Source organism: Papaver somniferum, chromosome 10 (assembly GCF_003573695.1).
Source record: "Papaver somniferum cultivar HN1 chromosome 10, ASM357369v1, whole genome shotgun sequence".
Lineage (NCBI taxonomy): Eukaryota > Viridiplantae > Streptophyta > Magnoliopsida > Ranunculales > Papaveraceae > Papaver > Papaver somniferum.
In genome coordinates, this window is record NC_039367.1 from 53,347,944 (window position 1) to 53,420,032 (window position 72,089).

Sequence of the window (72,089 nt, forward strand, 5' to 3'; positions counted from 1 at the left end):
TTCATGACGAACGAGTGCATAACATGATTCCAATTCAGGAATAGGATCCTTTCTCAAGATTTCACCACGGATCTGTTCAAAACTTTCATCTAATCCAGCAAGGAATATATGCACCCTTAGGCGCTGAATTGATTTTCGATAGGCTTAAATATCATTAGAATTCTCCATAACCACCTTGTCACGATGATCCAGCTCTCCAAATATTTCAGTTAGTTCTCCATAATATATTGAGAGTGCTCTGCCATTTTGTTTTGCCGAAAACGCTCGTCGATTTAGAGTAAATACCTGCATCTCATCATCTCCATCATAAAAGGCTTTAGATAATGCATCCCAAATCTCTCTAGCAGTAGGTAACCGAATATATCTCTTCATGATTTCAGGTGACATAGACATCACAACCATCTCTTGAATTTTTGATTATATGTGTGCCACTTCTCATATCTTGGATCTTCCTCGGTAGGTTTTCTTGTCCTTCCCATAATAAAGGAGGTTTTTTCTTTTTCAGCAATATGCATCTCCATGATTTGTGACCACAAATCATAGTTTGTTTCATCAAGAACAATCCCAGGCTTGATACTGCACCTTCAGATTGAACGATAATAGGAGAAAATTTGTTTTCCATCTTCCCTTTTTGTTTTGCTTTATTTTGGTATAATTCTGAATCACTACCCATGATTCAAGAACCCTAGCTCATATATACCATCTTCATAAATATAGGATCAAGAAGAAGATAATTCTTATTATGATAATTTTATCAATTCTGGTTACACAGCACATGAATATATAGAGCCCAATATTATGATAAAGAAAAGATCCTATATACTAGGAAATAATATATTATCCTTAAATAAGGATATATATTAATAATTCCCGCATTAGGATGATCACTATGACCTGCGGATGCCGGGAGTTTTACGTAGTTATAAGAAAAAACATGTTATATGGCTTCTGCTCTAATAATAACCAGAGGTAAGTCAACTGCTCTGTAAGATGAACTAAAAAGCATTTATAAATTATAGTGGACCAAAAGACAATTCAAATTGGTGGACGTCAACCAGAGTCAGATAACAATCTCACATGGCTCAACTGCTTAATTTTTTTTTACAATATGAGGTAAATCACATGCGACAAGTAAAACGGTTAAGGAGAAACTTCAACTGATCCAGGGACACAGGCACAAGAACATGGCCATCAGGATGCAGGACACCTCTATTATCAGCCTCATCACTGTGTGTAAGAGGATATTATGGATTGAAGTTCTGAATATGTCCAAATAATCAAATGTAAATGAGGAAGAAAACAAGGGATATAATAAACACAACTGATCAATTTTTAGGGTTTAGGGTCCATTAGAATACCCTATTCCTAGGTTAAAATACCCCTGAATTACTCTCCAAGTAATTCTAGAAGTAGAGTTCTATTCCTAGAAGGTAAAGTAGAGTTCTATTCCTACAAGGTTACAAAAAATAGATAGAATTACCTAATATGGGTATTACTAGTTTTAGCTGAGTCTTGAACCTATAAATAGGTACCTTGAGTACTTTTAGAACACATGACAGAAACCTAGAGGAATACTAGCAGGAAACAAGCAAGAAGAAGAAGCAATACCTAGGGTAGAAAATTAACCTAAAAGGTAAACATTGTAAGTTCTTCTTTATAGAAATAAAATCAGAACATTCTATTGCAAAATACTTGTGTTTTTTTTCTTTTGCTAGCTACTTCTATATCTATATCGTATCAGGATCAAAAACTGATCAGTGGTATCAGAGCTAGAAGGTAATTAAGCAATGTTTCCGGCGATGAATGGAAGGGCTTCGATCCAAGGGTAACAAGGTATTACCATTAGATCCTGATATTGATATAAGAAGAAGAGTTTCAGTTTCGTCATCCTCAAATCCACAAGACAAGACCATGGAAAAATTAGAGGAAGATATGAAAATCATGAAGAAAGATCTGGCAGAGATGAAATCAATGAAGGATGATTGGCTAACTTAACAAAGATGTTAAAAGAATTAAAACCTACACAATCCAGAACAACAGATGGTTCTAATTCAGTACATAAACAATCAAGTGTTGCTGACAATACACCATTCAAAGTGGAGTCAAGAATCGAAATCCATGCGTACAATGGAGATCTAAACCCTGAAAAGTTGGATGGCTGGATCAAATCCTTAGAGATTTATTTCAACACTAAGGGAATCAGCGAGGAGCAAAGGGTGAGTTTCGCTAGACTTAGACTCGATGGTCATGCACTTATATGGTGGGAAGCATATACATCAGGTTCAGATACTCCAGTGACAACATGGCAGCAGTTTACAACTGCTATTCAAAATCAGTTTTACCCAATTGGTTATAAAGAACGATTGCGCGAACAATGGCAATTCTTGCGACAATTGAAAGGGCGTGCAAGAATATACTACTAAATTTCGCAAGCAAACTATAGCATTGATTGTGAACACGAGAGATCCATAAACCGTTGAGAAGTATAAAGGGGGATTACCTTTTGATATAAGAACAGAATTGGCATTATTCTCAGTGGTTGATATCTCGACGATGCTTGCAAGAAAGCTATGTATATTGATATGAAGAGTCAACCCTATGGAGCAAGGCAATCAAGAAACGAAGGAGAGATTGTGAACACTTCTCATAAAGAGGGAAAGACGTATCATGTTATGTCAAACAAAACTAACCAATATTGTGGGAACTGTAAAACTGATCGACACTCGAAGGAAGGATGTTGGAAATTGCATCCGGAGTTGAAGCCAGCTTGGTGGAAAGACCGAAAGCAAGCTGCCACAACCATCTACAATGAAGAAGAAAACAAAGAAGAGGAAGATGAGGTAATTGACGGATCGCCTCAACCTGGTCACATAATTACGACGATGACAAGAAAAGGGGTCGCAACTGCGACAACAGGAGAAGTCACTGGTCTGAAACCGGCGATACCAGAATCTATTAAAGAAGAGCTATTTTGGGTGTATTCTCAAGTCGACAAGACACATGTCCTTACTTTACTCGATAGCGGATCACAACAAAACTTGATATCTGAACAACTTGTGAAGAAGCTGAATTTGAAGACAGCACCACACTCCAAGCCATACCCATTAGGATGGTTGAAGAAGGATATAGAAATGCAAGTGACTGCTCAATGCACCTTCGAATTCGCCAAGTACATGGATCAGGTAACATGTGATGTTGTCCCATTAGATGTGTGTCACATTGTTTTAGGTAGTCCTTACCTATGGGACAGAGATGCAACGTACTTACGAAGAGAAAATATTTGGAAGTTGGTAAAAGGTGGAAAAAGATTTCACATTCTAGCTTCTAAAGAAAAGAAGAAATTACAACTTCTGGCAGCATAACATTTGGTAAACACTAATCAGAAATTTAGTCTATTCACGGTTCGACAAGCTGTCAAAGAACCAAGTGAATTGGTTTGTGCAAACTCTTGCGAGTGCACTAAAACCGAAAAGAACGATCTGCAACAGTTGTTAGAAGGGTTTGAAGACACCCTGCAACAGCTGCAGAAGGTATCACCAAAACAGCGTGTGGAACCAGAAATCAAGCTACTTAAAGAGAAAAATGAGTCGCCATCATTACAAGTTGCGCAAGACTTAGCTCTAAGGTAAGTAACAAAAGAATATCCGATTCTTAGCAAGAAGACACAGATGACCGATGTTGGAAAACAAGAATTGTTCAAGAACGTCGCAACGGGAAGAGTTTAAAGCCTGCAAAGTGGTACTCAAGAGTGCAGTTGCAAGTTAAACTTCCCCGTATCTTAACTCAATGCTTTTGAGGGACCAAAAGCCTCCAAATGGGGGAGGTCTAATCCATCTTTAGGGTTTAGGGTCCATTAGAATACCCTATTCCTAGGTTAAAATACCCCTGAATTACTCTCCAAGTAATTCTAGAAGTAGAGTTCTATTCCTAGAAGGTAAAGTAGAGTTCTATTCCTACAAGGTTACAAAAAATAGAGAGAATTACCTAATATGGGTATTACTAGTTTTAGCTGAGTCTTGAACCTATAAATAGGTACCTTGAGTACTTGTATGACACACAACAGAAAACTAGAGGAATACTAGCAGGAAACAAGCAAGAAGAAGAAGCAATACCTAGGGTAGAAAATTAACCTAAAAGGTAAACATTGTAAGTTCTTCTCTATAGCAATAAAATCAGAACATTCTATTGCAAGATACTTGTGTTTTTTTTCTTTTGCTAGTTACTTCTATATCTATATCGTATCAGGGTCAAAAACTGATCAACAACCTGTTATGACCTTACTACAATTAATCATCAAATGGGTAATGAAAACTAGCCAGAGCTGAAGAACAACAAAAATCAGATATTATTTCATTATAATCTTGCCGCCTCCCTCACTGTTTCTTACATGATAAAGACCAACAAATACCCTATCAAGATAAGGATCAATCTCTAGGAGACACATGTGAACATTCTAGTGATCCAAATAAAAATACTAACTACCATAGACTTATTGATCAGGGCCACCAGGTGACTATCATACTATGGGCACCCCTATGTAGTAAGGTACATGACAGTACCATCCCCTCTACCAAATCCTTGTCGTCAAGGATTAAAATTTGGGAAGTGAGCTGCAACATTTGTAGTAACTTCCCAGGTTGCATCCTCAGCTGTTGAGTTGGTCCATTGAATGAGGAGTTGGTCCACATTTCTGCCATGTATGGTAATGCTCCTAGTAGCAAGTATAACAGCTGGATGAAGGACAATCTGATCATCATCATCCACCACTAGTAACTGAGTAGAGGGAGTGTGTGTTCTGCCAATGCACTTCTTCACCTGTGAAACATGAAAGACAGGGTGTATCCTGGATCTAATAGGGAGCTGGAGTTTGTAAGCTACTGAGCCAATCTTCTGGAGGACTTGAAATGGACTATAGTGTTTGGCAGAAAGTTTCAAATTTTGTCTAAGTGCTATAGAGGACTGTCTATATGGTTGAAGTTTCAGGTAAACTGCATCACCTACCTGGAAGGACCTGTCAACTCTTTTCTCATTAGCATAGTGCACCATCCTTTCTTGTGCCTTGTGTAGTGACTCTTTGAGAATGTCCAAGGTCGCATCTCTCTGCTTCAAGTAATCCTGAACTGCTTGGACAGAAGTGGTGAATGTGGAGGGGAAAGCGAGATGAGGTGGTTCATAGCCGTACAAGGCTTTGAATGGGCTCATCCTGATGCTGGTATGGAAGTTGGTGTTGTACCACCATTATGCAAGTGAAAGCCATCTGAACCAATGTTTAGGCCTGTGGACAGTCATACATCTTGAGTAATTCTCCAAGCAAGCATTGACTCTTTATGTTTGGCCATCAGATTGAGGGTGATATGATGTGCTCAGGTTTAGGTTGGTGCTGAGAGCCCTGAAAAGGTCCTTCCAAAACAAGCTTGTGAAAACCTTATCTCTATCAGAAACAATGGATTCAGGAAGACCATGCAGTTTGAATATGTTGTTGATGAATTCCTTTGCTACTGTGATGGAAGTGTATGGATGAATGAGGGAAATGAAGTGGGAATATTTGGTGAGTCTGTCCACAACCACCAGAATCACAGTCCTCCTCTCACTTGCAGGTAAGCCCTCAATGAAGTCCATTGAGATGTGTTTCCATGCTGATGCAGGGATTGGGAGAGGTTGTAGCAGGCCAGCAGGATGTGTGTGCTCCTGTTTCTTTGGCAGATATCACAGGAAGAAACAAAAAGTAGAATATCTTTTTTCATGTTTGGCCAGTAAAAATAGGTTTTTGCTCTCACATATGTACCTTGTATGTCAGAATGGCCTCCCTCTGAAGATGAATGCACAGAAGATAAAATGTATGATCTAGTAGCTGCTCCACTGCCAATGTACAATCTTGTCTTGTATCTTAAGATACCATCAGTATAAGTAAAATTTGGAATTGCAGAAGGGTTCACTAAAAGCTGAGTGATGAGTGATTGAACCTTGGAATCATCTGAATAGCTGGAGATAATGTCCAAAGCCCAAAGTGGTGTGGAGGTGGCTAATAGTTTGCACTCACCTTGTAGATGTGGTCTTCTGGACAAGGTATCAACAACCTTGTTCTCAGCACCCTTTTTGTACCTGACTTCATAATCAAACCCAAGTAATTTAATTACCAATTTTTGTTGAAGCACTGTAGTGATTTTCTGTTCAAGGATGTACTTGATACTTTGATGATCAGTAGAGATGATAAAATGATGGCCTTGTAAGTAGTGTCTCCATTTAGTTACAGCTTGAGAAATGGAAATCATGTCCTTCTCATATGTGGATAGAGCACTAGCCTTGGGGCCTAAAGGTTAGCTGAAAAAAGCTATTGGTCTTCCTTCTTGCAGCAACACAGCACCAATATCATTATCACAAGCATCAGCTTTAAGAATAAACTCTTTGGTGAAATCAGGGAGGGATAGGACTGGGGTAGTAGACATTTCTGATTTGAGATGTTGAAAAGCAAGAGTAGCAGCTGGAGTCCACTGAAATGCATTTTTCTTGAGTAAGTCAGTCAATGGCCTACTAAGAATCCCATAGTTTTGGACAAATTTCCTGTAATAGCCAGTCAATCCAAGGAAGCCTCTGAGCTCCTTGATATTTGAAGGTGTAGGCCATGTAGTCATTGTTGAAACTTTGGCAGGGTCAGCCTTTACTCCCTCAGCAGAGATGATATGACCAAGATACTCCAGCCCTCTTTGGGCAAATAAACATTTAGAGAAGTTGGGAATGTTCAATATGATCTCCAAATGTTAAACATGATCCTCCAAGGTAGGACTGAATACCAGGATATTATCAAAGAACACAAGTATGAAATGTCTCAAGTGATCTTTAAAGATATCATTCATGAGAGCCTGGAAAGTGGCTGGTGCATTGGTGAGTCCAAAAGGAATCACTTTGAATTCATAATGACCCTCATGTGTTCTGAAGGTTGTCTTGTAAATGTCTTCAAAGGAGACTCTGATTTGATGATATCCAGATCTTAAATCAATTTTTGTAAACCAGACAACACCCTTGAGTTCATCCAGGTTCATCTATAACAGGGATAGGAAATTTGTCTTTGATGGTGATACTATTGAGTCTTCTATAATCCACACAAAATCTCCAAGAATTGTCTTTCTTTTTAACAAGGAGAATAGGAGCAACAAAAGGACTATGGCTATGTTGTATAATGTCAGCTTGCAACATCTCCTTAATCAAATTCTCCACCACAGTTTTCTAAACATATGGACATTTATAGGGTCTGAGGTTTGGTGGCTCAGAATTTGGTTTAAGAGGAATGGTATGATCCAAACTCCTCTAGGGTGGGAGGTTAGAGGGTTCTGAGAAGACATCTTGAAATTGGTCCAAAAGTAAGGATATTGGGGGTGGTAAAGGTGTTGGTGGCAAGGAGGTTGAAATAGAGCATAATTGACCAAAAAGGCCATAAGAATGTTTTGAGAAAAAAGATTTGAGGGCCTTACTACTCATCATAGATAAGGAAGATTTACTTTGAGAGCCAGTGAGTGTAATTTTCTTCCCATTATGCTTAAAAGAGATTGTAAGTTTAGAAAAGTTGAATACCACATCACCTAGTTGTTTTAGCCAGTCTGCCCCAAGCATCATGTCACAGCCATCTAGTGGTAAAAGTCTCAGTGAAGCACCAAATTTGTATCCCTGCATAGACCAGTTCAAGTTGGAACAAACACCAGAACTAATAGTCCTGTCACCATTGGCCACAGTCACTAACATATGAGTTGTTGGTTCAACCTTACATTGCAATTTCTTGGCCAAGTCTCTATCAAGAAAACTGTGAGTGCTGCCAGTATCAATGAGAACTGAGATGTGTTGCTTGTGTAGAAGTCCTGGTATTCTGAATAGTTTCCCCATTCACTTGGCCAATGAGAGCATTTAGACTAATCTCCATATCAGACTCCACTAGAGATGTTATATCTTCAGAAGGATGGTCTTCAAGAATTTCCTCATGGTCAGGCTGTGGCTCAGTATCTACCATAAATAGATGTTGTTTAGCACAAATGTGGCCTGGCTTATAGACTGAATCACAGTTATAACAAAGACCCTGTTCTCTTCTCTTTCTGACCTGATCAGGAGTAAGTCTAGTAATTGGAGGGAGGGAGGAAAGAGTTGGTTTAGGTGGTGAGGGTGATGTAGATGGTTTAAAAGTAGATAGTGTAGTGGGGGTTGTCTTTTGAGGTGGTGCAGGACTTGAAAACTTAGAATAGGAATAAGTGTTGGTATAAGGTTTTGATGGTGGTTTATAAAGTTTTTGTTGAGCCAACATTGTTTGTTCTTGCATGTTGGCTAAGGAGAAAGCTCTCATCAGTGTGGTTGGTTGAAACATCAGTACTGAGTGTTGAACATCCTCCTTAAGAGCACCAATAAAACTTTTGACAAAGTAACTCTCAGGTAAATCAGGGTGAATACTCAACAATAAAGACTTGGAAGATTCAAATTCCTCAAAAAAATCATCAACAGTTGTTTTATGAAGCAGTTTATTAAAATTACCAACTATATTTTCATTAGCAGGATTTTCAAATCCTATGCAAGCCTGCTCAGTGAGCTCAAACCAAGTAATAATAGTACGAAAAGATTGAAGGTTGTAGAGCCATTTTTCATCCTTACCCTCGAGATGCATGGACGCCATCTTGATTTTCTGTGTCTCATATCTGATGTCATGAAACTGAAAGTAATGATTGCACTTCTGTATCCACCCTCTTGGGTTTTCACCATCAAAACGTAGGAAATCAATCTTAGGCATACGAAGAGGGGGTTGAACATCTCGATGTCTAGAATGAGCTCCAAAAATAGATTTATCATCTTCATGTTGAAATCTGCGATGAGAAGATTCTGGTCTATTTGTTTCATCTTACTGGTGTTTAAAAAAAAATTACAATTGACTCCATCCGAGCTTTCAAATCCTCTTTAGTTATCATGGTTTCTTTGATTGAACGTACATCATCTTAAATTGCTACAATCTGTTGTTGTTGTGCTTCATATTTATTTTGTAATTCCTTGCAGGTTGGATTTCCACTTCCTCCCATGGTGAATCAGGAAAGAAACGGCTCTAGATACCAATTGTTATGACCTTACTACAATTAATCATCAAATGGGTAATGAAAACTAGCCAAAAATCAGTTATTATTTCATTAAAAGCTTGTCGCCTCCCTCACTGGTTCTTACATAAAAGACCAACAAATACCCTATCAAGATAAGGATCAATCTATTGAAATATGCAACTTTAAGTTCCTACATTCAATTAATATCTGGAGACGAACTCGAGAGGCGAAAAGTCATGCGATAAGTCAGGCGGAGCTGACTTAGTCAAAATCAAAAAATTTCTTCAATCTTGTTATTGAATCTGTTTCTAGTCTAAACTCTTTGATACAAATCCATGTTCTCCTTGTGATTCTGTTCAATATCATATGTTTAATTTACTCTATAGTTAATGTTTTTTAGAAATCTGGTTTTGTTTTTCTGACCTAATTTTTTAGGTTTCGATTGTTCTTCGTCTGCTAGTAGTTTCATACTTTCAATCATGATTTCCGAAATTTTGTTTTGATTGTCATCTCTCTTAGCTATTTGATTCTGCTTCTCCTCTGGGTTTTCTCTAATTTCTTCTTTTCTCGTGTTTTTATGCTTGGTCATGATCTAATGGAGGTGCGGCCTTAGAGTCATCGATTCATCATCATGAGTTATATAATCAACATTGATTTTTGGTTGTCAGACTTGGCTGCTGTGATTGGACTTGGCTCAAGGATTTGGGTTCTCTCTCAATCTCTCTGGTTATGATATATGAATACTTGAGTCTGTTTATTTTAAAATTCTTGATAAGATGATTCCGATGAAGATGATTCTGATATTTTATGAGATCCTACTAAATGTAAGGATTAGATGTTATTATTGTAAAGTGTTCCTTTTGAGGGTCTGGTGATTGATTCTTCTTTCGTGGTTATGCTTTGGGCCTCGTATTAGTAGCTCAGGAACAAGATTAGTGTAATGGTGACGAGTTTCTCTGCCCATAAGCTGTTTTCAATACATTAAAAGCTGTGTTTTGTTACTTAATGGTTATTTTAATTATCATTAGTGGGAATCTTAATTTTAATTCTGGAAGTAAGGGATTTACTTATTCTTAGGAACTTGTTCTCTAGGATGTCTTACTCAGAAGCTTTGTAACACTTGGCAAATCATTTCTCTTAAATCTGAGTCATTTGATCTTCTGTGCTTGAGGATAAAGAATATTGCTCAGTTATTATCCTGTCATTTATTGTTAGTCTCTTTAAAATTGTGTTGTTAATCCATTACTGCAGGCATGCTATCCAATTTCTCTCAGTCCTCAATTGTTTGTCAGGGAGATGTGATTGATTTCTTGAGTTTTCTCATTCTCTCTCCCTTAATTGTCTTGTCTGAGGATTTATTGCAATGTTGCATGCTCAAACTACCTTACTTAGGCTTTGTTTTGCAGTTCTGTATCTATTTATACCACTTCATATTTCCCTTTCACTTTACTACAATGTCTTCAGCATTCCTGCAAGTTTTAGTGTAGCTAAGTGTTACTTTCTGGTCAGTGTTTCATTAATGGATTTTCCAGCTGATCAAGTGAGAGTCATTGAGTGTGATGAGGGTATAGAGGAATTCCCTTTTAGATTTGCTGCTTTGCTGTGTGATGATACCGTAGTTATCTCAAAACTTATGTCAAACATTATCTCAATAGGGCTTGGCCAATCGAGTCAAATGATTTTCAACTTGCCAAAGCTTATGTTCAGGGTATAGGAATGCAAAATTTGTTTGTGGTGATGTTCAGAAAGAGTCAGGATAAAGACATTTCCTTCAATACCAGGCCAACCTTGGTGTTTGGCCAGCTTTTCGTTGTTCAACCTTTAGGGGATTTGGATTCGATTTTCGATCTTGTTTGGGAAGTCACTCTTATGCCTGTGCAGATACTTATTCACTCTGATCTTGTCAATGCTGGTAAGGTTCGTGAGGTTTTTGATCAGCTTGGAAAATTCGTGGCAGCAGTCTCCCCAGCTGGTAACTGGTTTGCAGCCAAGATGATGGTCCCATTGAGAACACCTCTTACTAGTAAAGTGGTCTTTAATACTAAAAATAGACCCCACTACATGACAGCCTTTTACCCTAAGTTGCCGTTTAGAGCTTGTAAAAAAATGCTTTGTATTGTATCGTAATGAGGAAAGATGCAGGGAATCTCAGTCAAGGATCTTTGTCAGAGCTTTGCCTTCGCCTTCTCGTCGTGCTTCTCATGTTGCTGTCACCAAAGTGATGTCTCAGACTGAGACTGGTGAAGGCTCCAAGTCTGGTGGTTCGTCATATGGCTCGACTTTCATGGACCACTCCAAGCCTTCTGGATTCTTGGTTTGTCTTCAGCCATCTGGGAGTATTGGTAACAAAGGTTAAACTTTCTCCCCTCTTGCTCTCTCTAATTCATTTCATGTTGTATCTTCTTTGACTATTAGAGAGTCGTTGAACTCTCAGCCTCGTCCTGTGACCCGTTTGGCTTCTTCGACTCCTTCTATTCTGCTAAGACTACTTCAGCTTTTGTGTCCCCTTTTGATAACTTTTCCATTGGCAGCAATGAGAATGTTCATGACAGGAAGGGGAAAAGACCTAGGACTGTTTTTGAATCAGTATACCTAGAGGCTAGTAATCACTCTCCTCCTTCAGATGGAATGCAGTCACCTTTCTGGCCCTCGCTCTCTTCAGCTCCTCCATTCTCGCCACCTTCTTCTGCTGCTTTCAACTTAGGGAGTGTTGGTTTATCTGCTATCCTAAGTACCTCTGTGAGCAATGTTTTCTGGGTCACGTCTTCCTCTTCAATATCGCATTCTGTGGTGACGACTTCTAGTTTCTCCTGTAGCACTGTTGCTGAAGTGAACTTCACCGCTGGTGTATCTCTGCATCATCCCTTTGAGCAAGAACTGAGTGCTCCTCCTCGTTTTGATGAAACCAAGGATTGCATTATTTTGGAACCATATCCTCTTGCCACTCTGCCACGGAACCAGTAATCACTGATAAAGAGTTCGAAAACGAAGTTGACCTCATGATGATGGATGATGATTCTTTGGATGATGATACCTCCTTAGCTCATGACCTTGTAAGTCACTCTTGCTTTTCTTAAACTTTCTCCTCTTTTTAGTTGTCTGTTATTTTCTTATACTGCTTGTTCTCCGTCTTTCTAGCTGCTGCTGCTTGCTTCTTTTTTATCTTGCTTCGATCTTGTTTAAGTTATTGTTGTGATCAAAGATGAAGTTTTTATGTTGGAATATGAATGGCTGTTGCACTGACAAAAAATGGAGACACTTATTTAGTTTAGTTAGAAAGTATAAACTAGATGTTGTTTGCCTGCTTGAAACTATGGTTGATACAGACACTGTTAAAAAATACACTCATCACCTGCCGTTTGATGCTTGGTCTTTCCTTCCGTCGGTTGGTAAATCGGGGGGTCTTGCTTTTGGTTACTTTGTTAAGTCGAATATAGAAGTTCTAGGTTCCTCCCTTAATATGATTCATATTCTGTGTGACATCACTCCTGCAATCAAAAATTGTGTTGTTTCCTTTATTTATGGGTCCTTATCAGTGTGTGGTAAAAAGAATCAATGGAACTTTTTAAATGACATGCTAGCAAATAACAATAACCCATGGTTGCTAGTTAGCGACTTTAATTTCATATTGCATAGTTCTGAAAAACAAGGTGGTAATACTGATGCTTCATTTCCTCCGAATTTTGTTAGAGAAAGTTTACTTAAGATGAATATGAATGAAGTTTTTTCATATGGAAACCCGTTTACTTGGTGCAATAGAAGATATAAGAACCCAGCTGAATTAATTTTTGAAAAGTTGGATCATAGTTTTATGAATGATAAATGGCTTTCGGTTCTTCCTCAAACTAGAGTCACAAATCTAGGTAGGATTTATTCTGATCACAGCCCCTTATTGGTGAAATGCTTCCACTATGAGAGGAATGTTAATATCCCATAATTTTTTTTTAAATGTTGGCAACTTAACCCTGATTTTAAAGAAGTTCTGGCTGATTCTTGGTCTCATGGTGTCAAAGGCTCTCGTTCCTTTGTTGTTGCAAATAAGCTTAGTCATGTGAAAAATGTTTTAATCAAATGGAATGTTAACTCCTTTGGTCACATCAAAACTACAATAGGAAAGTTAAATGCTGAAATAGAAAAATCGCAAGCTTTGCCATATTCTCCTCATATTGGTGGTTATATCTTGAACTATTCAAATCAGCTTGATTACTGGCATGAAATTGAACATTGCTTTTATAAACAAAAGTCTAGAATTAATTACTTCATGCATTATGATAAGAATATTAGCTTCTTTCATAACACTGTTAGACTGAGGAACATGTACAATACCATTCATACAATTAGAGATGATCAAGGGAACTGGATTGATAATAAAGACCAGGTAGCGGACTTGCTTTCTAGACATTTTAAGAAGATTTATACTTCTTCCAACCCTAGTGTCCAGGACATTCATGATTCCTTAAGGTTTGTCACTCCTTTGATTAATGAGGATATGAATGAAAATTTGACTGTTATTCCTCCAGTTCAAGAAATTTGGGACACTGTTAACATGATGGCTCCTTGGAGTTCTCCGGGACCGGATGGTTTTCCTCCTGGGTTCTTCAAGGATAATTGGGATACTGTTAAAGAGGATGTTGTCTCTCATGTGCAGAGTTTTTTTAGGAACAAATTCCTTCTTAAACAACTGAATTTTTCCTACATTACTTTGATCCCCAAGATAAAAAACCCTACCTCTCCACATGATTTTAGACCGATTAGTCTAGCAAATTGTGTGTATAAGATTATATCTAAGATTTTGGCAAATAGGTTGAAACCTCTTCTAGATTCTATGATCTCTCCCTTCAAATCTTCATTTGTTGCTAATAGGAAGATCCATGACAATATTGTAATCACTCATGAAATTCTGCATTCTTTTAAATAAAAAAAGAAGAAATCGAAGAATAATTATATGGCTATCAAGCTTGATCTCTCTAAAGCCTTTGATAGTCTTGAGTGGTCTTTTATCATTGCTGTTTTTAAAAAGTTGGGTTTCTCTGATGATTGGTGCCAGTTAGTCTTTTAGTGTATCAGCATTGTATCTTATTCTATTTTGGTCAATGGTTCACCAAGTGAGTCTTTTTTGCCTTCTCGGGGAATACGGCAAGGTGACTGTCTTTCTCCGTATATTTTCATTCTTTGTATGGAGGTTTTATCTCAACTTCTCTCTAAAGCTGAGGATGAAAATATGATTCAGGGTTTTAGATTTAGGCAAAATAGTCCCTCTATTTCTCACCTTTTTTTTTGCAGACGATTGCATGTTGTTCTGTAAAGCTTCTGTCACTTATGCGAAGAATATCATAAAGGTTATTAATGTGTTTGCAAAGGCGTTAGGTCAGGAAATTAACTTTGATAAATCTGGGTTTATTACTAGTGGGAATATGTATCATAGACACATCAAGATTTTATCTAAGGCCCTTAACATGAAGTTTCTCAGTAGTTCTGAAAAATACTTAGGCACGCCTTTGTTTATTGGTAAGGATAAAACTAAGTCTTTTAGTTTTCTCATTGATAATTTCTATGCCAGATTAAATTCTTCGAAAAAATCCAATTTGAACATAGCTGGTAGAACCGTGGTTACAAAGCACGTACTTTCTAGTTTGTCTGTTTATCATATGGCATGTTTTCCTCTTCCTAAAACAGTTACTAGTAAAATTGATTCGATTCAACACACTTTTTGGTGGGCTAAAAAGAATCCTAAGGATGCTGCATACTTTCGCTCTTGGGGTGATATAAGGAAATCTAAACTTAATGGAGGTCTGGGTCTTAGGAATTCCTTTGCTACTAATAGGGTTTTCATTTGAAAACTGGGCTGGAGAATTTTGAAAAATCAGGGTAGTTTACTTACTAGATTTCTCAAGGATAAATACTTCCCTAACCAAAATCTTCTAGAGATTGATAAGGCTGTTGATTCCGCTTCGTGGATGTGGAAAGACATTATTAAGGGGTTGAGTTTTATCAAGGCTAACTCAGTGGTTAAAATAAATAATGGGGTGTTTACTCCCATTTGGAATGCTTCATGGATTCCAGAGATTGTTCTTCCTCCCTCTCCCATGAATACTGCGTGTAATGAATTTGTTTATGTGTCTGAGCTTATTGACTATAATCATAACTGTTGGAATGTACCTCTTCTGAACCTCTTATTCTCCCCAGATGAGGTTATTAGAATTAAGTCTATTATATTGAATTTGTCGCAGTCGGACTCGCTTATGTGGCTCATACTAGGAATGGTAAGTTCACCATCAAATCTGCTTATAGAATTTATATGAATGATATTCCTTCTCCTGAAGACTCCACTTTCTGGAGGAAAGTCTGGGATATTGATTGTCTGCCGAAAGTTAAGTTTTTTATGTGGAAAATGTTTGCTCATATGCTCCCAGTTAATGCCATTATGCAGCTTTACAATCCTCATGTGAATGTTCTCTGCTCTTTCTGTAATGCTCATGATGAAACTGTGATGCATGTTTTGTTAACTTCCCTGTAGTGTTGCGTATTTGGTTCAGTCTTTCCCCTCAGCATTTGATATCTACTGATTTGGATTGGGTTGATGATATTTTCTTATATTGGCATGAATCAAGCCTGTGTGCTTCTCCTTTTAAAGTTGGTTGGCCTAGTGTAGGTGCTATTGTTATGTGGTCTATACGGAAGTTGCGGTGTGATGTAGTTTTCAAGAGTGCTTCTCTGGATATGAACAGGATCATTGTTGATATCAAGAGAATGTTAAATTCTTACATTGCTCCAAGGATTACTGTTATGAATCTTGTACACAATGTCAAAATTCCTCAGTCTGAAGTGGAGAACTTTATGTTTGTAGATGTCTCTTTCAAGGATTTTAATTTTGGAATTGGTGTTATTTGGTGTGATGTTGCAGGGAATGTAAGAAAGGTGCGCTCGGACTTTGGATTGATTCAAGATGCAGTGGGAGCTGAAGCTGCTGCTCTTAGTTTTGCCATCTCTTGGGCAGAAGAGATGAATCTTCCCAAAGTGGTGTTTGTTAGTGATTGTCTCCAACTGGTGCATTTTGTGAATGGCTGCAACATCTCTGTGGGCTGGAGAAGCCAAGACCTCTTGGAGCAATGTCAGAGTTCTATTTCTAGTTCTTTTTCCTTTAATGTTATGTATATAAAGCGGTTAAATAACCCCTTAGCGGACCGTCTTGCGCGACGGGTTAGGAAAAACAATCTTAAGGGTTTATGGTTTTCTCTTCCAAATTTTCTTGATGGTGTGTTCAGGAAGATAAACCTTAGTGTAATTTGTAACTCTCTTGTTTCTTAATGAAGGGTGGTGTTTCTTAACAAAAAAAAAAAAGAAGATAAGGATCAATCTCTAGGCGACACATGTGAACATCCTAGTGATCCAAAGGAAAATACTAACTACCATAGACTTATTGATCAGGGCCACCAGGTGACTAGCAGACTAAGGGCACCCCTATGTAGTAAGGTACATGACACAACCAACATATGAGGTGCCTCAAGAACAACAAGGGACATCACTCTCTTACTGAAGATTTGATGCTGTACAATTCCATAAAACGAATTGTCAGTCTTCTGCAAGTACTTATCTCTTTCTCTGGTGCTTTTGTTCTGTGACGGAAACCCTGATGTATCCCCCAAACCATCCTGCAAACAAAACAGAGTTCATTAGTCTTCACTTCAGCGTAAAAGACTATCATTTTCTATCCTAGTAAGATCTTTTGTGTTTAACATATTAGAAGCCAAAAAGATGCTATCTTAAGAATATTGTACAATGGGAGAAAATAGTAATATAAAAGGAAAGCTTATGAATACCTGTAGAAGGGTTCCGGTACAAATTGCAGATTTCATCCGTGCATCTTCACCTTCACCAGCTTCAGTAACTCCCATTTATGTTTCTTCTACGCTTAATCCCTGATAACAGGATCACTTGCTGTCATAAAGAAGACAAGATTATGGAATTCAATTTTCCAGCAAAAACTGTAACGCAACCTGTTTGAAGATTTATTAAATATCATACAACCGAACACTAACATCACACCACCAGAAAGCGCAAAAACCTCAAACTGCATGATTAAGAACAGAATATAGATCACCATATCGATGTCCATTCACGGTGGCCACCCATATTCTATCACTTTCCAATTAGAGAAGCGAACACCTATGGTGACAAGAAATATCCCAGTGCGGTACAACTGATAAGGTTTAAGAGAAAATCGCAGCAAAAGCAAACTTTTCTCTGTATTGTTTTGCTAGTTGATATAAAACTCATCTTTGAAAAAGAGAGCTTCAGGATGTATACCACACTGAAATGCATAATGGAATGTGCATTATTTCGTTATTTAGAAAATAAAGGTAAAAGGGAAGTCCAGAATCTCCTCTACAAAAATAAACAATTATATCACTGTCTAATGATATGTAGACACCAATGCAGATCTTCAGACAAATCACAGCATCTTATGCATAGTTTAGGCCAAGACTTCCCATATCTTACCAAATAAATGAACTCATGTCTTTTTATAACTTTGTACCAAATAAAAAACTTAGCTACCCAGAAACCGAGTTGAAGTAGATTATGTTTCACCTGTGTTCTCCATTTCCAGATTGTGGAAGCATATGATGCTGACACCATGATGCAGATGAGTATAAGTGCGGCTAGGAGCCTAGGACTACGATAACAACATTCTGGTTTATCCCTGCATAAGTACAATTCTTCCAGGCGATACAACATCACTGCGACACGGTTCTTTTCTGACAAGGAATCTCAAACTCTTTGGTACATTGATACACAGCATAATATAATCAAAAACATGATTAGGAGAACCATGAAAATGAAGAAGCAAAAATGAAATGTTTAAAGAAAAATAAATCTATGTTCAGTCTAAAAAATTGGAAAACACATCATGTCTGAATGAAGACGTCAATGCAGTAATATAAGAGAGAAAACAAAAACCTACCTATATCGAAAGTTGCAAAACTAAAAACATAGCAGTAAAATTCTCTTGATTAGTACCCAAAAAAGTGGATTAAAAGTATGCCAAGCTGTTCACATGCAAGAAAACCCTCATTTCACTTGCCTCAAACATAGTCTCTAACTGTTTTGATTGCACATCATAGCAGTGGAAATTCCAATACATGTCGGCATGGTCTTCATCACCCATCCAAGCCGGCGCGTATATCATTTTAAGTCTAGGATATGTAACAATTGCAATACCACGATCCCACCAGAAACGACCCAGGATTCCTGGTACATGAAAACTGCACTTCTCTGTCCATTCATATTGTTGCTGTTGAGTATCCTTCTTCAAAACCCATAAACACAATTCATTGTCTGAGATATGATCAATGTAGCAGAGTGATCCTTCCATCTCATGTATAGTAGTACATTTTTCTGAAGCTCCCTTTGGGAATTGTATCGTGTGGAATCTTTCACCACTAACATCAAAACTAACTATTTCCCTTTGATCCCATGCATCCTCATCAACCTCACTCTCATCCAAATGTGGTTTACCCGGAACATTAGCCAACCAATGCAAAGAACCATATGCAAACACCGTTTTCCAACTAGCAACATCTGGCAAATGACACTCTTTCGGAAAAACGACAGCTCTCCATGAATCACCACCTTCAACGCCAAGAGTAATAACCCTACATGAGTACTCCTTTATCCTGTTTCCACCATCACAACAGCAGAGAACCACCTTATACTTTTCCATGACTGAATCATAAGCTAGATTAACGACAAAACCATTATTATTATAAGGACAATCGTTATAAACAATGTCTTCAGGTACTGGAAGATTAATTGACTCACCTGTAACTGGATTGTAAACATGGAGACTAGGTATTTCCTCTCCGTGCAATGATAGTAGTACCAAACCATTTAAAGAGTGTTGAATCTTAAGACATTTATCAACTAATCGAGTTTCTTTTCCGAAACGAAAAAACTTCTTTTCTTTCTTATCAAGATCAAAGAATACGATACCATTGTCATCGATTTTTTCGTCAGGACGATCCAAATAATCAATTGATTCCTCCTCCTGCTCCTGCTCCTGCTGCTCCTCCTCCTCCTCCTCCTCCTCCTCATCATCATCATCATCATCATCAGCCTCATCCTCATCCTCATCGTCTTCTTCTTCTTTTTCTTCTTTTTTGTCAGCCTCAAGACGAGCAATTTCTTTTTCAATATCAACTACTTCGGGAGGTTCAGTCAAAAACACAATTTCTTTAAAATTCGAAGGAAAACAGATGAAACCAAGGTTCTTAGGGCTTCGAAGTAAATGTAAATTGATAAAAACAGGATCATGAATAATTGAATTAGACCATGATTTGCATACACATCTAAATTTCATTAAACTATCAATTGGTATTCTAGTGAGTATATCATATAGAATAGTATCATGAGGGAGGGAAAGAGAAGAAGAATTACTCATCATTACTTGTTTGGAATCACCACCACTGTCGCCCATTTCGTTCTTCAACTTCTTCTCCATACTCACAATCAAATTTCTGGTGATGATGAAGAATTGAAAAGAGAGATAGGGGTTTTTGATGAAAATTCACTTACTCGAATACCTAAATGCTGAGTGATTGAGCAATTCATCCATTTCATTTACGATGAAAAAGTGTTAGTGTTGTTTGAAAGATTTTAGAGAGGGAGGGAGGAGGGACTCAAGGGAAGGCTCATTGCTTCTTGCCTTTGGTATGGGTATGCCATAGGTTTGTAAGCGGGGGCAGGCTCCATATGACCCTAGTTAGCAATTCGGGATTCGGCAAACGTACGGAACGACAAACGTACGAGTATTATACGGTTTTGTAAAATCCAGATTCGGTCCAAAATTCGCTCAACGGGACGTGATTCGTCAGTAATTCGGAACGGCATACGTACGTGTATAATTCGATTTATAAATGTGAGTTCGGATCTGAAAATTCGGTATCTATATATAACAAATAATTTGTATTTATAAGGTCATAGACCAATTTTTATGCATATGTGAGAGTTATTTAAAGAAAAAATAAACTTAATATGATGATATTAATAATATATACAACATTAGTTATCCAAGAGGACGTCGTATGGTGGTTTAGATGCTTGGTTAGTGAGTTTGAGATCTCTCTCACCTTCACCTTCAAATCTCTTCAGTCGTTTTTGTTTCATAAAAATCACAACACGTCTAATATTCGGTCGTGTATGCTCGGGAGGCAGTAAAGCCCAAAAAGTGGAGTCTTTGAAAAGTAAAAGCTAAAGAATTTATGGCGAAGTAAGCGGACGTATCATTCGGGATACGTAAAATTCGTGAACGATTCGCGAATAATCCGGGAATGCCACATAATACGCGACTTGGGTTCGGAGTTGCAAACGTACACGAATAAGACGGTAAAATTCGTGATACGGAAAAATTCGCGAATCATTCGCGAACTTACTAATTAGGCATATGACTCATGCCTGGCTTATGACTCATTTCTGCCTTATGTGGCTTAGAGCTAGCACTATGGTTCCCTTCATCCCTTCCCTATCCCTCAAAAACTTAAAAAACTAAGTATTATGGTCTTCCATATCCCTCCCTTTCCCTACTAGGAGGATCACATCTGACCCGCCTTGTAAGGAAGGGAAATCACACGGCTACTGAGTAGCCGTTTCGGAAAAAAAAAATTGTTTGACCTTTTTTCGTTTACACCTCTCTCACACCCGATCCTAACCATCCATCATTAATAACGACTCTATCTTCTCCACCGTCGGATCCCGACGGTCATTTTTTCAAAATCCTTTATAAATACCATTCTAATTCTCTACTCAAATCACACCAAATCAATTTCTTCTTCTTACATCAGTTGATTTCTTATTTCTCTTCTTCTTACTATACCTCTTTGATTTTTATATTTATCTTATACTACTCAAATTTTTATATTTTAGTTTCATTCAAAATAGTTAATAATTTTGTTTAACGGGAAGAGATTGATCATACTGCTGCCTTTATTTATATGAGTATGGACGAAATTGTGGGTTCGGGATAAAAAACCGCCATTTTTGGATACGTATTCGCCTAATTTTTGTCGAACGCAACGGCAATCCAAATGGAAGAGATTGGGGAGCCTTAAAAACCAAGATGAAAAATATAAAAAAAAAATGTCAAAGAATTTGTGTCCATTCCTAACGCTATATATCGGCAAACCAAAAGTGGTGCGAACCACGAAGATTTGGTAAGTTTTATTAATTTGTTATGTTTTTCCATATAGTGGTGATAATAGTAATAAACATAATTTTTCTTACATAATTTTTTAGACAAAAGAGGGTCGGGAGCAATTTCAGGAACAAACAGGACAACCATTCAAGTATGATACATGTTATGAAATGTTTAGAGAAAATGTCCCTGGATATAATTATGAACTCATTGTGAGCCAAAACACTGAGTTGTTTAATAATCATTGTAACTTTGTATAACTCGAAGATGGTAATGAAGTTCTTCCTAATGGAGAGACTCATTGGAATTACAAGTATAATGCACGTCCTATAGGAACAAAAAAAGCCAAAATGCTAGCCAGATAAAAGAAGGATCGTGAGCAAGGTATATTTAGAGAAGGTGATGAAGGAACATCTTCGGTTAAGATGGAAGAAGATGGGATCTATCAACAAAGTGCTAGTATTTTGGAGTATCTTAAGGAAACACGATCAAGGAAGGAAAAAATTAGAGTGTAACAAGAATCCCAATACCAAACAATTTGGGAGTATACTCAACAACCGAGTTAACAAATGGAAGAACAACTCAATTTGCAAAAGCTTCAACAACAGACTAATCAAATGCATCAACAACAAATGCATTTAGATCAAGACAATGCAATAATGTCTATGGACCTTAGTCGGTTAGCTCCCAACGAAAAAAAATATTATCGACGAAAGCAAAAGGAGATCTCAAAAGGGATGAATATAATCAACGTTGAAGATTCAGAAGATGATGATGTAATCCATCTCTAGTGGTTTTATCTTTTATTGAGTTTAGTTTTTTAATTTCTAGTCTAGGTTTAAATTAAAATTGTTGTCCTAAATTTCTAGTTAGTATTGTTGTTAACATAATTTTAAAAGTGTTGCCTAATTTAACTTAAATTGTTGTTTGAATTAATAAAAGGTTTGAATGTGTTGTAAAGAAATGATTTTCATATTCAAATTAATAATTTCGTTATCACTTCATTAAACTAATGTTCATTAATAACTTTAAAAGAAATTACAACAGATCATTCGATTAAAAACGTGTATCGCTCTGCCCTCGTTTCTTAACATGGTGCACGATAGATCTGAATACATACATGTTATTATTTTTCTTGGTGTGAGATTCAACGATCAATGCCGCTTCGATATGATAAAACTGTTCTTCTCTCCAGGCTTTATATGCATCTTGTGCAGCGGTCAAGTCAACGAGTTGACTGATACGGCTACTCAGTAGCTGTTTGACACTATTCATACGACTACTTAGTAGCCGTTTCGTGTAGGGAAGGGATAAGAGGGCACCATAGTGAGGTTGCCTTCCTAAGGATATCCCTTCCCTACATTTGAAGGATAGAGAAGGGATGGAGGGTACCATAGTGCTAGCTCTTATGACTCATTTCTTCCTTAGTCCAACTTCACTTGTATTTGATAGGAATTTTTATTTTATTTTTGGTAGGAAAGAAAAGTTTTTCATTGACTAATGAGAAGTTACAGCATCATGGAGAAAATAAGGGAAGTTATTCTCATCCCATTCTCATGTTATATTCCCGATTCTATTGTGTTTAGCAGCTAGATCTTTTACACCATTTAGCTCCCTCTTAAGATGTTGGAATCTAAGAGGAGTAAAGTCTTTTAAAAGAAATAAACAATCATCTAAAACGGAGTAAGAGGTCCAACTAGTTTGGCCTTTGCAAATATTAAGGTAATCCATCACATTTTTGGCATCACTAAGTAAAAATTTTGAAAATTCTTCTCTTTGATTCATTTTGCGGCTTATAGAATTTCCACACTTTCAGCTCCTTCAGAACAAACATCCCTCCCTGATACTAGTTTGCAGCCTTTGAATTCACATGTAGGTTTCATTGCCACAATTCCCACACCAGATTTGTTAGTATCTTTATCAAAAACCGCATCACAAAATATAAGGAGACTGTCTTGAATAATATCAAGAAAATTAGACTCATTAGCAGTGTCTGCCAAGTTGTTGTTGGGAACATGTGCAAAAGCTAAAGTATTGATAGTTTCCTCTGTAATTATTAGCGCATTTCTGGCTGTAATCTGTGGGTTTAAGGATTTATTATCAAAGACTTTGGAGCATCTGTCTTTCCAGATGCACCAGGCAGTAGTCAGGACAACAACACATTTTTGTTGAAGATGCTTTGAAGTGAGCCATTTGGAAATCCAGTCCTTAATGCTAATATTGGTGTTTAAATCCTGTGAAACAAGTTGACTGACATCAGGTATATTGGACCAAACATTGTTAGCAAAGGAGCACTGGAGCAACATATGTTCAGCAGTTTCACTAGCACCAGAATTACATGATTTACACCTATCGTCATGATTATTGTTGTATCTATCTAATTTACTGCCAGTAGGGAGAATATTTTCAACACACTTCCATAGAAACATTTGAGTTCTAGGCAACAATGGAGACTTCCAAAGATCCTCATGAGTGTTCAAGTCAGGATTATGGATAGAATTACGAGGAAGTTCACATGCCAGAAGTTTATAAACAGATTTAACAGTTAAAATGCCATTCATATTATAAGGCCAGACCAAAGTGTCACACCCTGAAATTGGAATTCTCATGCTGCATATTTTTTGACTATTTTCTCTAGAAAAGAAATCGTCTACCAAAATAACATTCCAAGTCTTAGTATCTTGGTTTATGAACTCAGAAACCTTATAGCACACAATGGTTGAGTTGGTTTGGATTCAGTTATCAGAAAAGGCATTAACAACATTACCATCTCTAATATCCCAATAAGCATGATGTTTTAAAATATCTAAACCATGACAAATACTAGACCAAACCCAAGACATGCACCCATGGCTTTTTGTAATGGAGAGGATGACAGTTCTTAAAGTACTTACACTTTAGAATTTTGACTCAAACCCCCCCCCCCCCCCCCCCCCACCCCCCCACCCCCCCACCCATGACTTATGAGTACAAACCTTTTCCCATTTTTTTAAAAATAGTAACCTTTATGGCCATTTCCCCCACCAGAAGTCCCTTTGAGACTGTTCCATTTTGTCAATTATGGTGTCTCGAAGGAGGAAAGAATTCATATGGTAGTTAGAGGAAGATTTTAAAGTATGTTGAATAAGAATAGATCTTCCAGATTGAGCTAGTTGTTTACCTTTCCATTTAGACACTTTAGAGTCATGGTGAGTGTTTAAATGGGACATACACTCAGTTCTATTTCTAGTGATAAAGAGTTGTATGCCAAGGTATTTTTCATTTAGCTCAATTTTCCTAACATTCATTGATTTAATAAGGGACACACAATGTTCAAGGAAAACATTTTTGCTGAAAAAACATGCAGAAATGTTGCTAAAATCCTTGATCAGAGACATGAGGTTACTAGACTCAGCAGGCAATCATCTGCAAAAAGCAGATGAGAAATACTAGGGGCAAGGGATTTCCTTGAAAAATACTCCATACACAGTATAAACATGTATGGAGACAAGGGATTTCCTTGTCTCAAACCTCTTGTGGGAGTAAAGGAAGAGCAAGGAGAACCATTCAAGAGTATAGAGATATTAGTGGTGCTAATAGACATATCAAGTTTAAGGCCCATGATACCACATCTATCCTTTTTTTTCTTCATAGTATGAACCATCTCATGGGAAATCACCACATTGTTTTAAATGTTTCTACCAGGTACATAAGCAACCTGATATGGTGATATAAGTTTACCTAGCAATGGTTTCATTTTATTGACTAGAATCTTAGAGATAATTTTATAATTAGAATTGCAAAGAGCGATAGGCCTAAAATCAGCATGGCAGCTGGGCTTGTTCACCTTAGGAATTAAAGAAATGAATGTGTGGTTCATTTCTTTTAATAGATGTTTAGAGTCAAAGAAACTTTTAACAGTTTCTCAAACATTTTTCAAGCAAATTCAGGTTTTGTTTGTAGAAACCTGGTGGAAACCATCTGGACTTGGAGCATTCCATGAGACCATTTGATGGAATTTGATTCCTAACAAAATGAGGCCTCTCATATGACAGATTCATTTTGCTCACGCCTGAATTCGAAACTTGTCATCACCAAATTTTTTACAGATAAGAAAAAGCACTGTGTGTCAATCTTTTTATGCTTTTTTGTTTTGCTTGCGTGCTACTTGATCATTTTTATCTGCTCGAGCAATATAGTATAGTGTTTTGAACATTTTGAAATACAAGTGTACAGTAAAAAACAAAAGGGATACATTAAAGCTCTGATTAATTTTCCTTCGGTGGGTTGCACAATTTTCCTTTCAGTTGTTTTGTTATTCAAGGGAGAGTAGAACCATGAACATGGCACATATTTTTGCGAGTTTATGTCACGTTAACTCGAAATATAAATTACTATTATCAAGGAATGTTGCCGAATCTTAAAGCACTCTTTCTGTCCTGCACAATCCCGAGCGAGTTCACAATCCCGAGCGTGTTAGAATTCCCATGATCTCTTCTTCTCAATGCCACTCAAAAAGCACTAAGCAGTACATATTAAAAAAAAAAAAACCACCAAAATTAATCTCAACTCATCTTTCATTTTATTGTTAATGGCGGATGACCATAAAGCAGGGAGTTCCACATCAGAAATAACCATGGAGATTGGACTGATCAATAATGGCAATGCCATCAGTAGGCAGCAGTCCTTTGGCTTTACAGTCTCACCTCAACCTCACCGGGCGGCGTCATCTATGCATAGAAGGGTGAAATTCGATTTACCGGTGAACTCTGAACATAAAGCCAAAGTCGTGAAACTATTCTCCTTTGCAAATCCACATATGAGAACCTTTCATCTTTCTTGGATATCTTTATTCACTTGTTTCGTGTCAACATTTGCTGCTGCTCCTCTTGTTCCGATTATACGCGATAATCTAGACTTGAACAAAACCGATATAAGTAATGCAAGTATCGCTTCTGTCTCTGGTAGTGTATTTTCTAAGCTTATCATGGGAGCTGTTTGTGACTTGTTAGGACCAAGATATGGTTGTGCATTTTTTATGATGCTTTCTGCACCGGCTGTGTTTTGCATGGCTTTGGTTTCGTCTCCTGGTGGATATGTTGCTTGCCGATTCATGATAGGGTTTTCGCTGGCTACATTCGTTTCAAGTCATTACTGGATGAGTACTATGTTCAATGTTAATGTCGTTGGCTTAGTGAATGGTATGTCAGCCGGATGGGGAAATGTGGGAGGTGGTGCAACTCAACTCTTAATGCCTTTGCTATACGTGTTGATTAAGAAATTTGGTTCAACTTCCTTCACGGCTTGGCGTATTGCATTTTTCATCCCTGGCTGGATGCATATCATTGCAGGGCTTTCAATTTTGATACTTGGCCAAGATCTGCCTGATGGGAACTTGAGTTGCTTACAAAACAAGGGTGATGTCGGGAAGGACAACCTCTCCAAGGTCAGTTTACTAGATTCAGTAGTTGATCTTTGTACAATCTATGATTAAATTTGTGTTAGTTGTCTTAATCAGTTTTTGATTGGTTCATTAGGTTCTGTGGTATGCTGTTAAGAACTATAGGACATGGATCTTTGTCCTTCTTTATGGATTTTCCCTGGGTGTAGAACTAACCACCGATAATATTATCGCCGAATACTTCTACGATAAGTTTGATCTTAATCTCCATGTAGCTGGTATGATAGCTGCATTAGGCATGGCAAACATTGTTTCTCGCCCATTTGGTGGTTACCTGTCGGACTTGGGTGCACGTAGATACGGAATGAGGGCTCGATTATGGAACCTATGGATCCTCCAGACAATGGGAGGTTTATTCTGCATTTGGCTAGGCCTTTCCAATTCACTTCCAGTTGCAGTCTTGGCTCTGATCTTGTTCTCCTTATGTGTTCAAACTGCATGTGGAGCTATATTTGGTATAATTCCATTCATTTCTCGAAGATCTTTAGGTGTAATTTCTGGTCTAATAGGCGCAGGAGGTAATTTTGGTTCGGTGTTAACTCAGTACTTGTTTTTTACAAGATCAAAATACACAACTTCCACAGGCATAACACTCATGGGGATCATGACAGTAGCTTGCACACTTCCGGTGGCACTAGTACATTTTCCTCAATGGGGTAGTATGCTTTTGCCTCCATCAAAAGATTCAGCCACATTCAACGAAGAATATTACTACGGATCCGAATGGACCGAAGACGAGAAAACAAAGGGATTGCATTTGAATAGTATCAAGTTTGCTGAGAGCAGTCGAACCGAACGGGGTAGCCACATTAACGGTGGTACCAAGAATTTTCTCCGGGTTGGGCACTTGGAGAAAGATCCTGTGTCTCATGCTTAGATTTTGAGTTAGATCATGTAACAAATTTACAAGTACTGATAACAATGAATATAATGTTAATATTTGTGGGGAACATGTTTCCAAAAGACCTTTCTATTTATCCAAAATATCTTTTTAGAAGTATTTTTATGGTTTATTTTATAGAAAAGGGGTATCTTGAGTTTGGATTTAGTTTTGGAAGATGGAGAAACATGGGATTCTGGAATCAGGACTAGGGAAGATGCAACAAGAGCTGGAAAAACGTGAAATACTTTAAGCTTTCAGTATAATTTGCTTGGAATCCTCAAGATCTCTACCACCTCCATACCACGTCTTAAGTAACTTCATCAGAAGGCTAATGTGTCATTTACGCTATGATTGTCATTATATTTATGGATGAAGATCGGCCTGCCACAGAAATCAACTTCAAATTTTCAATTCCAGCAAGTGCACTTGACAGTAATAATCTATTACTGAACTTGAACTATGTGAAGTATCTGAATGAATGAGTAAATTACACCAATATTAATAACCAAATAAAAAAATATGTAACATTCAATATGACATTGATGATGTCGTGTAGACTCGTGCTTCTGAACTGTCATTTGAGGAGTCTAAGAAAGAAAACATATTATCCTGGTTTCCCACAAGCAAGTGAAGTGACTTTGGAGTAGGAGGCCGGTTCACCTCCAAAATCCCTTCAAGTACCTGAACTACCTGACCCATGGAAGGCCTATGAGTTTCATCATCTTGAATGCACCAACAAGCAACTCTACAAGCCCTTGTCAGCTCTAGGGTATCAGCATTACCTTCCAACCTGTTATCCACTAGGAAAATGATATCGTCGCCTTCGTTCATTTTGGTTGCTGCCCAAGCAGGAAAATAGCTAATCTTATCATCATTACTGATATGGCCTGTGTTCCTCTTCCCCGAGATCATTTCAAACAGCATCTTACCATAGCTGTAGACATCGGCTTTTGGAGTTATGGCCACTCCTGAAATCCATTCTGGTGCAAGGTAGCCTCTAGTTCCCCTCATGGTGGTTAGAACCTGACTGAATCCTCGACCAAAAAGTTTTGCCAGACCGAAATCTGCTACTTTTGGACAGTAATCAGCATCCAAAAGGATATTTTCAGGCTTAATATCACAATGTATGATACAATCCCTGCATTTTTCATGGAGATAAGCCAATCCTCGTGCAGTTCCTAGTGCTATTTGATATCTAGTCTTCCAATCTAAAACCTCAGCACTCTTCTGATGGAAAAGGTGAGAATCCAATGATCCATTTGGCATGAAATCATAAACCAGTAACTTTTCTGCTCCTTCAGAGCAAAATCCACGTAATTGAACAAGATTTACATGCTGAATTATACCGATAGTGATCACCTCTGAACGAAATTGCTTGTCACCTTGACTGACACCTTCAAGTTTCTTTACAGCTATGTCACTTGAGTCGGGTAAAACCCCTTTGAAGACAGAACCAAAACCACCACCACCCAACTTCTGCGAAAAGTCATTCGTCGAAATCTGTAACTCTCGGTATGTAAATGCCGCCAAAGTACCATCCACTGTCTTTGCTGCAATTTGTTTTGAAATCAAAACACTAGAAACAAATGAGAAAGGATGCATGTTTTGCATATATAAAATTATGCAAAAAAGATCATTTGCATCACTAGAAGACACAAAATTTATCCATGGTTTATCTTGTTTTCTACTTTTGCACCTAGAATTGTGCAATACTTCGAGAGATAATATTGTTTTTCATGTAGGCTGTACATCTTAGCTAAGCTGAACTGAAGTAGATAATATGTTAAATACTTGCCATAAAATTTCTCCTTTATTCTCCATTTCCGTTTGCAGAAGTAAATGATGATGACCAAGATGAGTATAACTGCAACTAGTGAAACAATCGGGACTACAATAAAAACAGGCTTGTTTATCCCTGCACGCAGTAATGACCTTTTAGCTTAGCTCATGTTGTCAAAATCTTGAACCAATTAAATAACTTCAAGACATGGATTTTGGGGAATCTGTTGAATAAAACTTAAACATGAAAATAGAAATATGCTTACCGTTATCAGTTGTAATTGAATTCTCAAACCTCACATAACAACTGGGTTTAAGAACTCCCCGACCTAGTGTCAAAAACATATTCGGATAACGACGACCAGCAAGTGCATTTGATAAGCATCTATTACAGTCACTTCCTGATAGATCTGGAGTACATTGAACTAACCCTTGAAATTTTAGACCTGTATAATTTACATCTCCCTTTGCAAACTTTATACTAGAAGAAGCACCAGTGCCATTAGATGAAGCTCTTGCTACAAGGTTATTTGTTAATTCGTTTATTAACTCATTAAATCCAGTGTTTACTCTATAGCTTGTGGTTGGAAGATATATAGTTGGCTCCAGTTCCATGACAGAGAAGATTGATCTGTTTGAGTATCTTAACATACAATCATTATACCATGCAATATATTCTTTACCGTTTGGACAATATTGAGTGGCGTCTCTAGTTGAAATATCAGCACAACGTTTACAATCTTCATCTGTAAGGCCTCCTGTACAGAGTAACATACCATAAACTCTATCTAAGCTTTGACCTATACTGTTATTATATAATGTTTTATTGGGTTTGATGTTGGATGAAAGCAGAGCCAGAGTCTTATGGAGGTTTTTCTCAAACGGGCTATTGTCTTTGTAATTTCCCGGTGAACAATACGAGTCTAATAAGTATTGAGTTGTAACTTGAACAGAGATTTTGAAGCCTATGACAGAGAGAAAGTAGAGATAGTTTAACTGGAAGGTACCTATAATTATTACCTGCAAATTTTAGTGATTGATGATGATGATCTTTTCATTTTAGAATGATTACCCCCGGTTAAACCATTGGTTAAATGAATCACAGTTCACGACCATGATTTTGGGTTTTCTACTTTTCTTTTGTTTTAGGTTTCACTTTTATCTTAAGAATCTTGAATTTCTTGAGCTTCTTGATAATTGATTTCCTTATATAGTATCATCTATATAGATCGAAAAAAAACTTAATTTTCTGGAGATGATCATTGATTTCTCAATTGAAACTAACCTTAAACTTTTTAGCTTCCAAGAGAAAGAGATCCGGAAAAAAAAAAAAAAAAAAAAAAACGGGTGAAAACCCAGACGTGTCGACTGGTTCACCGGTTAGATCGGGCAATTCATCCGGTTCGCTGGGTTATTTAATGGATTAGTGGGTCAAGGGTGACCTAACCCATTTTTCTATTGGTTCACCGGTTTACCTGTCGAACCAGTCGGTCCGGTCCGGGTCTTAAACATTGACAGAAACACTCTCACCTAACAGATGGGTTGAATTACGGATAGCTCGTTAAGCCAATTCTTATAGAAATCAACAATTATTTTTTTGAGCCACGTGGATGTATGAGCGCGTTTTTGCAAATGGAAAACCAAGGTGAAATGAACAAATTTGATATTTTAGGATCCCACTAGTGATTTTATTAATATAAACTAATAAAAGTCGGTCCCACTGATTATTTAACTAATAAAACAAATAATAAAAAATAAACCCTAAATATAATAACCGAGATTTTGAGAGAGAAAATTAAGGGGCGTTTTTGCTTCACACGCCCACGCTTTTGCTTCAGCCACCCGATTCAACATCAAGCGCGCGTGAGATCTTCGGCCGGACTCACAAACCCTCAAATATGTTGGTTTGTTCATCCGTTTTTCATGCTTGTTGTGTCCATAGTGGGAGCAAAATGAACAAATTTCAAGTTTGTTCATTCCATAGGAACTGCTCTTAAGGCCAAAACCTGTGGTACAATTAAACTTCAAGAAAACTACTTTGAGTTCGTTTTCTAGAAGGAAACCTCTTTGATTCATATTCGTAGTTCTAAAACAGCATTATATAATCTTGAATGTCAGAACGACGAGGTGATCAAAAGAAGTATGGACATGGAATTTAGTGGATCCCGAAGTATTGAGTGGAACACAAGCAACTAGCTTATGTAAGCCTATTCTTATGAAGCTGGTTAAAAAAATATATTTTCCACACTAGGTGGCATGGAAATCAGTTGAACCACTATTGGAATACAATTAAACGATAGTATTTCTAGCGAACGATGGAGTTTTCATCGCTGGCGATTTTATGAACAACGCTCGCTGGAGTGACTAACGCCAACGGCTAGTTCCTTGTCACCTTTAAATAGGTAATTTTCAAACGAAATATTTACACAAAAAATTTTATATAAAATTTTTCTCTCTTTCTCAATCTAATTTTTGTTCAAAACTTTTCAAATGGCAGAATTTACATCCCAACTTGATTTGGCAACACAACTTGATTTTTCTTGAGTGGTACTTGAAGGTGATGTTAAGAAGATATGTGAAAGTTATAAAGAAATAGGTAAAAAACAAAGAAGTCTTCATGTTTTGGATATTAACCAACTCAAACGTGCAGCCAAGAAAAGGTAAAGAAGAGTTCAAGGCAAGGAAAATCGAGGCAAAGCAAATTTGAAGCCAAAGAAGAAGATAAATAAAGAAAACTCCTTTCATGAGCCCAGTGATTGGAAATTATGTGAAATGAATAAGATAAACAAAATGAAGAACATTGTCCTATATTTTTATTTTTAAAATCTATATCTTAAGTTATTATTGGCTAGTTTTATGTCTTGTAAGATGACTATTAATGATTAATTGAAGTTTAACGGATTCGAAAATTTGACGCGTATTGTTGAAAATTAAGCTTATATTTTATTCTTAATTCAATCTTACATTTTAATTATATTTATATTTTAATTTTACTAATAAAGTAAGACAAATATTAAAACCTAATACTTGGGATTAAGGTGACAATTAAGAAATTAAAACATGCATATCAGATTATATATGGGCAGCTCTCTTAAAAACTCCCGAAAATTTTGTTCAATGTCCATCATGGTTTCATCATCCCTCATGTTTCGACCCACTTGCAATACTAAATAAACATACTCAATAATATCCTTATTGATTATAGAGAAGCGATGACACAACCCATGTGTATCACTATTGTTGAGGTCCTTTGTTTCTTCTTGATATTTCCCAATATCCTTTCACAAAATATTTGGGGTTCGAGTACATCTGCAATGAAGAGGGTCTCAGTAAAAAATACATAATTCCTACAAAATACATTCATCTTTCATCTTCAGCAGTAGTAAACTTTGGAGTTCGATTTCTTATTCGACTTTGCACATTAGGTTGGTTAACAACTCCTTGATTTCTGGTAGTATGTTGGTATTCTATGAACTCAGTCATGTTCATATTTTCAGCCATTCTCTTTGAAAAAATTGGAATATTGATGAAAAGTATGGAACATGTGTGAGATTGAGAAATTACAGAGAGATTCAGAAATTTTGATGTGAGTTGGAATGAATTAGGAAGTTGAATATTTATAGGGGTAGAAATCCCTGACTGTTGGATGAAAAATGGTTGAGCGACGTTCATAGCAGCTAGCGATGAAAAGATTAGCGCCAGCGTTGTACTGACCAGCTAGCACTTCTATCACCACTAAGCGATTGAGTTTCTATCGCTTGTTAGAAACTCCATCGTGTATGCCTAAGTGGTATATTGGACACCTTGGCACATATGTATATCTTGTATTTTTGAAAACACATCATTAAGGATAGGGAATGATGATATTTAAGGAGTTTAAATTAAACATCGATATGTGTTCGGAAATTTTGAGATATCCGAAGATATGGAATGATATATTCGGATATGAAAAGATATTTCTCAAGAAAAAAATTAAAATATTTAGATACCAAAGAAAATATTTAGAACTAAACATTCAGGATAAAGAAAAGACTGAGATAAAAAATTACATCTTTAATGCACAAGAATAAAGATGCAATGAACAAATGATAGTAGTATCATTTAGTAGAGAAAACCCAAATAATGATACTACCAAAAATGGATCTTCAATTCTAAGGAACATGATCTCCAAGTCAAAAATTTACATAATGATTGTTCTGAAGGAGCAACACTAGATTGAGAAAAATTGACTTGAAAAAATTATCGTCACAAAGGAAACAACGATATTAGTTGGTCCTTATAGAAAATGAGATATGACCATGATTAGATGACAGAAGAAACAAAAGTTTTAGCCTTAACATGAACTAAAATTGAAATCACATCATTCTATGAAAATAAATAGACTAAACATACTATAAAGTCATCCTGAATAAATGATTTTGTTTAAGAGAAAGAATACATCAAAGTAGGCAAAAAAATATTGTTTTGTTAACTTGGATTGAGATTAACGAATCCAAGAGCACATATTGTGTTAACTATTTGATCGAGGAAAAAACCATATTGAACTGATAGACCGACTTGGGACAAGAATTCAGAGGGGCTTTTGGAAGGAAAAGAGTATGAGAACTCACCGTATATGGATCAAACCAGCTCCGCTTGATCCAGATCAGGTAAATCTATCTTGTCCATCATTCCGTTGTAGTCAATCCTGAAATTACCGACATAAGAGAGGTAACTATATTGTATGCTGATACAACCATAGGGATGTGGTAGCCACAAATAACTGGTTTAAACTCAGCCACGTTTTGTCTATCGACTGCATACTATAATATACTAACATCTATGTGAATAAAAATTTGAAACTTGGTTTGTAGAATAAACCACTAGTTTGTTATTATTTTTATTTTGATCAACGAAAATGAATGAAAATAAATGATTATAGTGATCATTAATATCGAAGATAATAATCTTCGAGAATACATTAATTAATTGTTTAATCTAATAGAATTAGTTTGATAGATCAAAAGTCTGTGCATATGAATAAGGCATCAAGAATAGCAAAAGCAGGTGACTGTATAGAATACCATGCTTTGAAGGTATATATAAAGAAATATGTAGCACTCAGATAAGAGCTAGCTAGACTAACTAGTGATAATACAATATTCCATAACATAGTGAAACCTTGCACCAAGTAAATATTACTAAAGATTAATCTTTCTCGCATGTAATAAAATAAGTGATGGATATTGATAATGGAATCGGTCAGGACATTCAACAAACAAATAAATAATCATCACAAATATGAAATAAATTCCCAAACGTATATACGAACATGAACCTTAGACCCAAAATTTGTTGATTTACATATCCCAATCAAATTCTATAGACTATGTCTTCCTAGTGAAGTTCTAGGGGGAACTTGATTTTAAAACAAACGTTGAAGAGATGGAAGTTTAGAAGTTGAAACCCATATATCGATGGATAGAGAACAATACTTGAGTAAGCTTTACCAACCTTCTTGGTGTCTCTCATGGAGGGAAATAAAATGAGGTGAAGCACATTCTTGGACACATTAACAAGTGTTGGAATATAATTTATAATTGTCTATGCAAAGCAAAAAAAAAAAAACAGAAAAAGTTACGAGAATCTAGAGTAACCTACATGTGTTAAATAGACATTTGAAGTGTGAACTAGGTCGTTTAGTCGGCCAAGTAATTAATGTGGATTACTTCGAGTGTTACTACATAACTAAGTTTCTTATATTATAAGATCAGTCATAGTATTTTATGTTAAGAATTGTCTGGATGGTCAGTTTTAAAGGCTATACATAGCCATTTGTACTTGCAAAAACAAATTAATAGAACATTAATTTTTCAGAGAGAAATAATCTTGCTCCATTAGTAGTTCATAGGAGTTCTGTATGAGCAACACTAATCACTATGCTCATACATTTCCATAGTTGTTCTATTAATTTATAAGAGTTCCAAACATCTAAATTATGTCATGGTATCAGAGTAGATTCGAAATATATGGGCGTCAAAGTTTTTTCCTAATCAAGTGTTTCTGCACATACAAATGAAAAGAGGATGAAAAGAAAAAAAAAGAATCTCTTAGATTTTGATATGTAGATCAAACTAAGATGAATATTATTGTAGTAAACAGGGATTGAGATAAACAATAACTACATATCAAAATCATAATAAAAATAAAAGATAAAATAGAGACAAGACAATTAACGTGGTTCAGCACTAACGCATACATCCACGGATAAACCCCGTAGGTTGAAATATATTGATGATCGTCAGTAGATACTGGGATGATTTTAAACTTACATTGGAACTCTTAATCATACAGTTAACTAAACCTACGTAATATCTCATTTGACTAGGTACTACATGTCCTAAAAAATTAATAACATAATTATTTAGGTTTCTTTGACTTGGTATTTGTTTCACACACGTTCACTTGATCTTCTCTTCAAGTACGGTACACCGTATAATGTTCTAATAAAATCACTTCCTAATAAGTTATCAAATACAAGCTTAATAAGATTAGCAGATATAGTTTAAAGCAAATCAGAAGAAAATACAATTGTGAACTATCTTATAAAGAGTCCAGATGTTACTCTTTTCTTTTGAGACCCAACAGAAATATTCCAAATCTAAGTATAAGAATAATACTGAAAGGAGAAAAAATATTATAATAATATTGTGCGTGAAAATTTCTAAGTCAGAGTTAAATTACTATTAAAGATACAGACAGTTTCCATGAAGAAAAGGGGAAACCAAAAAAAGAAGAAGAAGAAATCTAGTAAGTGATCAAGTGATTAAAGAGTAGTTTCTAAGTTTGTGAGTTTTGATATGCTAAATCTTACTCACATACTATACTCGGTATTCAAAAAAAAAGTCATAGTGGATATACATAGAGAGATTACAATTCCAAAATTGAAACTGATGAAGAGAAAAAGATGCTTGCCTCCTCAATTACCAAACAACAATAAGTATTGATGAGTTTCAATAGTCGGTAATGAGGTAATAGAGCGTCAGCAGCGTTTGACTCCTCGTGTTGAGGGAAAGAGCTTCAATCCGATTGCCTCCTCATTTTGACGGAAGAAAGCGTCGACGAATAGTGCCTTTTTATTTATAGAAAAAGAAGAAAAATGGCTAGAGAGCTATGTTATCACGAGATTTTTAATCTTCTATTTGTTTAGCAAAGACAGAAAAATATTAGAGCTATGGAGACTCGCATGGAAAAATAAAGTCGAAAAGAATATATTACGAGCAAAAGAACCTAAAGATAAATGGAATAATGAGTGAAGATCGCAATCGAATACATTACCCAAATTACATATTAAGAGCAGATATTGGAATATAATTTATAATTATCTATGCTAAGCAAAAAAAGAAAAATAAGTTACAAGAATTTAGAGTAATCTACATGTGTCTAATAGAAATTTGAAATGTGAAATAGGTAGTTTAGTCGGCCAAATAATTAATGTAGATTTCTTGGAGTGTTGGCCAAACAACTACATTTTTTTAAAGAAAGACTAAAAAGGATAGACTACTGAATTAAACTGATCATACAAAGAAAAGGTGCCTCCCAAGATTGAGGACTTTGGTTTCTGCTACATGTTAAAGAAAGCTTCTGAAGATGTGGGAATTTACTGGATTTAATTTCCTTACAAATGACCTTTTCAAAAGAAGTTAAACAAGACAGTAGGTAATCGACATTAGAGTTTGTCTTCCATGTTGTTGATCTTTTTCTTCATTGTAGAGTGCTTGTCAGGTTCTTGTTAGTTCCTAGAAGATTGGAAATTTTGCAGTTCAAAATGGCCGCCCACTGTAGTGCATCTTGGGATGCTAGATGGTCTCCTTTTTCTTTGTTATTAGTTCTAACTCCTCTGGTGGTCCTTTCAATTGTTTCTTTGGAGGGACATGTAATAGACACAAATATTCCAGTTAGCCCTGTAGTAATATTAAAAGTATACATATATGTGAAGGATATATTCAGAGTCATATTAGTTACATTCTTTCTAACAGTTCTAACTATAGTCATAGGGTTCCTAGTAGCTAATATGTGTGCTAAATTCAGATGGTTCAATATCAGGGTTGTTGTGGTCCTTGGGTTTGGTTGTATACCTTGGAAAGCCATATCACACCTGGATTTCAAAGTGAACCATCTCCATGGTGGCACAAATGTTTCCCATGAACCCCAAGGGGTTTGGGGATGGTTAGTAGAGAACCATGAGGTACACCAGTCAGTCAGTTTGGTGAAATATATAATAAAAACATTGAAATTTAGAGAGCAATGAGCCCAAACAGTTGTAGTAAAAGTGCATTGCATTAAGAGGTGCTCACTTGTATCAACATGAACGCTTCACATTACACAAATAGGATTAATATGAGGTATATAAGTATAAATATGCCTACTAAAAGGTAAAATGTTATGTTTCAATGTGAAAAACTTAGTTCTAAGCATAACACCAAGCCCCAAAATTTCCACTGCTGGAGAATCAGTTTGTTGAAGTTCTTTATTATCCAGAATATCATAGAGATATTTACTAGTGAATAACCCTTGAGGATTGTCCAGCCAATGAAGAATATCATTTTCCTCATTATTAGGGTGAATGGTGAGAATTCTGCTAACTGTGTTCCAACCAAACAATTTTAAAAAAAATTAATACTCCAAACCGAGTCAGGTAATAGTTCAGAAACCAGACTATAACCAATATTACTTCCATTCCCAGTTAGGGAAATGGGGTTTCCTTGAAAACCAGGAATCAATTTATCCCTCCAAATGTGCACACTCTTTCCGTCCCCAATTTCCCATATACTATTTTCTTTTATCAGTATTATACCTTTATGCACTCCCTCCCCAAGCCCAAGAGGATGGAGCATAGATTTTATAGTTTCAGAATACATAAAATGGGGTTGGTGGAAAAGTTTCCAACCACTTCTTGTTATAAAAGACAAGTTGAAATTTGTGAGATCTTTAAGACCATTACCTCATTTTTTTCTTTATTTTTACACATACCTTTCCAAATTTTTCATATAAAAAACTTCCCTACCATCGTGTTTTCCCCACCAAGAGTCCCTAATAATGGCAGTGGCTCTTTGATTAGTTTTCTTAGAATAACTAGCTTTAGCCAGGGTTTGTTTCAAGAAGAGCTAGCTTTACCATAACACCTCTACCAGGAGTGAGAGAGACTTACCATTTCAACTTTCCCATGATTTTTTCATGAATATGCAAACCAATATCCATCCTGTCACTCTACCAGCCATTTTATCAAGAAGGTTATCAAAGTAAGCAATCTTAGATTTATTAGTAAGCATAGGACCTCCTAGGTACTTGTCATCAAGCCTAATCTTTTTTAACTTTTAAGATGTTTATTATTTCTCTACCAAAATTATTACTAACATGCGGAGTGAAAAATATTCCAGACTTAGAAAAAATTATCATCTTCCCAGAGGTCTTACCATAGTCATCAAGCACTTTAAAAGATTCCTACTTCGAGATGCAGAGGATAGTCATCCGCAAATAGCAGGTGACTAACCCAGGGACAAGCTCTGTTGATTTTAAACCCAGAGATAAGACCATTAGCTTCATTATTAGAGATAGTCCTAGAAAATGATTCCACACATAGTATAAATAGATAAGGAGATGAAGGATCTGAAAAAGAGGGGGTCTAACAACCACACCCAATATTTCGCTTAGAAATCTGTATGGACAAACTCCAATATACTTTTATGAGAATCAACTATACAGTTAGGCTCAATCAACGAAAAGTATATCAAAGAGTTTATATCTCAATCTCTCGATTTGATCTTTACTCAAGCAAATAGAAATCTGCGAGTCTTTATCAAAGAGAGATAACTTGGATGGTATCAAAGACCAATATCCAAGTGTCAATCAATTTATATCATCAACCAAAAGGTCGGATATTCTAATTGATTGAACAACGCACAACCTGTATTATTTTAATTATATAAACAAATATAATGCGGAATAGAAATAACACAGACCCAGAATTTTGTTAACGAGGAAACCGCAAATGCAGAAAAACCCCGGGACCTAGTCCAGATTGAACACACATTGTATTAAGCCGCTACAGACACTAGCCTACTCCAAACTAACTTCGGTCTGGATTGTAGTTGAACCCCAATCAATCTCACATTGATCCAAGGTACAATTATACTCCTACGCCTCTGATCCCAGCAGGATATTGCGCACTTGATTCCCTTAGCTGATCTCACCCACAACTAAGAGTTGCTACGACCCAAAGTGGAAGACTTTAATAAACAAATCTGTATCACACAGAAAAGTCCACGGTAATAGATAAATCCGTCTCCCACGAATATACCTACGAGTTTTGTTCCGTCTTTTGATAAATCAAGGTGAACATGAACAATCAATAATACCAGACTTATATTCCCGAAGAACAACTTAGTATTCTCAATCACCTCACAATAATCTTAATCGACGCAGCGAAAAAAGATATTGTGGAATCACAAACGATGAGACGAAGATGTTTGTGACTTCTTTTCTATCTTGCCTATCGGAGATATAAAATCTCGAGCCAATTATTACAATCGTACTTGTAACGATAGAAACAACAAGATCAGATCACACAATTACAAGAAAAGTTGTATCGGTCTGGCTTCACAATTCCAATGAAGTCTTTAAGTCGTTAACCATGGTTTAGAAGAAGAAACCAAAGGTTGAAGGAGAATCGACTCTAGCTTAGCACAACTAGTATCACACAGAATGTGTGGGGTTTGGGTTTCCCAGTTGCTAGAGTTCTCCCTTATATACACTTTCAAATTAGGGTTTCCAAGCAATGTTAGTTTAGTAACAAAACATTCAATATTCACCGTTACATGAAAACCTAATTAGATTCAAGCTAATATTTCTCAACTGTTAGATCGAAAACTTAGCCTGTCACGCACAAATGAAATGTCCAATTTTGGGTTTATGAACCGTACCCAAACATTATCATTTGTTGGTTCAACAAGTCAACCAAATGGTTAGCCATATGATTACTCTCATATCAACCATATTCTTCTTCACCATAACTAGTTCAAATGACTCAAATGAACTAGTCAGAGAGTTGTTCAATTGCTTAGATCTTATGTAACTACACAAGACACAATCGAAGCAAAAACGGTTTGATTCACTCGAATCGGTTCATGAACTTTATAGCCACGGTTTGCAAAAGCATCCCTTAGTTTAAATAAACATGAGCTCAAGAACAACCGGTTTTAGATATAACCTGCTCAAGTTCGCGGACTGGGTTCGCGGACTTAAACTCATGGAAGGAGTTCACAGACTCCAGCAGAAATTCTCGGTCGAGAACTTCCGCCAGTTCGCGGACTTGTCTCACGCCACTTCCATTTCTCTTGATCAACAAAGTTCGCAAACTTTGTTTCAAGGAATAAGGACTTATACCTATATGTGTTTCCACAACAATGTTTATATCCTACCAATGGTTATGTAATCTAAACTCTCATTTCAATCATTGAAACATTCTCAGAGGACGGATATAGCCGTTATTCACTGACCATTTTTCGTCAGAGCAATTTTCAAAGTGATTGAAACATAACATGACTTTCGTCACTAGGTAAAGATGAATTCGGTTAAAGCGAAAGCTTACCAACACATATTTTGAGAAATAGATAGGCGAGATAAACTCCGCTCGAAATAGAAAATGTGCATAATGAAAGTCTATATATCAAAACGACTTTTGTCTCAAGAGTAGGAAATAGAATAGATAGACTTTTGAGTGACAGATAAGTTCAAGTCTCCACATTCCTTTTAGTCGATGAAGATCCACCAGTTCCTTGAGTAGTCCTTCGTCTTGTATGATGATTTCCATGGGGTTCTTGATCTCAAATACACTTTATATCCTAGTCTGAGACCTTTAGCTATGTAGGCTAGAAATCAAGACTTATAGTTTTGATCACTAACATTGACAAACATGATTGAGATAACAACACATGCGAGTTCGACCGAGCAATTCTCTAAAAATCTCCCCCTTTGTCAATTTTAGTGGCGAAACTATTAATACATATGGAATATAAAAAATAAATAAATAAACTTTTGGAGATCCTATTCCACATGCCTAATCTTCAACATTACTCGAAATCTTCGTCACTTCCAAGTACTCCAATGATCCCAAAGGTTGTAAGTTTAGCATCATCATTGTTGAAAATCCGTAGCTATAACAACAAGAAAACAATAGTTCTCAGTCATTGTTATACAGTGTCATAGTATCATTACACAGCGTCAAATTTCAATTGTATCACAACTTCAACAACAATACTATGGTGATATGTATCACTCCCCCTTAGTCAATACTCCATCTCACATGGAAACCACTCCCCCTTACATAATGATCCGAAAACCATATGTATTTGTAGTGTGAACTACATATTAATTCTCCCCCTTTTTGTCAATAAAATTGGCAAAGGTACAAGAACGGGATCCTAATGAAATTTCCGAAAGAGACATTTCATGACCAAAAGAAAGCAAAAATATCAACTTGTTCTTTAGATGCAATCATAAAGCTGAAGCTAAATGCATTCATCAAGGAGTTTATAAAGATACAAGATAACCCCTATAATATTCCACAGCCGCACTCCCCACAAAGATTTGGCAATTAAGCGCAAGTTCAAAAAGAACTCTCCCCCATAAAATGTCATTCCCAAGGGAACAACAAGAGCGACCTTAATTTCGAAAGAGAAAATAAGGATTTCTTTGGACATAACAAATCACATACAAGTATGAATTTGAATCCAAAAAGTTCAATTAAATTAACCACAAGAGAACCCATGATTAATTTAATCGACAAATGCTCAAACATAAGTGAACTTATGGAGACTTTAAAAATACAATTAGATTAATAACAAGAGAAACCATAATTAATCTAATTGAAATACACAACCAAACTAATCATAAAAGTAATCAATTTAATTGGTCATGCTCGACATAAGAAAACATACGGAGCAACAACTAAATAACCAAAAAAGATGATTAATTTAGTTCAAAATGCTCGACATAAAGTACCTCACGGAACAACAACATAGGTAATCAAGAATAATCAACTTGGTTGTTTAATGCTCAACATAAGACACTTTACGGAGCCTCACAGTAATACATAAAATATGGATCAGGGAAGATCAATTACTGCGGAATACACAAGGATTCATTATATTTTCCATCATTATTTGCATAACGACATTCAATAGAAATAATCCTTGCAAACAAAAGATTTTAACCTATCTTCCATTAATAATTGACAATATAGGCTTAACTTTTGTATTTGTCAAAAGTCCTTTCATTATTTCATCAATACATGAGTATCGATCATAAACGACTTTACTTTTGACAAGGTATGGGACAATCAAGTTCACGGAAACACACATATCCCATAAACAATTGCAATATATAAAACCGTAAAGATTAATACTGCGAAAATCATCTTCCAAACAAGTTTAGGATTTAAACCAATAAATCTAAAAACATGAAGATGAAAACGTTGGACATAGCTATGTGTAATCACAATAATGGCTATTCCAACCTCTAGTTATTCTTCTAATAAAAACAAGAAAATAGAATATGTACTACGCAAACTAAAGGAAAAATCAGAGTTCATTGAGGACCTCGTATCTTTCAATGAATCCATCAAAGAAGGTATCACTGATTTCCTTTATTCTCTGGACTGTAGACACACCATGTTCGTTAGTTAGAACACTAACTTTGCGATCAACAACCCGAGCAAGTTGTCTAGCTTTGACGTAGTCTGTGATGAGCTTCTTTTGATTCCGTATCAGAATATTCTGATTTGCAAGGATTCTGGCCCGGCCATCTAGGAGTTGGTTTATTTGCAGTTGCAGATTTGCAAACTCGACCTTTGAATCGTTTTGAAAACGAGTTAAATCCTTGACAGAATCATTAATCCATGAGTTGTGATCCTTTCTTTCAAGCATCTTCTTTAGAACCAACTCTTGAATTGACTCACGTCCTTGAGTGTCTTCCTCCATATCAAGATGCACAATCTCTTGAGATTTTGCAGAGTTCTCCATATTATTTTTGTTAAGGAAAGGAAAACCCAACAAAGTAATATATATGTGTTGGTAAACACAGGTTGGAAACCCTAAGAACTCACAGGAGGAGGACGCGGACGTTTATGGACCGTCAACACAAAGAAAACTTAAAACAGAAAGAAAATAATATACAACATATTTGAGTATTTCTCAATAATTTTCCTTGTACCTCTCAAGTTAGAAACAAGGAAAAGAATACCTGGAATCAGGTGGTAGAGTGGAAATTAATCCCACTATGATCATCGAGAAAGGATTTGTACATATCATCCAGTAGTTTGATCTTTGTGTTCTTCGCCTTTCTTTGGTTAACCTTCATCCCAGAAGAGTAATACACAGTGTGGTTAACGTATCCATCAGAAGGGTTTCTCTGAGGACTAAATCTATGACCTCTTGCAATTAGTTCAAGAGGATCAGAATAGAGAGGAATCCATTTTCTAGACTTAGATTTACCAGAAACATTCTTATAAACACAGGGAATGCTTTTGTCAGCAGTAGAAGAGTTTATATTACAAGAAAGCATATGATTCCTGAGATGATTTCTAAGAAAGAGATCACGTTTATAAGGTATCTGGTGTTCTGTGGGCATGCGATTCACTGCAGTAGTTGACAGACTATTTATCCCATTGACAGTGTAAAGAAGCAAATTATGAAGTGTAGAAATTTGTTTCTTTCTGGCAAAATAATGGATAGCATAGTGATTCTTTTTCCCACATAAAGTACAGGTTTGTGGAGGAGAAGCAACAATTGGCACTTGTTTTAATTTCATAGCCATGTGAGAAGATTGTAAGTTATACAAACTTTTCTTGACACAATCTTCTTCTGGAGAACATTTCGTCATGTACTATAACTCATGAGAGTTAGTATGTACAGAAAAATTTCTCTTTAAGACAGAGTTTTCCTTTTCCAAGGATTTACACTATTCATGAGCTAGAGTAAGAGATGCTTCTAGTTTCTATTTTTCAACACGAAGTCTGTTAAAATATGATGAATGAGTCTCGATCAAACGTTTCTCTCTAATTGAGTCTTCCTTAACAATATCTTCAAGAACACTAATCTTTTCACGCTGTTGAGTAGTTTCTTGGAGAAGTTTTTCAATATCCTTAGAGAAAGACTCAATGATGTTGTAGAGTTCATGTTCTCGATCAATAGACTTTTCAAATTCATTAATAAGCTGATCATGATCCTGAAAATCAATAATCTCAGCAGTGTTTTTTGAGATTCTGGTGAGCTCCTTTTCAGCTTTTGCCATAGTGCCCAATGTCTTATCAGAGAGAGAGAGATGTCAGCACCAGATGGGACAACCTTCTTACCTCGGGATTCAGAAGAATCTGCTAAGGAGTGATCCTTTGAGGTATTTCCAAGACATTTGGCATTGTTAAAATATTTAGAAGGAATCTTGGTATACGTGTAAGAGATTCTGTCCACAGACTCAGATTTCCTCAAACACAGACTTGTAAGGTCTTAAACGTGTTTGCCTGCTCTGATACCAATTGAAAAAGCGGGGGGTCTAACAACCACACCCAATATTTTGCTTAGCAATCTGTATGGACAAACTCCAATATACTTTTATGAGAATCAACTAGACAGTTAGACTCAATCAATGAAAAGTATATCAAAGAGTTTATATCTCAATCTCTGGATTTGATCTTTACTCAAGCAAATAGAAATTTGCGAGTCTTTATCAAAGAGAGATAACTTGGATGGTACCGAAGACCAATATCCAAGTGTCAATCAATTTATATCAACAACCAAAAGGTTGGATATTCTAATTGATTGAACAACGCACAACCTGTATTATTTCAATTATATAAACAAATATAATGCGGAATAGAAATAACACAGACCCCATAATTTTGTTAACGAGGAAACCAAAAATGCATAAAAACCCCGGGACCTAGTCCAGAGTGAACACACACTGTATTAAGCTTCTAAAGACACTAGCCTACTCCAAACTAACTTCGGTATGGACTGTAGTTGAACCCCAATCAATCTCACACTGATCCAAGGTACAGTTATGCTCCTACACCTCTGATCCCAGCAAGATACTGCACACTTGATTCCCTTAGCTGATCTCACCCACAACTAACAGTTGCTACGACCCAAAGTCGAAGACTTTAATAAACAAATCTGTATCACACAGAAAAGTCTACGGTAATAGATAAATCTGTTTCCCACGAATATACCTACAAGTTTTGTTCCGTTTTTTGATAAATCAAGGTGAACAGGAACCAATCAATAATACCAGACTTATATTCCCGAAGAACAACTTAGTATTATCAATCACCTCACTATAATCTTAATCGACGCAGCGAAAAAAGATATTGTGGAATCACAAACGATGAGACGAAAATGTTTGTGACTTCTTTTCTATCTTTCCTACCGGATATATAAAATCTCGAGCCAATTATTGCAATCGTACTCGTAACTATAAAAACAGCAAGATCAGATCACACAATTACAAGAAAAGTAGTATCGGTCTGGCTTCACAATCCCAATGAAGTCTTTAACCTGGTTTAGAAGAAGAAACCAAAGGTTAAAGTAGAATCGACTCTAGCTTAGCAAACCTAGTATCACACAGAATGTGTGGGGATTAGGTTTCCCAGTTGCTAGAGTTCTCTCTTATATACACTTTCAAATCAGGGTTTGCAATCAATGTTAGCTTAGTAACAAAACATTCAATATTCACCGTTAGATGAAAACCTGATTAGATTCAAGCTAATATTTCTCAACCGTTAGATCGAAAACTTAGCTTGTCACACACAAATGAAATGTCCAACTTTGGGTTTATGAACCGTGAAAAAGCGGGGGTCTAACAACACCACCCAATATTTCGCTTAGCAATCTGTATGGACTAACTCCGAAATACTTTGCTAGAGAATCAACTAGACAGTCAGACTCAATCTAGATAAAAGTATCTCAAGGAGTTAATATCTCTCTCTTGATTTGATTTTTACTCAAGATAAAAATAATAGCGAGTATTTATCAAATACAAGGAATAACTTGGACGGTACCAAAGACCAATGTTCAAGTGTTAATCAATGAAATCAACAACCACAAGGTCGGATCTCTAATCGATTAAACTTTGACGCACAACCTGTATTATTTCAATTATAAAGATAAACACTATAATGCGAAAAATGAAATAACAGAGATACCAGAAATTTTGTTAACGAGGAAACCGCAAATGCAGAAAAACTCCTGGACCTAGTCCAGATTGAATATACACTGTATTAAGCCGCTACAGACACTAGCCTACTCCAAGCTAACTTTGGACTGGACTATTGTTGAACCCCAATCAGTCTCCCACTAATTCAAGGCACAGTTGTACTCCCTACGCCTCTGATCCCAGCAGGATACTGCGTACTTGATTCCCTTAGTTGATCTCACCCACAACTAAGAGTTGCTGCAACCCAAAATCGCAGACTTGATAATAACAAATCTGTCTCACACAGAAAAGTCTATCAAAGGATAAATATGTCTCCCACAGAAAAACCCTAGGTTTTTGTTCCGTCTTAAGATATGAAATCAAGGTGAACATGAACCAATTGATAATCCGGTCTTATATTCCCGAAGAACAGCCTAGATTAATTAATCACCTCTCAACAGTCTTACTTGAATACACAAGAGGACGTCGAGGAATCACAAACAGTGAGATGAAGATGTTTGTGACTTCTTTATCTTGCCTATCGGAGAACTCTCACGATCTCAAGCCAATCAAAGATTGTACTCGTAGGATAGAAGATGCAAGATCAGATCACACAACTACGATAAAAGTAGTATCGTTCTGGCTTCACAATCCCAATGAAGTCTTTAAGTCGTTAACCTGGTTTTAGAGAAGAAAACCAAAGGTTAGAGGATAATCGATTCTAGCGAGCGCACTAGTATCACACAGACGTGTGGGGATTGGTTTTTCCCAATGCTAGATGACTCCTATATATAGTTTTCAAATCAGGGTTTTTCCTTAGTTACAAAGCAATCAATATTCACCGTTAGATAAAAACCTGATTTAGATTCAAGCTAATATTTCTCAACCGTTAGATCGAAAACTTAGCTTGTCACACACACTTGAGATATACGTTTACTGGTTTTGTGAAAACCGTGCCCAAACGTGTACGTGTATGTTGGTTCAACATAGTAACCCAAAAGGTTAACCATATGAGCATTTCATATTAACCTTGTTCTTCTTCACCATAACTAGTTCAATTGACTCAAATGAACTAGTTAGAGAGTTGTTCAATTGCTATGAGATCTTATGTAACTACACAAGACACAATTGAAACAAAGATGATTAGATTCGATTGAATCGGCTCATGAACTTTATAGCCACGGTTTGCATACTGCATTCCTTAGTAATTTAAGTTTCATGTTCAGAGCACATCTTTAGATCATGACCCACTCAATTACGCAAACAAGTTCGCGGACTTAAGACAACCAACAGAATTTTCCAAACTCAACAGAAAATCTCGGCAAGGAGACTTCCGCCAGTTCTCGGACTAGGTTCGCGGACTGAGTTCGCGGACTAAACACGCAAACGAGTTTTTGGAAAATCCCAGCAGAAATTCTCGGCAAGAGAACTTCCGTCAGTTCGCAGACTGAGTTCGCGGACTTGGCAAAGCCAATTCCTCCGGTTTCTCTCAATCAACAAAGTTCGCAAACTTCGGATTAAGGAATAGGACTTATGCACATATGTTTTTCCACACAATGCTTATATTAATCATTGGTTATATAGACCTAAACTCTCATTCCAACCATTGAAACATTCTTAGAGGACGTTATATAGTTGTTACATTATTTCTCATCAAAGCGATTTTCAAAGTGATTGAAATATTATGACTTTCGTCATTAGATGAAGATAAACCCGATCAAAGCGAAACTCTTTACCAACACATAATTTCGAGATATAGATAGGCGAGATATACTCGGCTCATAAAATCAAATGTGTATGATCCATTCTATATAGCATACGACTTTTGTCTCATAAGAAGTAGGAGATAGAAGCGATAAACTTTTGAGTGATATATAAGTTCAAGTCTCCACATATCTTTTTGTTGATGAAGTTCCACGGTTCCTTGTATAGATCTACGTCGTTGTATGATGAATCTCCATGAAGCCCTTGAGCTCAACTACAATTTTCTATCCTAGTATGAGACTTAGCTATGTAGACTAGAAATCAAGACTCATAGTTTTGATCACTAACATTTACAAACATGCTTGAGATAGCAACGCATGCGAGGTCGACCGAGCAACGCTCTAACAATCTCCCGCTTTGTAAATTTTAGTGACAAAACTATTAATACATATGGAATACAAAAAAGATAAACTTTAGTGGCTCCTATTCCATAGTCTAATCTTCAACGTTCCCTGAAATCTTCGTCCTTCCAAGTACTCCAATGATCCCAAAGGTTGTAAGTTTAGCATCACCGTTGCTGAAGATCCGTAGCTATAACAATGAGAGAAATCGAGATTCTCGATCATTATTATACAGTGACATAGTATTATTATGTAACATCAAAGTCCAATTGCATCACGACTTTAACAATAATACTACGGTGATATGTATCACTCCCCCTTAGACAATACTCCATCTCACATGGAAACCACTCCCCCTTACACAATGATCCGAAAACGATATGTATATGTAGTATAACTACACATCAATTCTCCCATGTCAATAAAATTGACAAAGGTATAAGAACGGGTTCCTAATGAAATCTCCTAGAAGAGACGTTTCATAGACTAAAAGAAAAAATACATACCAACTTAATTTAGTTGCAATCATAAAGCCGAAGCTAAATGCATTCATCAAGGAGTTTTAAGATACAAGATAACCCCTATAAAATTCCACAGCTGCACACCCTGCAAGATATTACCATTAAGCACAAGTTCAAAAGAACTCTCCCCCATTTGATGTTATTCCCGAGAGAACAACAAGAGCGACCTTAATTTCGAAGGAAAAGAAGGATTTTTAATTGGACACCAAAAACCATAGGAAAATGATTTTCTATATCCAAAACTCAATCAAATTAATCACAAGTAACCAATGATTAATTTAATTGGAATATGCAACTAAATCAAACCACAAAAGTGATCAATTTAATTGATTGTTCTCAACATAAGTAAACTTACGGAGCTACGACTAAGGTAATCATGCGGAGATGACTAACTTAATCGTTCACATACTCAACATAAGGAAAACCTTACGGAATGTACGACTACATCAACCAATAGAACATAGTTAGTATAGCCGTTCATATACTCAACACAAGAACTTGTGGAATATATGAAAACTCAACTAGACTAATTACAAGAGAACCCATAATTAATCTAATTGGAATGCAAACAACCAAACTAATCACGAAAGTAATCAATTTAATTGTCAAAAGTTTTGCTCGACAAAAGAAGACTTTCGGAACAAATAACTAAATAACCAACCAAGATGATTAATTTAGTTCATAATGCTCAACATATAGCATATTATGGATAAACCATCAAAGCCAATAAGAGTAATCGACTTAGTTGTATCGTGATCAACATAAGACACACAATGGAGCCTTCACGCTAATACAAAAAGAATGGATCAAAGAAGATCAATTCTGCGGAATACATACAAGGATCTATTCTATCTTTCCATCACTATATGTATAATGACATAATAGACTTTATCCTTGTCACACAAAAGATTTTATCATATTTTCCATCAATTAAATGACCGTATAGGCATAACTTTTGTATTTGTCAAAAGTCCATTCGTCCTTTCATTAATATGAATACCAATTCATGAACGACTTTACTTTTGACAGCAATATGGGTAACTTATGTAGCAAATATTTTTCTTAAAGAAACAAAGTATTCATGGCTAATCATAAAAGTTATTACAACCCATATAAAATTAAACCAAAGTTTTAGAAAACAAGCATCAGCATTCATAATTTAGAGATTAGTCACTTGACTCATAAAAGTGATATCTCTCAATTTCATAGAACTTTTCTGCAAGTGCTGGTAAAGCAAGTTCAGCATACTCCACATTCTCTTTAAGAACATCAATTTCTTTCTTGGCACGAGCAAGTTTTTCTCTTGTTTCAGCAAGTTCTATTTGGAGAATATCCATCTCATCTGCATCAAAAGCGGGTGGAGCTTCAGGAACGTTTCTGACAGTTGAGGGCATCATTTTCTCAGTGCTTGACCTTTTTATCATCGATGGTCCTCCGAGGTTGGTTCCAATCATTTGAAGGTTGTATCCAGCACAGATTCTTGAAATAAGACAGGGAAGTCCAGGTATCCTATTACTACTTTGTTTAACACTAATCATAGATTTGAAAATTACTCCACAGAAATCAATCTGCCTCCCCTCAACAATGAGGTAGATAAACTCAGTAACATCCTTAGTCCAGCGGTTGCTGTCATAGGTGCTTGGCATCATATTTGCCACAATTAACTTAGCATCCACCTTCAGATGAATACCCGCTCCTTGTACATAAACCTTACCATCATTTCGAACAAGATTCTGATTAAACAGAAAGACTGAAAGGTCTTCTAAAGTTCGTCTTTCGTCTGGAGGAAAATGAGTGCCACAAATGGGTAATTGAACCAGTCTTGAAATGATTTCTTTGTTAACAACAATAACAGTCCCTCCCACCATGGTCTTGAAAGAGCAGTTTACAAGATTCACATCATGAGTATTTACATAAAACTGTGCAACCAATTCATTATGAACATTACCTGAGGGATCGTGAATTATTCCCCACTGATGATGACTAAAAAAATTGTTAAAGTGAGGCATATCATCAATAGTTGGGTCAAGGAAACGTTCACGAATAGGTGTTTTTTTCATGAGTTCTACATACAGTTCACATGTTGCACGGTTAATGAACCTAACACTTATAGATAGGTCAGGGAACGATTCGTCCCTGGGTTGATGGCTAGATTTACCAACATGTCTAGTTCTTTTATGACTCATAATTGAAAGAATAAAGCCAAAAAAGGTAGAAGACTTACTCGGTTCGCGGTCTTGGACTAATGGTGATTCTCGTTCACAAACTCGAAATACAAAACGATATTTGACCCAAGATGCAAAAGCTTCTTCTGAATCCAAAGCGATCAACAAAAGAGAGGAAAGATTGAGAAGAAGTGATGAAGAGAGGAGAGGTGTGCGAACTGTTCTTCTTGAACGGGAGAAGGAGATGAGAACGAGAAGACAGTTTTTCTTCTTTTTAAAAGTTGAACAAACCAAACGACACGTTTGCGAACTGGATTTGGCACGGAGGCGGTTCATGAACCAAGTGTATGAGTTGCACATGCTGATTAAGGGTGTGTTTGATACAAGAATCATATGGCAAATCGGTATGCATACCAAGCTTTATTGTTTGCATACTATGACACCAAGACAAGGCTTCCTTCCATGAATAAAGACCTTTTGAATACCTGAAACAATTCCAGAGCATATTTTTTCTGAGATTATCAAGGAATATAATCAGTGACAATGGATTTTTCTTTTTCCATCTTGCATGAAAAAAATTATTGAGATTACACAGGACAGTCTTTCTGGTAATGTAAGAGATACTGGAAACATCAAGAGCAATGATAGCTTCAGTAACATAATGTGACCCATCAACAATTAATTTATGCTTCGTCATTGACTTCAGAGGAGAGACCTCTTTGATTATCACATCACTGTCAACAATGGCATGATTTTTGAATATAGATTGATCTAGCCTGTAAAGATATTCTTGCTCATTTGGAATATAAAGATCTATCTCAGACGATAGGCATTCAAGTTTATTTTCTATATCAGAAAATGTTTCTAGGTATTTCATACCAGTTAATGGCTGGGAAAACAATTCTTCAACACTTATGAAAAAATCAGTCATGGAAGAGTATTCCGAAATTCCTGGATCTGGTGGTGCATTTATTGAGATAGCACATCGGTCCATAGAGTCAGATCGCTATAAACACAGACTGATGAGGTCTTTAACGTGTTTGCCTGCTCTGATACCAATTGAAAAAGCGGGGGTCTAACAACACCACCCAATATTTCGCTTAGCAATCTGTATGGACTAACTCCGAAGTACTTTGATAGAGAATCAACTAGACAGTCAGACTCAATCTAGATAAAAGTATCTCAAGGAGTTAATATTTCTCTCTTGATTTGATTTTTACTCAAGCAAAAAACAATAGCAAGTCTTTGTCAAATACAAGGAATAACTTGGACGATACCAAAGACCAATGTCCAAGTGTTAATCAATGAAATCAACAACCACAAGGTCGGATCTCTAATCGATTAAACTTTAACGCACAACCTGTATTATTTCAATTATAAAGATAAACAATATAATGCGGAAAATGAAATAACACAGATACCAGAAATTTTGTTAATGAGGAAACCGCAAATGCAGAAAAATCCCGGGACCTAGTCCAGATTGAATACACATTGTATTAAGCCGCTACAGACACTATCCTACTCCAAGCTAACTTCGGACTGGACTATAGTTGAACCCCAATCAGTCTCCCAGTAATTCAAGGTACAGTTGTACTCCCTACGCCTCTGATCCCAGCAGGATATTGCGCACTTGATTCCCTTAGCTGATCTCACCCACAACTAAGAGTTGCTGCAACCCAAAATCGCAGACTTGATAATAAACAAATCTGTCTCACACAGAAAAGTCTATCAAAGGATAAATATGTCTCCCACAGAAAAACCCTAGGTTTTTGTTCCGTCTTAAGATATGAAATCATGGTGAACATGAACCAATTGATAATCCGGTCTTATATTCCCGAAGAACATCCTAGATTAATTAATCACCTCTCAACAGTCTTACTTGAATACACAAGAGGACGTCGAGGAATCACAAACAGTGAGACGAAGATGTTTGTGACTTCTTTATCTTGCCTATCGGAGAACTCTCACGATCTCAAGCCAATCAAAGATTGTACTCGTAGGATAGAAGATGCAAGATCAGATCACACAACTACGATAAAAGTAATATCGGTCTGGCTTCACAATCCCAATGAAGTCTTTAAGTCGTTAACCTGGTTTTAGAGAAGAAAACCAAAGGTCGGAGGAGAATCGACTCTAGCGAGCGCACTAGTATCACACAGATGTGTGGGGATTGGTTTTTCCCAATGCTAGATGTCTCATATATATAGTCTTCAAATCAGGGTTTTGCCTTAGTTATAAAGCAATCAATATTCACCTTTAGATGAAAACCTGATTTAGATTCAAGCTAATATTTCTCAACCATTAGATATAAAACTTAGCTTGTCACACACACTTGAGATATACGTTTACTGGGTTTGTGAAAACCGTTCCCAAACGTGTAGGTGTATGTTGGTTCAACATAGTAACCCAAAAGGTTAACCATATGAGCATTTCATATTAACCTTGTTCTTCTTCACCATAACTAGTTCAATTGATTCAAATGAACTAGTTAGAGAGTTGTTCAATTGCTATGAGATCTTATGTAACTACACAAGACACAGTTGAAACAAAGATGATTCGATTGAATTGGCTCATGAACTTTATAGCCACGGTTTGCATACTTCATTCCTTAGTAATTTAAGTTTCATGTTCATAGCACATTTTTAGATCATATCCCACTCAAGTAGGCAAACAAGTTCACAGACTTAAGACAACCGGCAGGGTTTTCCAAAGTCAGCAGAAAATCTCGGCAAGGAGACTTTTCTGAAAAAGCGGGGGTCTAACAACACCACCCAATATTTCGCTTAGCAATCTGTATGGACTAACTCCAAAATACTTTGCTAGAGAATCAACTAGACAGTCAGACTCAATCTAGATAAAAGTATCTCAAGGAATTAATATCTCTCTCTTGTTTTTGATATTACTCAAGCTAATAGAAATAAGCGAGTCCTAATAAAACACAAGGAATACTTGGACGGTACCAAAGACCAATGTCCAAGGATCAATCAATATCAATCAACAACCAAAGGTCGGATTTCCAATGGATGATCACAAACGCGCAACCCGTATTATTTCAATTATATAACAAATATAATGTGGAAATAGAAATAACACAGACATTAGAATTTTGTTAACGAGGAAACCGCAAATGCAGAAAAACCCCTTGGACCTAGTCCAGATTGAATACACACTGTATTAAGCCGCTACATACACTAGCCTACTGCAAACTAACTTCGGACTGGACTATAGTTGAACCCCTATCAATCTCCCACTGATACAAGGTATAGTTGTACTCCTACGCCTCTGATCCCAGCAGGATACTGCGCACTTGATTCCCTTAGCTGATCTCACCCACAACCAAGAGTTGTTGTAACCCAAAATCACAGACTTGATAATAAAAAGATATGTCTCACACAGAAAAGTCTATAAAAGGATAAATCTGTCTCCCACAGATAAACCCTATGTGTTGTTCTGTCTTTAAATATAAAATCAAGGTAACAGGAACCAATTGATAATCCGGTCTTATATTCCCGAAGAACAACCTAGACTAATCAATCCCCTCTCTACAATCCTTCCTGACTACAACAAGCAGGTTGTCGAGGAATCACAAACAGTGAGACGAAGATGTTTGTGTTATTTATCTTTCCTATCGGATAACTCTCACGATATCAAGCCAATCAATCGATTGTACTCGTACGATAGAAGATGCAAGATCAGATCATACAACTACGATAAAGTAGTACTGGTCTGGCTTCACAATCCCAATGAAGTCTTTAAGTCGTTAACCTGATTTTAGAGAAGAAAATCAAAGGTTAATGGAGATCGACTCTAGCAGGCGCACTAGTAGCACACAGACGTGTGGGGATTAGTTTTGCACAATGCTAGATGTCTCCTTTATATAGCCTTCAAATCAGGGTTTTGCCTTAGTTACAAAGCAATCCTTATTCACCGTTAGATGAAAACCTGATTTAGATTCAAGCTAATATTTCTCAACCGTTAGATCGAAAACTTATCTTGTCACACACACTTGGGTAGACGTTTACTGGGTTCGTGAAAACCATGCCCAAACGTGTACGTGTATGTTGGTTCAACATAATAACCCAAAAGGTTAACCATATGAGCATTTCATATTAACCTTGTTCTTCTTCACCATAACTAGTTCAATTGAATCAAATGAACTAGTTAAATAGTTGTTCAATTGCTATGAGATCTTATGTAACTACACAAGACACAATTGAAGCAAATATGATTCGATTCGATTGAATCGGCTCATGAACATTATAGCCACGGTTTGCATAAAGCATTCCTTAGTAATTTAATGTTTCATGTTCATAGCACATGTTTAGATCATAACCTCTTAAGTTCACAAACAAGTTCGCGGACTTAAGTTAATCGGTTGAGTTTTTCAAACTCAGCAGAAATTCTCGGGATGAGAACTTCCGCTAGTTCGCGGACTAAGCACACAAACGAGTATTTGGAAAATCCCAGCAGAAATTCTCGGTCGATAACTTCCGACAGTTCGCGGACTTGGAAAGCCAATTCCAGAATCCTTCTGATTTCTCTTGATCAACAAAGTTCGAAAACTTCGGTTCAAGGAATACATGGTTATGTAATCTAAACTCTCATTTCAATCATTAAGACATTCTCAGAGGACGCTATGTAGCCGTTATTCACAGACCGATTCACGTCAGAGCAATTCTCAAGGTGATTGAAACTTTTCATGACTTTCGTCACTAGGTGAAGATAAACTTGGTCAAAGCGAAACGCTTTACCAACACACGATTTCGAGATAAAAGATAAGCAATGAATGCTCAGCTCGAAATGTCAAATGTGTATGATCTAGTCTATATAGCATACAACTTTTGTCTCATAAGAAGTAGGAGATAGAAGAGATAGACTTTTGAGTGATAGATAAGTTCAAGTCTCCACATACCTTTTTGTTGATGAAGTTCCACGGTTCCTTGTATATATCTTCGTTGTTGTATGATGAATCGCCATGAAGTCCTTGAGCTCAAAAACTATTAATACATATGGAATACAAAAAAGATAAACTTTAGTGGCTCCTATTCCATAGTCTAATCTTCAACGTTCTTGAAATCTTCGTCCTTCCAAGTAATCTAATGATCCCAAAGGTTGTAAGTTTAGCACCATCGTTGTTGAAGATCCGTATCTATAACAATGAGAGAAATCGAGATTCTCGATCATTATTATACAGTGTCATAGTATTATTATATAACATCAAAGTCCAATTGTATCACAACTTTAACAATAATACTATGGTGATATGTATCACTCCCCCTTAGTCAATACTCCATCTCGATCATGGAAACCACTCCCCCTTACTCAATGATCCGAAAACCATATGTATTTGTAGTGTGAACTACAATATTTCTCCCCCTTTTTGTCAATAAAATTGCAAAGGTACAAGAATGGAATCATAATGAAATTTCTACAAGAGACATTTCATGACTAAAATAAAAATACATACCAACTTAATTTAGATGCAATCTAATAGCCGAAGATAACAACATTCATCAAGGAGTTTTAAGATACAAGATAACCCCTATAAAATTCCACAGCCGCAATCCCCACAAGATATTACCTTTAATCACAAGTTCAAAAGAACTCTCCCCCATTTGATGTCATTCCCGAGAGAACAACAAGAGCGACCTTAATTTCGAAAGAAAAGAAGGATTTTTAATTGGACACCAAAAACCATAGGAAAATGATTTTCTATATCCAAAACTCAATCAAATCAATCACAAGTAAACCCATGATTAATTTAATTGGAATACACAACTAAATCAAACCACAAAAGTGATCAATTTAATTGATTGTGGTCAACATAAGTAAACTTACGGAGCTACGACTAAGGTAATCATACGGAGATGACTAACTTAATCGTTCACATACTCAACATAAGTAAAACCTTACGGAATATACGACTACATCAACCAATAGAACATAGTTAATATAGCCGTTCATATACTCAACACAAGAACTTGTGGAATATATGAAAACTCAACTAGACTAATTACAAGAGAACCCATAATTAATCTAATTGGAATACAAACAACCAAACTAATCACGAAGGTAATCAATTTAATTGTCAAAACTTTTGCTCGACAAAAGAAGACTTTCGGAACAAATAACTAAATAACCAACCAAGATGATTAATTTAGTTCATAATGATCAACATATAGCATCTTATGGAACAACCAACAAAGCCAATAAGAATAATCGACTTAGTTGTATCGTGCTCAACGTAAGACACACAATGGAGCCTTCACGGTAATACAAAAAGAATGGATCAATGAAGATCAATACCGTGGAATACATACAATGATCTATATTATCTTTTCATCACTATATGCATAATGACATAACAGACTTTATCCTTGTCACACAAAAGATTTTATCCTATTTTCCATCAAATAAATGACTGCATAGGAATACCTTTTGTATTTGTCAAAAGTCCAATCATCCTTTCATCAATACGAATACCAATTTATGAACGACTTTACTTTTGACAACATATGGGACCTTCAAGTTCACGGATGCAAACAATACATATCCCATAAACAATTGCAATATCACAAAATCATAAAGATTAATACTGCAATAACAATCTTTGCCGTTAGAAGGAAGAATCAATCTTTTTCGCACGGATTTATATCAAGAGTGGTTACCAAAAGCGTATAAAAAGATTTCCTTAACAGAGAAGAACATACAAAGTTAATGACGACTATGCACCATAGTTCACATGAGATGATTGTGAACACTCAAGAATATATAGCGATGTGAACTACTACCCATTCTCGAACTTCCTTCTTTGTGATTCACCAACATCACTCTTGTAACATCCACAAAATATCTTAGAATAGGATTTCTCCAAGAATCCTAGTGCCCAAGTCCAAGAGAATAGAACAAGTGCAACGAAACGGAGCAAACACTAAAAAACAAGAGACAGGATAAATACCAATATTAACTCATCCAAATTCAACAATTCTAATCTCCATTTTGAAGGGAATTCTATAAGGAAGATAATGCAAAAAGAATGAGGTAAATCCGAGTTCGGACGAAGAAGTTACGGCCAAAATAAGTTTACCGAATATCAACGTCAAGTATGCATACGGGTTTGCGAACTTAAACCCCTGGATTTTGATTTTGAATGTTGTTATGCATACTTGGTATGTGTACCATGTAGTCCAAACATCCCGAACTATTATTTTCAAACCTAAACATTTAAGAACCTTAAACACAGATCAAGTTAGGTAGAAATGAACGATAAGCAAGATTATTATAAGTATTCTAAACAAATAAAAGTACAAATATTGCTCAAGTTTATAGACATACCTTTTTAGATGAATCCAATCGAATTTTACCGCCTTACCTAATATAATATGTGTGCCCCAATTCTTGTGATTCTCTCACCGTATACAAAGCAGGGCATTCCTTGGTGAGGATGCACTTCCAACACGATCAAGTTGCGTTGGGGTGAACAATGTCTTGCTCACCACAAGTGACCTTTGGATTATCATGAAAGAGATCGCTTTTAGAACCTTTCACATCCAATTCCATTTTCCCAAAAAACTTGTTAAGTTCCAACATCATGGATATTGCCTTCTCCATAGTCATGGAATTTTCTGGGAGATCATTCCTTTTCACACTCAAAACATCATCGACTTTCTTTGGTATCCACTTCTGAGTGCGTTTAGGAACAATTGGAACCTTCTTCCCACTACTCTCTTCTAGAATTCTCGGAAAATAATTGGATTGACTATTCTTTTGCAAGTTAGTCTTTCTCCAGTTGGGAGCATCGGATCTTGTCTTCGTATCTACGAAGTTATCCTTTTGATAACCATTACGATTGTGAAAAGGATTCGTACGACGTTTATAGGCAAATCTAGGTTTATCATAACACTGATTCCCTTGCCTAAAGGTTGGACAATTACAACCTGTAACATTAAGAGGATCAATCTTAACGTATGATCTTGGTTTCACAACTTCTTGTGATGCCCAAACAAGAAAATCATGAAGTTTCTCATTCCTTATACGGAAATGACATCTCCCTTCCAGGTGACCTTTATTTCCAAATAGTGGCAAACATAAGGAATGTTCTTACCTTGATCTATGTGTGCTGTCTTTGGAGGTTGATAAGCTTTGTTCTTTTGAACCTTAACTGCGGGTGAAGGTATTTCACTTTTGCCATCAGTGGAAACCTTTTGTTGAGAAGAATCATTAGCCTTGACAAATTTTACCTCTTTGCTAATACTTGGAGCATCTATTCCCTTATAGCCCAATCCTCGTATATCACTATGATTTTTACTTGCTCCTAGCATAGTGGTTAATTTGCTTGAACTAGTATTGAAATTTTTCAAGTCATCTTCCAACATCTTGATTTTATCAAGAGCAACAGCTAAATCAGCCTCAAGGCGTTTTTCTCGAGCGAGAGAAGCACTTTCTCTGTCATCAAAACTAATTTGTTGAGAGTTAAACCTTGCTTCAGATTCTTCAAGTTTCTCTTCCAACAAAAAGTACTTTTGATAAAGATTATCACATTCAAGTGACTTCATACGTAGGTTTTCCTCAGAATCCTTGAGGATCGATTCGCAAGAACGATTCGAAAAATAAACACCTGCGTAACATCTTCTCAATTTCTTGTTTTCTCGACAAAGAGGAATCAGAAGAGGTGAGACATGAGAAGTTGTAATCTTCTTCATTTTCCATGAATCCAAAAACTTAACATACTCTGAGACTTCCTCATCAACATCTCTATCAATATCTGAATCACCTTCATCAGAAAGTTCATCCAACTGTTCTTCTATGAGAGTTTCCCAATCAACAGTTTTTACATCAAGAGAATGTTTAGATATTGACTTAGTTTTAACAGTTCTCTCAGGTGAATCCAAGCTTTTAGAGTCATCTGGTAATTTCTGAACTGGTACGTTAGTAGAGATAGCACCTCTATCCATAGAGTCAGATCGCTACAAACATAGATTGATGAGGTCTTAGCGTGTTTGCCTGCTCTGATACCAATTGAAAAAGCGGGGTCTAACAACCACCCAATATTTCGCTTAGCAATCTGTATGGACTAACTCCGAAATACTTTGCTAGCGAATCAACTAGACAGTCAGACTCAATCTAGATAAAAATATCTCAAGGAGTTAATATCTCTCTCTTGTTTTTGATATTACTCAAGCTAATAGAAATCAGCGAGTCCTAATCAAACACAAGGAATACTTGGACGGTACCAAATACCAATGTCCAAGGATCAATCAATATCAATCAACAACCAAAGGTCGGATTTCCAATTGATGATCACAAACGCACAACATGTATTATTCAATTATATAACAAATATAATGCGGAAATAGAAATAACACAGACACCAGAATTTTATTAACGAGGAAACCGCAAATGCAGAAAAACCCCGGGACCTAGTCCAGATTGAATACACACTGTATTAAGCCGCTACAGACACTAGCCTACTGCAAACTAACTTCGGACTGGACTATAGTTGAACCCCTATCAATCTCCCACTGATACAAGGTACAGTTGTACTCCTACGCCTCTGATCCCAGCAGGATACTGCGTACTTGATTCCCTTAGCTGATCTCACCCACAACCATGAGTTGTTATAACCCAAAATCACAGACTTGATAATAAACAGATCTGTCTCACACAGAAAAGTCTATAAAAGGATAAATCTGCCTCCCACGGATAAACCCTAGGTTTTGTTCCGTCTTTAGATATAAAACAAGGTAACAAGAACCAATTGATAATCCGGTCTTATATTCCCGAAGAACAACCTAAATTAATCAATCACCTCTTGTGAGTGGGGAAAAATGATTTGCTAGCTTTTACGTAATTGAAGAGTCGACCGTGTGGAGACTCCTTGAACCGAGCGAAATGTTGAACCTTACACAGATGCACTGCAAGAAGGGAGTGTTTTAATTTCGAGAGATCAATCTGTAAGACCCCGGCCTAAACCAAGAACAATGGCCGTTCCAGAGTCAATTCGGTCACAAGAGAGGATGGGTTGATATGTAGGAGGGAAGCTGAGATATACGTGAGATCAATGGTGATCTGAGATTGTAGGTGTGTTGTGAATTCAGCGTGAAAATGCTCTGAATGATTGAATTTTTCTCAATTGAGAGTAATTTCTGTGAGTTCGTGTAAACAAAAGATTGTTTGTATGAACTTTGATGAGAAATTTCTCGTCTTGGCGAATGTTGTTCGAGTGTTCCAAAACTTCTCTCTTTTCAATCAGGATTCAGGGACATTTTATAATGCCGGAGTTGGAAACACCATGATCCCATGAAGTGTGATAATTGCTGGAATCAGAGAATGGGAAATGGGGAAATCATGTTAAAACCAATTACTCATCGTGCGGAGACTTGGTTAACTTTCCACCCACTACTTTTCTGACTCTTCCAACTGATTGCACGACTTGCTCACATTCTCATCGTGGGTGAACACACGTGCCGTAGACCGCAGCCCAAAACCCTAGTTAATATCCCCCATGTGACACGATTGAAATCTCATGATTTTGGAGTCAGTTGCTGACTTTATGGGACGATGAGTCCATGTAGCGATGTGTTGAACATGTGTGAGTAAATTTTTCGAACTCATGAATTTAACGCGTCTGCTGAGACGAGGTATCATCATAACCTAAGACGAGCAAAACTGTGTTGCTAAATTGTTGAATATTGGTAGTTGGAACAATATTCTCTGGTTTGAGCAAATATTTCTAGTCCGAGCGAATATTGCTAATTGAGTAAATATTGCCGGTTCGAGCGAATATTGCTAGTTCGAGCAAATATTGCTAGTTTGAACAAATATCGCTCTTTTAATGAATTGTTGGTAGCTGGACCAAGTAAAATATTAATTTAAGTTACTGACTGCTGGGTCGAGCAAAATAAATACGAATGTTAATCATGGAATCAACATAAAATTATCAAAGTGTTCGAATCTGCTCATAATTACGTTTCTGCAGAGCTCTGGATTCAAAACCCTAATTTTTCCGAGATAATGATTTATTGCAAATCACATAAGACCGGCTACATGGGATGAAGGGTTCACCATATAAGGCCCAGATGCTCGAATGAGCAAAAATATCAAAGTCTCTTGAGGGCCAGTTGGTGAAAGAATGATTAAATGTTGGTTTAACCATTTACTGAAATAATGCTCGTGTGAGCGACAAATCATAAAACCTGGTTTTATGGAAAATATGAGGGACCGGCTCTTGATGGCTGTGGGACCAGTAGATGGTCATTTGAGCAAACTTCCAATTGTTTGGAAAGAGTTTGAACCTAATATGAGCAGCTAAGCAAATTAGGTTAAAATCATTAAAGCACGCGGGACCAGCTGTTTGCAAGCCTGAGGGTCACCCTTGGTCGGTCAAGGGGATGTTCCCATGTCACCATAATGTTCACGCTTCAGTCCTGAGAATTTTGATATTTTCTGGTGCACGTTTGAGCAACATTTGGAGAAAATATGCAAAATCCATGGTTTTGCTGAAACCGGAAAAAATACATGAGATGATGAAAATAATAAATAAAACAAGGAATTACAAGGTGTGGACCGGCCACGGCTAGGGCATGGCCAGCCGGCTGACACGCGGTCCCACATGCTTTTCCCAGCTTTATGTGATTTTATGTATTTTTCTCTGATTTAAGGGAAATTCCATGAAACTGGAGAGTTTGGCGAAATTAGGGAACTTCCATGGGATGAGAGACATAAATTAAAATATAAAATAAGGAATGGGAGTGTGGGACCGGCAATGGCCGTGGCATGGCCGGCCGGCCAATGGGTGCGGGTCCCAAGGCACTCTTCCCAATTTTATGTAATTTTGATGATTTTAGATAATTTTCATAAAATCAAAGGGATTTGTTGAAAATCAAGATATTTTGTTGAAATCAGGGAGTTTTCATGAAATCAGGAAACAAAACACCAAATAATAATAAAATAATGGGCGTGTGTAGGGGTGTCAACGGGTCCGGATCCTCCCGGGTATCACTAGATCCGGACCCGTACCCTACTTATAAAGGTCGGATCCGGGTCCTAACGGTTCCGGGTCCGGTTCCTACACTTGTGGACCCAGAACCGGACCCGTTTAAATACGCGGGTACCCGCCGGTCCCGGGTACCCATTGGGTCTTAAGAAAACTATTAAAAAAACCTCAAAAACTTAATATTTGTCTCTTTTTGGCTTGGATTTAAATAACTTATATAAAATTTATTATTATTTCTTATTAATGTACTAAATAAAGATTTAATGTAAGAGAAAAATTTAAAACGAGTAAAATATCAAAGCTAAAACTATCAAAAACATGAATAAAAGTATGAATAAACGGGTACCCGATACCCGCGGGTATCCAACGGGTATTACCCGTTTGGACCCGTTTAGATTTGGGTCCAATCTGATAATTACCCGTCGGGTCCTAAGTTTCTAATGGGTCCAACTTTAGGATCCGGAACCGGACCCAAGTCTACCGGATCCGGTTCCGGTTCCGGGTAATTGGTACCCATTGACAGCCCTAGGCGTGTGGGACCGGCTAGGGCATGGCCGGCCGGCTAGAGCCCGGTCCTACAATTTTTCCTAATTTTTTAATATTTTCCATGATTTTAGAGAAAATACATGAAATTAGGTAATTTTAGGGAAAATTCATAAAATCAAAGAATTTTCATAATTTGAGAAGGAATAATAAAATAATGGGACGTGAGGTGTGGGACCGGCCACGACCAAGGCATGACCGGCCGGCCGGCGGTCCCGCGACACCTTTTCCTAATTTTATTATTTTTGATAAAACCATGTGATTTAGATAAAAATACATGAAATTAGGTAATTTTCATGATTTTAGTGAAAATTCATAATCAAGGAATTTTCATAATTTGAGAAGAAATAATAAAATAATGAGACGTGAGGTGCGGGACCGGCCACGGCCAAGACATGGCCGGCTGGTGCTTGGTCCCGCGACACGTTTCCCTAATTTTATTATTTTTGATAAAATCATGTGATTTAGATAATTTCTTTGAAATAAAGGAAATTTGCTCGAACAAGAGGATTTTCATGAGATCGTGAAATTAGTAAAAATATGATAAAATATAAAATTGGGCGCGGGACTAGTCACGGCATGACTGGCCGGCTGGTGAGCCTAGTCCCCTGGCGCTTTTGCTTAATATTTTATTATTATTATTTTCCCTTCCTATTTTGCATAGGTTCCTCGTTCGTTCGTATTTTTGAAATGCTCGTTCGTGCATTCAAAATGCTGGTCTGTTCATTATCTGCTAATTACACTTGCACCATTTTGTCAGGGCTTATTTGATGCTCAGATACCTGTTTCGTTGAATATTTATTACTAACCTGTGGAATTCTGCTGGGAAGAACCACAGATTGAAGTAACGAAATATAAAGAGGAATCGTAGAGTATTGCTGGATATTCAGGCGATTAATTGATGACTCATAGAATATTGATGGATATTCAGACGATGGCTCGTAGAATATTGCTGGATATTCAGACGATTTAAGATAATTAATTGATGGATCTATACTAGAAGGGCTTCCTGTCTAGGAGCATTAATTATCTGAGGGTTGAGCAATATGAACTTGATGGAGTGTCATATTCCTCTTGCATAATCGGGGAAAACCTGGTTAACTCCCGAAGACGTTGTCGCTCTATACTAGCAGACATGTTGTCTAGGAGCCGCCCAATCTTTCGATTCTATACAGTATGAGATGTGTCGTGGCCTCAGCTGAGAGACTACACATCTTCATCTTCCTTGAGAGACTTTCTCCATCAGAGGTGGCATGAGCTTTCATGCATAGAGACATGAGTCTCGATACTCATCCGATTCCTGGATCCGGAGTAATTACTGAAATTGCTCAGTATTCATGAGATGTGTCGTGCCTCAGCTGAGAGACTACACATCTACATGTACTCTGAGAGACGGCCTTCTCAGTCAGAGATTTTATGGCATGAGCTTTCATGCTTTGATGAGAGACATGAGCCTCAATACTTATCCGGTTGCCGAATCTGGAGTATAGTTTTACAATTCTACCCTTTGTCGAAAATCAACCATCTACGTTAAGTCCCCTGCTTAGTGAGGAACAGTCATGTTCCTCAGTCATCATTGAATGGTGATTTTCCAGGTACAGACAAAAATAAGTAATTGAACTTGGTCATAAGATAAGATATTACCGGATTTCGACTGAATGAGCAAGCTATGGTTTGAGCGGAAACCTATGTGGCATAATAGAACATCATCTAGTGAACATAAATTGATGTAGAACCGCTGATTCGATGGTGGAACCTTGGTTGGTTTAGGATTCATGGGACGGGCCCAAAAAGGAAATCCTTAAGGAATTAGGTTTTGGAAATAAAATTAGGTATACAAGGGAATTAATCCCTTTGTTTTTTTTTATTCTTTCACGACCGACCACCATCATCACCTCCTCCCTCTCTTCACGTCGCAGCATAGAACAGGAAGTTTTCCCGCCGGAGTTGCCGCCGCCGCCGCCGTCCGATCACCGTCCGGCCAGTTTCCGGCCGACGTCGTCAGGTGAGTCGATTTTTTTCAGATTTTTATGATTTCATGAGTTTTTCATGCTTTCACCATGTCAAAATTCTATACATGTGTATATGTTGATGTGAGTTTTGTAGAAAAACCCTTGTTTTATCAAACGTATGTTCGTTCGATCGTTAGTTTTGAAAACTAATAAAAATCCTTGATTTATGAGAGATTTCTTTATATATGTGGACTTAGGTCCAATGATAAAACTTAGTGTATGAGCTTTCATGTGAACCAAGATTTTACCTTAATAGATGTGAGCTTTCACAAAACCGAAATAAACCCCGTTTTAGAGGATAATGCTCGTTCGAGGAAAATAGACATATATATTTTTATGTATGTAAATTTATGTCCAGTGATAAAACTTTATTTATGAGATTTCATGAGAATTAGTATTTTATCACAATAGGTGTGAGCTTTCACAAAACTAGCATAAACCTTCGTTTTTTTTAATAAAACACTAATCGAAGGAAAATAGATTTTTTTTTTAATATATATGTAGCCGTGACATATTTTATGTGAAACATGATGACATATTTTATTCACATGGATTTGTTCTTATTAGATAAATTCTGAAAATTTATATGAACAAATTGCATTAATTATTGATTTATAATGGGTTTTGAGTAACCTTCAAACTAGACAACTTATTTATGATGAAGTCATGTCTTATTGTAAATTTCATAGTTCAGTTGTGTGAATCACGTTATGAAAATTATGTATATGATTTTATGAGAAAATCATTTTCCATGAACTAATGAAGTTTTGTTCGTTGTTGCAGATTTTAAGGATTGATTTCGTGTGTTAACTCTTGTATTGCAACCACTATTGTTAGTGAAATTGAAAGAGGTAAGATTCAAGAATTACAATTTTGTGGATGAATTTATCTGCATGTCGATAACTCCATGCTCCTGGTTTCAGAAAATGCCGGCTTCCAGCAGTCTTAGTTATTCCTCCGGTTCTGACGAAGATCCCAAAGCTCCCATAGCTAATTCGAAAGTCAAGGTAATTCGCGATGAGGGAGCAAAGACCAGCGTACCCTTGAATGAGCGTAGAGTTACTTTTTCCGAACTCAGGAAAAGAAAAGCCGAAGACGATGAGAAAGATGCTCGTCAGCGCAAAAAGGATCGAATCCGGCGCAAAATACAGAGAGCTGAGGAAAAACGCCAATTCTTGGACGGGGTACCCTCTGATTCTGATGCTGATGTTCCTGAAGAAGAAACCACTTGGGGTTTGCCTGATCAGTGTTCCAGAGAACTCGAAATTTCCATGGAGCAGATTGACACTGAAGCTGAAGCGGAAGAAGATTCAGATTCAGATGATGATTTTTATGCTCATCCATACGTCACCATTAGTCATGACAGTGATTCCGGAGAAGAGGATTCCGAGAAGGATAGTGATGAAGACTCTGAGAAGGACAGTGATGATGAATCTTACAACTCAGATGGATCTGACGAGTAGCTTTACTTTCGATCTCTTGTTCTTTTTAGTGTTTGAACACTCTCAATCTCCGTAGTATATGCCTTCATTCGAACAATTTTATTGAAGTATTTAGGTCTTCCTTTCGAACGAGAGATTTTATTAACGTGAGTTCTTCTTGATTGAATTAAGCAAACCGAGCCAATCTTCATGCCGAACTCATTATAATCTCCCTTAAATCTTGTGGTTCTTCGTCTTATGAAAATATCCAAACATAAGTTGTATAGTACATGGGGCCGTGTGACTTGCCGATCACAATTAACCTTGGTCAGTTCCCAGTGCACTATTTTACTCCGCATCTCCAGTTTGACCTTGTTCAAGACTTAGGGTTTCAGTAAAACTCGTAACTGAATCGGAGATAAGTGCCTGCCGTATCTTGTATATATCTTTGTAGATTTAGGGTTTATCACTTGCGCCAATATTTCCTCCATTCCTAAGTTAGTTTCATCACAGAAGAAATTTCGATCACCATACCTCTCATATCATGTCTGCTGATAATACTTCTTCACAAAACGGACTTCAGTCGAAACATGGAGTAGAAGCGCCCATCTTGGTAAGGTGGTGCACATCTTTTCCGTCTCGTTCAGTTGAGGTTACTGATCGTAGAAGATGATTTGTTGCAGGATAACCATAAGAATCTTTCTTCTCACAATTCAAAGCCCAAGCGGACTGCTAGAATCCCTGCCCGGTATAGGTCGGCTCCTTCTGAGACTGGATCATCTGTAAGCAATCTTATAATCCTTGAAATTTTACCATGTCTAATTCAGGCAAAATTAAACACTTCCCCGTTCATCACAGGCGGATGTTCGTGTCGCTTTTGATGCTAGAAGGAGAAGGAGTGGAAAGTCCGTGACTGTGGTCGAGGTTGAAGATAGTAGCAATCAAGCATGTGAAGATTCTGCAGAATACGTGGAGACAGAAGATAATGTTCATGTCCGTGAATACCCGACAACTCTGATTAACACTTTCCCAGATAATGAGGTGGTTGGTGGATTCGTCATTCCCAAGTGCCATGCACCTATGTATACTAATATCTGGAAAAAAAGTATGGGCATATTGCCACTACAGAAGTGTGGAAAGGTTTTCTACCCACCCTCCTGACTACAGTTGCAGGGTTGCTACCGATCATTGAAGAAATGAACCAAATGCACCTGCGAGACGTCAAGAATCAGGAACTACACAAGTGGGATGAGATGATTTCCAATTGCGAGATATTGCGATTCAATGTGAGTTGGCTTCGCCGTCGTCTTGAGATAATTAAGATACATAAGGCGTCGGAGGCTGCTGATGCGATTTCCATGACCACTGCTTTATTGGAGGAGGAAAAGATACTGGCTTTGGAGTCAGCAAGGATTGAGAAGGCGGTTGAGGATTTGAAGGAAAAGACTAGGATCTTCCAGAAGAAACTCGACATGGTTTCGTACAGGTATTATCCATTGCTGGATGGTTTGCTCTGAGTGAATATTCAGGAGAGTTGAAATGTAGGTTTCTGACAAGGTAGAATAATCTGATAGCATGAGGAGTTTTTGTTCATTTTATGAACAAATGAGCATATTGCATGCTATTTGAATGAAATAGATTACATTTGAGATGTATTTGAAATAAAGGTTAATTATCTGCTGTTGATCAAGCGTAATAGGCTTTGAGCCATTTGCCATTGATAACATTTCCTTCCTTTCCTCCACTGATTGCTAAAATTTTGTAGTATCCACTAGACACCGCTTTGATGATAACATACGGCCCTTCCCATTTCGGAGAGAATTTGGGAGCAGACATATCTTGTTGAATGTGATTTGCCGTCTTTAATACCAAATATCCTACTTAAAAAGTTCGGGGTTTTACCATTTTGTTGTAAGCCCTGGATATCCTTTGTTTATAAGCCTCCACTTACTTTTCTACTTTAGCTCTCCTTGATTCAAGCATGTCTAGTTCAACAACTTTTGACTTGGACACTTCAGCTTCATCCCATCGTATTCCACTAGCCGCTGCAATCCTTGCTGAAGGAATTTTTATGTCGGCTGGGAGTATAGCATCAGACCCATAGACGAGCGAATACGGTGACGTTCCAATTGAGCTTCTCGGTGCAGTTCTGTAAGCCCACAAAGCCATGGGAAGTTGTTCATGCCATGATCGTGGATTGTCATGAATTGTTCGACTGATAATCCGGATCAAAGTTTTGTTGGTACTCTCTGCTTGGCCGTTTCCTTGGGGGTACTATGGTGTGGAGAAGATCTGTTTAATCTCGTACTCCTTGAGAAATTTCTCGACATCTTGGTTAGCGAAAGGAGTCCCATTATCTGTGATGATATGTTTAGGGACGCCGAATCTACATATAACATGCTCCTTGATGAAGGCTGCAATAGTTACCCCTGTGGTACCTCTGAGCGGGATTGCTTCGACCCACTTAGTGAAATATTCAGTAGCTGTGATGATGTATTCATGCTGCTTTGAGGATGCTGGGTTGATCTTCCCGATGATATCAAGTCCCCAGCTATAGAAAGGTCATGGACTATTCACAGAGTGTAATGGAAGGCAAGGGGTATGAATGAGATTACCGTGAATCTGGCATTTATGGCACTTCTGAACGTATGCGGTTGCATCATCTTCCATAGTCTGACAGTAATATTTCTCGTGTATTTGGAGAAACAATTTCTTTTTCCCCTGATGTTCTCCTTCATGAGTTTCTTTCAGGACTGTCAGGATTTCATCTTCGTCTAGGCATCTCAACAAGTCTCCTCCAAAGCTTTTGCGGTATAAGATTCCGTCAAGAAAAACAAATCTCTTAGCTCTATGTATGAGTTTGATTGCATCTTTCTTTTCTGGTGGCGATTTGTTGTCTCGAAGATATTCGATGTAAGGCTGCCTCCAGACCCTGGTGTAAAGGAGTGTTAGCACTTCCAAATGATGAGGAGGTGTCTGACAATTAGGACAAGCTCCCTGCAAAGTCCTCGACCGTGTTTCCATGGAAGGCCAATAGTACCCGAGTCTCGGGAGTCTTCTATAAAGTGTTATTACCAGCGTCTGTACGCACACTTATTGATGTACACTTTCGAGTTTCTCTTTCGCTTCTTCATCACCCAGGCATCGTGATAGAGAGGCATCGGGGTTGCGATGGTATAAGGCCCCATGAAGCAAGAAGAAGTTCTTCAGCTCTTTAAGGTTGATTGTCTCTTATGTAATGGAGCCGCTCAGTTCATGAATGATAGGTGCTCTCCAATCATTTGCTTGAGATTCTTCAGTTTGATTAAGCCACGTGGATTATACAGTTCGTCTTTGCACTATGATAGCTTTCTCTGACCCTTCGAATTGCAACTTGGATGCAAGGGTTGCTAAGCAATCATCATGCATGTTGTTGATCCGGCCAGTATGGGTGATAGTCGCGTCGGCGAAATGACTCAGGAGTCGCTGTGCTTCAGCTCTGAATAGAGCAAGTGTTATCTCTTTGAGAGAGTACACCCCATTCATTTGATTAACTAGAAACTTTGAATCTCCTCTGATCTCCAGATGCATTGCTCCTGCTTGTTTAGCTAAGGATAATCCTAGCAAGAAGGCTTCATACTCTGCTTAATTATTTGTACAGTGGAAATCCAGCTTGAATGAATGTGAGAATACCTCTCCTGATGGCGAGACCAAGACTATGCCTGCTCCTCCAGTATCATTACTAGGAGTAGCGGATCCATCAAAATACAACAACCATGTTTCCTCTTTAACGACTGAGATTCCTGGTAGTTCTCCTGGTACATCATCTTATAACGTCGTGGAATCTTCTCCTGGGAAGGCCGCCAGTAAATCTGCTACTGCTTGACCTTTGATTTCTTTGGGGGAAACACATACTATGTCGAATTTTTACATTTGAAGCAGCCACTTCCCAGGTCTTCCTATCAGAGCAGGTCTTGAGAGCAAAAACTTTATGGGATTAGCTTTGGATACAAGCACGACTCTGTTGGAGAGTAAATAATGCCTGAATCTTTGCATTGTATGAGCTAACGCCAGGCATGCTCTTTCAGCTTTCGGTTATCTGAGTTGAGCATCCTTCATGGTTCGTCTGTAATAGTATATCGGATGCTCGACGCCTTCTTCATCTTCCTGAGCTAATAGGGATCCAATAGCAACGTCACTGAAGGCTGTGTATAGTATCAGCGGTCGTCCCTGATAGACACATTTTTGTGTCTAATTTGATCTCAATACTATATATTGTTGGCACTCGATTTTGTACTAATTTTGTTATTTTATGTATTTGTAGGTATTTTTTGGAAATAAATATTTTAAGAAAATTCGGCTCGAAAAGTTGATTTTGGCACCCGGAGGGCACGTGTTATTCGGACTCCCAAGTTTGGATAAGGGGTAACCTAATTACTAAGGGGCACCCCCAGGTCACCCCCAAGGCATCTGCTATTCGCACCCCAGTCCAGGATAAGGGGCACCTTCTTCAACAATTCAAATTCTCAAAATTGGCGGGAAAAATGTTCACACACAGGAGAATTTTCGATCAAAGAAATGAAGTAGTGGTAGGTCGATTCAATGGCTGAATTTTGGTATAAAGATGTGATTTATCCTAAGAAAGATAGTTTGGGTGTCGAATTTGATCGGAATTGGCTGGAAATATCGATTTGATTCTCGAGCTCAAAACAGAGCTACACGGAGTGAACACGACCTGTACACGGTGTTGTGTGTGTTTTGGTTGTGCATG

At 37.1% G+C, this 72,089-nt stretch overlaps 4 protein-coding genes across 6 annotated transcripts; 1 reads left to right on the plus strand and 3 right to left on the minus strand.

The window, feature by feature from the left end:
• Positions 1 to 16,380: 16,380 nt before the first annotated feature.
• On the minus strand, positions 16,381 to 17,767 carry LOC113317843. The gene is made up of 3 exons (XM_026565971.1): positions 17,652 to 17,767; positions 16,883 to 17,000; positions 16,381 to 16,714 (listed from the first exon to the last, which is right to left on the minus strand). Exons 2-3 carry the CDS (start codon positions 16,955 to 16,957, stop codon positions 16,487 to 16,489), a joined length of 303 nt encoding a protein of 100 aa, XP_026421756.1. The 5' UTR covers positions 16,958 to 17,000; positions 17,652 to 17,767; the 3' UTR covers positions 16,381 to 16,486.
• A 129-nt stretch (positions 17,768 to 17,896) lies between these two features.
• Positions 17,897 to 19,713, minus strand: LOC113317842. 2 transcript variants are annotated; one of them, XM_026565970.1, is made up of 2 exons: positions 19,497 to 19,713; positions 17,897 to 19,259 (listed from the first exon to the last, which is right to left on the minus strand). In XM_026565970.1, the coding sequence occupies exons 1-2, from the start codon at positions 19,558 to 19,560 to the stop codon at positions 18,094 to 18,096; spliced, it is 1,230 nt and encodes a 409-aa protein (XP_026421755.1). In that variant the 5' UTR covers positions 19,561 to 19,713; the 3' UTR covers positions 17,897 to 18,093. The 2 variants fall into 2 exon arrangements, with proteins under 2 accessions (XP_026421755.1, XP_026421754.1); XM_026565969.1 differs by having other exon boundaries at positions 17,897 to 18,797; positions 18,882 to 19,713.
• Positions 19,714 to 25,819: 6,106 nt separating this feature from the next.
• Positions 25,820 to 27,566, plus strand: LOC113315642 (high-affinity nitrate transporter 2.1-like). Its single transcript, XM_026563905.1, has 2 exons — positions 25,820 to 26,674; positions 26,766 to 27,566. Exons 1-2 carry the CDS (start codon positions 25,820 to 25,822, stop codon positions 27,564 to 27,566), a joined length of 1,656 nt encoding a protein of 551 aa, XP_026419690.1.
• A 391-nt stretch (positions 27,567 to 27,957) lies between these two features.
• Positions 27,958 to 30,651, minus strand: LOC113318812 (G-type lectin S-receptor-like serine/threonine-protein kinase At2g19130). 2 transcript variants are annotated; one of them, XM_026567066.1, is made up of 4 exons: positions 30,372 to 30,651; positions 29,618 to 29,776; positions 29,368 to 29,487; positions 27,958 to 29,122 (listed from the first exon to the last, which is right to left on the minus strand). In XM_026567066.1, the coding sequence occupies exons 2-4, from the start codon at positions 29,694 to 29,696 to the stop codon at positions 28,101 to 28,103; spliced, it is 1,221 nt and encodes a 406-aa protein (XP_026422851.1). In that variant the 5' UTR covers positions 29,697 to 29,776; positions 30,372 to 30,651; the 3' UTR covers positions 27,958 to 28,100. The 2 variants fall into 2 exon arrangements, with proteins under 2 accessions (XP_026422851.1, XP_026422850.1); XM_026567065.1 differs by having other exon boundaries at positions 29,618 to 30,651.
• Between the last annotated feature and the right edge of the window lie 41,438 nt (positions 30,652 to 72,089).

What these genes read in the sequence shown, in the direction of transcription:
- LOC113317843 (XM_026565971.1), bottom strand. Translation starts at nt 16,957, where the DNA reads ATGGGAGTTACTGAAGCTGGTGAAGGTGAAGATGCACGGATGAAATCT. An exon ending in GTACCGGAACCCTTCTACAG is followed by an intron (nt 16,715 to 16,882) that starts GTATTCATAAGC and finishes TTTTGTTTGCAG; the next exon opens with GATGGTTTGGGGGATACATC.
- LOC113317842 (XM_026565969.1), bottom strand. Translation starts at nt 19,560, where the DNA reads ATGGAGAAGAAGTTGAAGAACGAAATGGGCGACAGTGGTGGTGATTCC. An exon ending in TGTTTACAATCCAGTTACAG is followed by an intron (nt 18,798 to 18,881) that starts GTGAGTCAATTA and finishes TCGTTAATCTAG; the next exon opens with CTTATGATTCAGTCATGGAA.
- LOC113315642 (XM_026563905.1), top strand. Translation starts at nt 25,820, where the DNA reads ATGGCGGATGACCATAAAGCAGGGAGTTCCACATCAGAAATAACCATG. An exon ending in GGAAGGACAACCTCTCCAAG is followed by an intron (nt 26,675 to 26,765) that starts GTCAGTTTACTA and finishes TTGGTTCATTAG; the next exon opens with GTTCTGTGGTATGCTGTTAA.
- LOC113318812 (XM_026567065.1), bottom strand. Translation starts at nt 30,125, where the DNA reads ATGTTACTCTGTACAGGAGGCCTTACAGATGAAGATTGTAAACGTTGT. An exon ending in TTCAATTACAACTGATAACG is followed by an intron (nt 29,488 to 29,617) that starts GTAAGCATATTT and finishes TACTGCGTGCAG; the next exon opens with GGATAAACAAGCCTGTTTTT. An exon ending in AATAAAGGAGAAATTTTATG is followed by an intron (nt 29,123 to 29,367) that starts GCAAGTATTTAA and finishes AACAAATTGCAG; the next exon opens with CAAAGACAGTGGATGGTACT.